The sequence below is a fragment of the Manacus vitellinus genome, unplaced genomic scaffold (assembly GCF_001715985.3).
Source record: "Manacus vitellinus isolate BGI_N305 unplaced genomic scaffold, ASM171598v3 scaffold_24_pilon, whole genome shotgun sequence".
Classification (NCBI taxonomy): domain Eukaryota; kingdom Metazoa; phylum Chordata; class Aves; order Passeriformes; family Pipridae; genus Manacus; species Manacus vitellinus.
This window is the reverse complement of record NW_021939798.1, coordinates 10,375,451-10,446,635: the sequence shown is the minus strand read 5'-3', so window position 1 is coordinate 10,446,635 and position 71,185 is coordinate 10,375,451. Positions and strand designations below refer to the sequence as shown.

General features: G+C 49.6%; 1 protein-coding gene across 1 annotated transcript; it reads right to left on the bottom strand.

Moving 5' to 3' along the window:
• Positions 1 to 34,561: 34,561 nt before the first annotated feature.
• Positions 34,562 to 63,406, bottom strand: MAP2K6 (mitogen-activated protein kinase kinase 6). The gene is made up of 12 exons (XM_029960103.1): positions 63,399 to 63,406; positions 62,383 to 62,520; positions 61,407 to 61,455; positions 58,864 to 58,977; positions 57,142 to 57,261; positions 56,344 to 56,460; positions 55,858 to 55,909; positions 53,763 to 53,890; positions 53,049 to 53,126; positions 51,873 to 52,012; positions 49,160 to 49,205; positions 34,562 to 45,838 (listed from the first exon to the last, which is right to left on the bottom strand). Exons 1-12 carry the CDS (start codon positions 63,404 to 63,406, stop codon positions 45,761 to 45,763), a joined length of 1,068 nt encoding a protein of 355 aa, XP_029815963.1. The 3' UTR covers positions 34,562 to 45,760.
• Between the last annotated feature and the right edge of the window lie 7,779 nt (positions 63,407 to 71,185).

Sequence of the window (71,185 nt, the reverse complement as noted above, 5' to 3'; positions counted from 1 at the left end):
AAGAGCCAGGGGAAGGGAAAGGGAACAGGGGCAGGGAAAACGGATCCCACGTTCCCCCGTTCAGCCCTGTGGCTTCGAAGAACACAAACCAAGCCCCATTTTGTCTGATTTCCAGACCCCCAGCTGCCTGATTTCCAGCTGGCATTTTGGCACCTCACTAGAGCACCTTGGAGCTGGAAACCAGGCCAGTGGAGAGGCTGCATGGGATGAACTGCAGTGCACCTACTCTGCAGCCCTGTCCAAGTTTCCCTGTTTCGTTTCTTGGAAATGCAATCAGCTCCGAATCTTAGATTTCTCCCACACTGGCAAGAGGGAGATTTTGCCTCAAAAGTCTTGACTGGAAAGCTTCCAGTGAAGCTGTGCTTTCAGCTGTCCTGATTTCCATGTCAAATAGTCCCAGTGCAGAGCACTGTCCCCTCAGATGGAGCTGTGACAACTCGCAGCACTAATTGCAGGGATCCGTTTCTTTATGGGATGCAGATGGGATATGGGATACCCGGGGATGCTGCTTCTCCCCGAGTCCCTCTGCAGAAAAGATCTGTTTCCATACCTGCAGGGTAATTTATGAACTTCCTGCATCTTTTTGGCAGCCTGGGGCTGATGCCCCGCATCCCACAGCCCCGTGGAACACACTCCTCTCCCCCCCTCCCGTGCCGCGGGTTCATCAATCACCCCCCGACATCCCTTAACGACTCAACCTCAACATCCCTTTAACGACTCAACCTGTTCAAAGCCACCCCTCGAGCTCCGGGGAATCCCTTTTATCCACAGCAGTTTGGTTTTCCCTTCCCAGTGCTCTCCTGTTCACTCCTCTGTTGCAGCCTTGCTCCTGAGAGGGGAATATTTGGGAATAGTCATTTTGGGATAATTTATCCAGCTGTCACAGTCCAAAGTGTGAGTGGTGATGGACACAAGGACAGCAAGTAGTGCCCACTTGGCAGGAGCTGCCACCCCTGTGTTGTGGCACCAGGATTGGGAGGGTTTGCCACATTTCACATCTCTTTGATTGATTCCATAAATAGGTGTCAACCCTCCCCGTAGCTTTAATAAGAAAGGAAAAACATGTTTCAGCAACCTTTTTTCTTCCTTCTCAATTGTTTTAATATATTCTACCTCAAACAAACAAACAAACAAAAAAACACCAACAACCAAAAAGGCAAAATAGTTTTAAATAATTTATAAAAGACACGTTAGATTCTCAGTTCCTTCAGGCTGATAAATGAGAGGGAATTACAATTTGAGTTTTGTGCCCAACAAGATGTAATTTCAGGTGTTTTGAAGGAGCCCTGGGCACCTTCCTTTTTCAAAGCATTTCAAGCATTTCTGAAAACCAGGCCTGAGAGAGGTCAGCCTGGATCTCCAAAAATGAAGAAACCTAAATCAGAAACCAGCTCAAATCGTTGGTCTGAAATGCCTCAGGCACCTTCCCTGCTTCTCTTCTCATTTCCCAGCACAAACTCGAGTGGAGCTCGTTATCTGCCTTAATCACCCAGAGAATCACAGAACCCTTTTAAAAGGCAGAACCAGCAAACAAAAGAAGTTGGAATGAAGATTTCAGGCATCATAAAATGCTGAAAAGTACCAATGGTTTTCAATAAAGACGTCTTGATTTAGGATTTCCTTTTTCAAAAACTGCAGATCTTGATTATTAACAAAAAAAAAAACAACCCAAAGCAAACAACCAATCTTGAAGGTATTTTTGTCAAATATTTCCACTCTTTTTCCAAAGGAAATGGTTGATTTTATAACTGCAGATGCCTCTTCGTGAGCTGCTCGAGAAAAATCCCATGATTTTTCCACTCATTAGCCAATCCAGGCTCACTCTCTCATCCACAGAAAGGTGTTGCCACAAAAAAACTGGGACACAGTGTTTACATTTTTATGATGTGCTCATAATTAGCAACTTTCTTCGATGTCCCTCTGGTGACTCATTAAAGAGCAGCCGATACTCGATGGAAACTTTAAGAACATCCTGTTTTGAGATTATTCTGCCACTGCGCCCCATATTTGCTGCTTTATATTAAAACTTAGGGTAGTTCCACAAAAACAAGCTCATTATTGTTTAACTTGGGAGCCCTGGTGCTCCAAAATTCTGATATTGTCATGTTGCTGAGTGACATCCTAACGTCACCTGCAGCACCCAGCTCTGATGCCACAGTGCACCAGAGGCATCATCATTTCTGCCCTCAGGACACCTCTGGGCATGAGAAATTCAAGCAAACTCTCCAGGAGTGGAAAATAAGTCCCTGAAAACTCCAGGCACCTGGTATGCTTGCTAAAATAATAGCAAAAAAACAGGTATTTTTTTGTATTCCCACGTATGTGGGAAATTATTCTGAGATAAAAATGATTCCACCAAACAGGTGCTTCTTGTTTTCTGCTCAGATCAAGGCTGTAGGTCCCACCAGACACCCCAGTCCTGCAAAGTGCCAAAACCCCCAATATCTCATGGGTTTCCATGGAGCTGAGACCAGCCTGCTCCTCACCAGAGATCCATGGTCAGCAGCAGCACAAGCCCCTCTTGCCTCTCTCCATTGGAGCCAGTGGGAATTGGGGCTGGAGACCCTCAGCAGGTCTCTAGAGAAGCCTCTCTGGTGCCTCAAGTTGTTATTTATGCCTCTGACTCCAGGTCTGCTGTGCAAATCTGATGAAAGCTGTTCACCCCCAAATCTCATGTCCCTGGAGAGGACCCCTGTTTGGCCAGAAACGAGTGAAATTTGTCACAAATTTGGCTCCTCTCCACACAAACACTTGCACGTGAGTAAGAGGAGGGCTGTTAAACCCATCTGTGAGCAGCGTGGGGAGTTTTTGCTTTCTGCTCTGCCTGTGTTCAGGCTCCATGGCTCCATTGCCTGCCAAAGCAAAAACACAAACCAAACCACCCCCAAAGAAGGTGTGTGTTCACTCCTTGCACTGGGAGGGAACTCGGAATTAAATGAAGAACCTCACATTTACCAAAGGCTGACAGATCCTGCTCACAGCCTTTTGCCTTGTCTCTCCTGATGGATTTTTCACCCCTGGCAAGCTGATAGAATTCCCAGGTTACAGGTGCTACAAAATTGCTCCAAAAGAGAACTAATGTCACCTTTTAGCTTTGCCATTCTCTTCCAAATGACCTCCTCCAGCTTGGGTTATCTGTCTGCCACACAGCCCCCATAGGCAGTGGGTTTGTTTTTCCCACTGGTGGACAAATTTCGAGACTCCACCACTTCTCTCTCTCCTCTGCTCCCTTCTCCAGCTATTTTTGGACTCGCTGGTGTGGCTCTTGCTCTGCAAATGACCATTTCCCTGCGTGTCTGCAGGGTGTAAACACGATCTTGCAAAACAGGGCATGTGCTTCCAGCAGGTCTGAGGAGCAGCAGAGGGAAGGGGAGTTGCTCAAAGCCCATCTGATCTCGTAGTAACAGCGAAGAGTTTCTCAAATTAGAAATCTGGCTGCAGGATTTCAGCGTCTCAGGCTGCTGGAGCAGTCAATGAGTGAGGAAATAAGTAATAGATGAAGAAAATAAGCCCCTGCAAAGCAGATTGGTGTTTTCTGTAACACTTAAATACTGCATGGAGCAACGTGGGATGATGTTTCCTGTCTTACAGGTGAAGGAAACATTAATACCCACCTTGCTTCAGCTCTCTGGGGAGGTGTATCCCAAATTCACACACCTGGATTGCTGCTGAACAGGGACAAACAACACAAGGCTCAGAAGAAGTCTCAGCACAGACCGGACAGTCACAGCCAGCCTGAATTTTCTGGGTGCCACGTGAAGCCTCTGCAACACCAGCACTCCCTCTGCTCAGCAAATATCTCCCCCTTCCCACCTGCCAGGACACAGTTTGTTGTTTTGCCTCTGCAACCACTTTCAGACACCACTTAACATTTAAAAATAAACCCCAGGTTCTGCGAGGAAAGCAGGTGTGCACTCATTAATTCCTTATCACAGGGATTTTGCAGCAAGTGCAGGGACAATGAACACATGGGAAAATATAGCACCCTGCTACTGCATTGTTTCTTATATTTTTATATCGATAAACACTGACTCACCTTCAAAAACGTAACCCAAAGACAATAAAGGGAAGTACATGGGGATCTTTGCTGACTTTGTTTTGTTTGTGACCCCAAAAACGCTGCAAAAGACATATCCATAAGTGTGTCCCGTGTCTGCAAAGCGTGGCCTTTCAGCCCTGCAGGAGCTGAAAAATCAGGGAGAGCCTCTTTCCTGACACGGAGCTGCAAACGTTGGAGAGTCACAGCTCAGCATTTCCAGTTTGCACACACGGTCCATTTTTTTCTGGCTGTATCTGCTCCCAGAGAATGAAAAAAAAGTGCCATATTTTTCCCATTTGTGTCTTTCTTTCCCACCAAATGCTGCATTTCATAACACTCGAAATGTTGGGAAAATGCATTTCCGATTCTTAAAGGGGACCGTGCGTGGAACCAGCTCCAAAAGGGGCCAGCAATGCTCACAACTAATAAACATCAAAGGGAACATTCTTCTTCTTCTTGCACTGCTTGCTGCAAAAGCATCAACATTCCCACTTCAAAGTGGATCTGCCAGGCATTAGGAGTGTGTCCTGGACACGACACACCAGGATTTTGATGAAACACAACTGAGAATTCACCCTAAAAATACTGTGCAAACACACGTCCCAAGAAAAAGGTGATGAGGACTCAGGTTTCACACCCTGAGCTCTTTTTCAGGGAATCAGGGAGGATGTTCAGAGCTGCAAGTCCAGGAGATGGTTTGAAGATCATCTCTCCAAGGTGTGGACTCTTGGCAGCAGGAAGGAGCCAGGTGTCCATGGACAGGGATGCTCTGGTCCAGCACCCCAAATCTTCCCTTGCAGGAGTATTGCTCCATGTGAATACTCCTCTACAGCCCAAAAAATCAGTGGAAATTTCTTGTTCTTCTCACCACCAGCAGGATATTACCTTACATGGCCTAAAGCTTACCAAAAATCATTGGAAGTGTTGCCATTAAAAAAAAAAAAAGAATGAAAAAGGCAGAGCTTGTCCTATGGGCACTGTTGGCTCGGGATGTGTGAAAGCCACACTGCCAAGATTTCAGCTTCATCCTTTAACAGCCCTCAGCTGAGCTCAGATTCCCACATTCCCACGAGGCTCAGGGTGATGAGACATAAGTGCTTTGACTCCCTGACCAAGATTGATTGCACAGCTCCGAGGGAGGTTTTTTGGTGACAACCAGACCTGGACAAGATGTAGGTGCTGGTGAGCAGTCAGAGCAGGGTCTCATAAAATATTTTATTGCAAACCACAGCCCGAGCAGGGGCAGAGACTGGCTCTGGCAGATCCCCACCAGCAAACCAGGTGACATCCCTGTGGCCATCTCCCCACAGGGAGAGGCCAAGTCCTCTATTCCCCCCACCACACACCCATGGCAGTCCCCTGGGAGCCAGGTGGCAAAGGGAGCTGCATCAGCTTTCCCACAAAGACCACAGGGCATTTTTCTTGGTCCTCCTCTTTCCTGCAACACCATCCTCACTCAGCCCCTGCCTCTCCTTGCCCAGGTAGAGGGAGGGACCCCAGTGCCTCCATGGATGTTTGCCTGCTCTCAGAAAATAACTCAGCTGCTAAAGCAGGGCCCTCATCCTCTCTGTGACAGCTGTTTACCTGCTGCTACTTTTACCTGCTGTTCCAAGAAAAGTGACTCCCATCTTTTCCCTGATTTCCTTTTTCATCACGCACAAACATCCCACCCAAATTTCTCTATCTCTTTTTCTTTTTTTTTTCCTCTTTAGTTACCACACAACAAAAATGTTTCTCTTACATTAATTTCGTTACTCAGGCAGAGTAAACCATATAAAAGCCAGAGCTGGAGTGACTCAGTCAGGCAGGGTTTTTATTTAAACCATTTGTCCTGTGGTCAGAGCAGATTAAAGGCAGATCAGGTTGCCCTCGGAGCAAGGCTGGGACAGTGAGAGTGAGAGATGTTGGCACTTGCTCCATAAACCACATGCAGCTCGCGTGACTGCGGCTTCCTCGGCCTCTCCTTGCCTTCTGGAAGTGCCTCTCCGTGTGGGAGCACCTGTGTGCACATGGATGGGGGGATCAGAGTGGCCCCAGCCAACAGCACATTTGGGGAACTGTGGAGTGATGACCTTCAGGGATGGCCAGGAAACACCTGGGGTGGCAAATACACACCAGGGATGGCAAACACACACCAAGGATGGCAAACACTCAGCAGGGATGGCCAGAACATACCAGGGATGGCAAACACACACCAGGGATGGCAAACATACACCAGGGATGGCAAACACACACCAGGGATGGCAAACACTCACCAGGGATGGCCAGAACATACCAGGGATGGCAAACACTCACCAGGGATGGCCAGAACATACCAGGGATGGCAAATACACACCAAGGATGGCCAGTACACAGCAGGGATGGCCAGCACACACCAGGGCAGGGCAGGAGGAGGACTGGGTGAGAAAGCACGTTCAGCACCCCCTCATCCCTCCACACACTGCAGGGTTTCTTGCCCCGCCTCGTGCTGCTCATCTGCAGAAGAGTTAATCAGTCTGGGAGCGTGGGGCGGGTACACCAAAGGTTTTGGGATGAAAATCCAAAGCCTCACAGAAGATCTGAAAGGACGTGCATGTGATGAGCTGGCTGTTCTCTGCGGGGACGTCCCTGCTGGGCCATAAGGGTCGCAGGAGGATCCGGGCGTGTTTTCATGGATTTACTCGTGGCTGTTCCAGTATCACCACCAAGCACTTGGGGTAGACTTGGAAGGAGGTGAAAGACAGTAAAACCCAAACCCGCTGGAGGTGCCCCAGACCATGATTTCACACTCTGAAGAGCTCAGGGATGACACTGAGTCCTCTCTCTCCTCTCCCCAGCAGTGTCTGCTGGCTCTCCCACCACCCCTTCCCAGGCTCCCTCCCGTGCCAGCACAGCTGGCCATGGATTGCACCACCGACCAGACTGGGGATTGATCTGGCTGCAAAAGAACCCAGCAGCAAAATAACATTTGGTTTAATTTTAAGGAGCATCATTTCCCTGATCTGGTTTGCAGCACGTGCCAGCACCGGAGGAGCAGGAGCCGCCGGATGGGGAGGGAACCAGCCAGGGAAACACCTCGTGCTGCCACCACTGCAGGTACCCAGAGCCTCCCCTGAGCTCCAGGAACACTAACTTTTTATTTAGAAATTCAATTTAGGGCTTTATTACCTCTAAACAAAGCATTTACAAAGCTGAATCTGGCAGCAGATGGCCAGGGTCTCTTCTGGCTCTCACCAAAACACAAATCACAAAACCACAACAGTGCTGTAAAAAGGGAGAATAAACACAAACCTGCAGCGGAACAAGCTCAAACTGTCCTTTTCATGGCTACACAGGACATTTTTAAATATATATATATATATATATATCACACAGGAGGATGGCTACCTAAGTCCAGGCAGTGCTCATGCCACGCACCATGGGATTTATGCAAAACCTTTCTCCCAAATTTATCAATCCAGCAACTCATACAAACAATAATTTCCCCCATATTAAAAAAACATGTTGAAGGCTTTGATTAACTGCCTCATCTTCCCGAATCCACCCTTTAGATCCAGGGCACGGGGTTGCAGTCTGGGATGCATTCTGTTAATGTCAAATCAACTCATTACCCAAATCCTCGGAGAAACAAAGCCTGGCAGCCTCGCCTGGACTTTTATTATGGATTACAACTCTCGTGATCAGTTAATCCAAGAAATTACTCAGTTCTTCCAGTTCACAAAGTCAAAATATGATTGCTCTTCAAAGAATGCAAACTTGTAGGAATTAATCTCTTCATCGAGGGATATAATCGTTTTTTTCACTAATTTTGTACAAAAATATTGCCATGTGTGGCCTCCATAAATCTGTCGCACGCTGTTAGTAGTTACTTTCCCCAGATGCTTTGAACTTTTACAAAAAGTTGCTTAACCAAAAAAACACAGCTGCCACATGTTGTAATTTCCTCTTTGGGGGCATCTGTTACCGTCTTTACAAAGGCTCTGCCAACTTTTCCTGAGGACTTTTTCTCTGTTTGTTGTATTTCTTGGTATCTTTTGTAATTTTATCCCAGAAAACAAAGCTGTGCTTTCAGCACCTTCCCAACCCCCTGAAGGATGAATTGCATAAACTCAGGTTATATTCAGCATTCGGCCAAGAAATCACATTTCCCAGCCCTTTGAACTCCCTGGGACCAGTTTTCCAACGATTCTTGGGCGTTTGACTTTTTGCCTGACCAACGCTGGTGTCAAATTCGGGGAAAGGAGGGGAAGGAGGGAGGAAAAAACTTCCGTAGGACAACAAATTAAAATGAAAAGGAATAAAAGGTCGTGGCGCGAAATTCACCTTTATGTTCTCCTGCCCCTCGTGCTTGTGAGTGTTTCTCCTGACTTCAAAGGCATTATTTTCAGAGGTGAGTAGGACTTGGCCCGAATTCCTGATGACAAACACTGGCATTCCTTGGGTGACCTCTCAGCCCAACACATCAAACGTTCTGCTTAAGTTGCACCGACAAAATATATCTGGAGAGGCCCAAACGGCTTCTCCACTGTCCAGCCAGCAGGCACCTGCCAAAATCCATAAAGCAACAGGGCAGGGAAGATCTTTGCTCCCTCAAGGACGGCGCCTTTGAGGTGGAAATGAGTGAAATTCAGACTTGAGGCAATGTGGGAGCACTTTCAGCCCCCAGCCCCCCCCGGAAAATGGACGTCTGGAAAATGCCCAGCTGTGGGCTGACATCTGACACGGGGAATGGGAACAGCACTAATGGGGTCCTGATGGGATCAGGGTCTCCAACATGCAGCAGGCATGCTGGAGGAGCCAGGGTGGTCCACCAGAGAGACATTGCCTCCCTGTGAAACCATTGCCATGGAAAAACTGCCCAGAAGTTTCTGTTGCAAAGCAAAACCATTCCCGTGAGCATTCCTTGGGGGTAGGAACCCCCCTCACTGACCTGCTGCACACAACCTGCTCCTCCTCTCCAACACCCTGCTCTTTCCAGCCCAGAAATATCCCTGGTTTTGGGAAAGTGAGACAAATTTGGCAGGGGGCACCTCCTGCTCATCCCCTCAGGTGCCAAGGGGAGTCTTGGTGGGTTCCCAAACCCCTCAGTGGTGCAGAGATGTGGCACAAACAACTGCACACCCACCCAGGCAGCAAACTGGCTCAATTACTCCTCCTCTTCTGTGCTTTGCAGTAAAGGATTGGTTTAAATCACCACCCCTGTTTCCAGATCCTGGGGGCACATTTTGCACCAACGTGCTGTTTCCCAAGAAAATACAGAATAGTTCAAGGTCAAGCAGGAATCTTGACTCCTTGTTTTCTAACTATACTTAAGGATCTGTTTTACTGTGTGGGCATCTAAAAGTTTATTCCTCTCCTGACTAATATGAGGAGCGAGTGAGTGATTTTATTTGGCAGATATTGCTCATTTCTCCCATTGATTTTATTGTTGTTTGTTTTTTTTTCACTGGCTTTTTTCGGCTTGTTGTTTCTTTTTCAAACCACAGATAAAATTAGCTGAGTTTGAGTTTTGTTTTGCTTTCTGCAGCTTAATTTTAAGTGCAGATCTTGTCATCATTCCTCTGCCCTGAAGACACTGAGAGGGGAGGGTGAGTAAGCCAGAACTTATCACCTCCTTCCTGCCCGGGAGACGTGGCTCAGGTTGTCAGAGCACTGGTAACTGTGAGAGAAAACATCAGCCTGAAAGTAAATATTTGATTTTTCCTCTTAGCTTACACTTAAATAAATCTACTATTATTTTTTTTTCACCATGACTACAGTAAATTTGGCCTAAAAGCTGCTGTGAATCAACAGGAATTGCCTGCAAGGTGAATGTCAGGGTGCAGAGCTGAAGTGATGGAAGAGGAGCAGCCTTGGCTACGTGGTCCTTCCTTTTTCCTCCTCACACACACACGAGCCACCACTTTCCCCATCCTACAGCAAACTTCCCAGCAGCTGGAGGACTAACAGGATGGACCTACATTTCTCAGAATATCCTGAGTTGGAAGGGACCCACAAGGATCATCAAGTCCAGCTCCTGGCCCTGCACAGGACACCCCAATAATCCTACAATGTGCCTGAGAGTGTTGTCCCAGTGCTGTCCTTGGAATTTTTTCCACCTTCCCTGGTTTTATGGCACTGACTAATAGTCTGGGGCTTTTCCCATCTCCCCACCAAGGCTCACGGGCAGGGTTTGTGTTGTGTCTGACGGTGCTATTTAGGGCTCTCGTGGTAATTACCAGCAAGCACAGAGGGAATTATTAGACCTCTCCACATCCCCCACGAGTGGCTGTTCATTATAATCCCAGGCTTAGTACCTGTGGTAGTTCTGCTCCTGGAGCAAGGCAATATCCTGTCAGAATCGCAGCAGGACAGCTTTTCAAACACATCATTTCGTGGAATTCCAGCATGAAATCTGAAAAGGAAACAGGGAAAGAAAAGCCAACCTAAGCTCCAGGAGCTCAGCACCTCCAAGAGCTGGGCCCTTCAGCAGCCCTGCCCTAGCAGGGGTCCCTGCTATCCCTCTCCTTTAATGGCCCATTTGACTACGATTTGCAGAAGCAGACTCAGTAATATAATTAATCTTGGACTACAAAGTAGCTGCTGTGCTGCCATGAGGCTGAGAAAAATATACCTTCTGGAAAGTGCTTTGTCTTGTAACAGGCTGCTCTGCTAATATGTATTCTAATAACAGTGCAAAGAGGAAAACCATTTGGAAGGGTATGTTATTTCTCAGCGCTCCGCGTTGGAATTCGTGTCACTGTAGAAGTTATTATTGTAATAAAAAGTAAAAATGAGTTCTCAAAATACACTATAGCATATTATTCAGGACAGGCTGTAAGCAGAGCCTTAATGTTAAGCACATGCATGGATCACTCTGAAGTCAAAGCAAAGGGATGGATTGAAGCAAACTGTTTTCCTGACTCGGGACTCCACACTGATCCTCCAGATAATATAAAAAGACAGACACGAACTCATGGGGAAAAAAAAAACCCTAATCACTTTAAATCAGTGCTAAATTCCCCTGCACCATATTGCAGCCCAGTTCAGGCCAGAGTAAATTACTGTATTTATTTTAGAACCATCTCTGGGCCAGCTGTGAAGCCAAGCATTGGGCATTGCATCCATAAGCTCCTCACCACTGAACAACACACATTTCCAGAGGGATTCAGCTCCATCTTTAACATTTGGTTGATTTGCCTCTTCTACAGATTCCTCCAGTCCCTCTTGCACTGATGGTTAAAAACCTTCCACGCTGCATCCAGGGTCAGTTTTCCTTCTCCCATAGTTTACAAATCCTCCCACTATTTACAGAGTTGTCTTACATGTGTTTTGAGCCTTCACTGTACAGGGATGAGCAAAAAACAACCTCTCCTATTTTCCTGTTAGAGGAGAGATCCGTGTTGCACTAACACAGGTGACCTCAAAGGGAACCTGGAAATCCCTGAAGTTTTAAGGAGCAAATTTAGGAAAAGCAGCAGAGCAGAATATGTGGCAAAAAAACCCCCACAGGCTGAAACACCAGGAGACTGAAGTTCTGCAACTTCAGATCACATTGTTCAGAAGATTTACAAAGTGCAGTTGTAATTCAAGCAAAAAACATTTCAACAAACCCTCTCTATGACATTTCTCATTAACACCCCCCCCCCATATATTAGAGTCAGCACAATGTATTTGATTCTTCTTCTTGTTCAACTTCTACCATCCTGAATTCAGGGGGAAAAATTGTAGTATCTGGGGAAGATTTCTCAGCCCTGAAGTGTTTGAAGAGTCTGCTCTGTGTGCAGGGACCTCTTACAGAGACAACTGGTGCCACCTAGGCCAGGAGAGCTGCTCTGATAAACTCATCAGGCACAGTTCTTTAATAATTAATGAAAATAAAAAAAATACCCACAGATACAGCCATGGAAACTTATTGAAGGCTTTGACACTACACATGAACTAAAACATTTCATTGCTGAAGGCTCCCTGTGAAGGGAGATCGTGGAACTGGGATGTAAAGGAGATGCTGACAATAATTCTTCTGGTTTTAATTTTGATTTTTTAAAATCAGATTGTTTCACAATCCTTCCCCATGAGGTGAAACAAGCCACTACTGCCCATCCCTACACATCTGGTGAAACCTGCCAAGACCCAGCTGTGCAGAATCCACGACCTGTCCCTGCTCTATCCGGAAATCCAGCGTGCAACAACCCACACTGCTGCCAGTAACAGGATTCAAGGAGGTGTTTCTCATCTTCCCCACCTCTTCAAGTTGCTCATTACAAGAACTTATTCAGGCAAAAGTCAAGAGTGAAGTGTTCTTCCTTCCTATCCTGCAGCTTGTGGAGATGCTTAACGGGATTTTAGGAAGGCAAACTCACACTGAGCATCAGCCTGACGGAGGCAGAGAGCTGCCAAGTTATTATTGCAGCATTTCGTTATTATTTAATAGGAAGCATCCCAGACATCTTAACAAATAGGAGTCCCTTGAGGCTATTTTGCACAGTATTTCTTGGATCCTGTGACTCAGCACTTTATCATCACTGAAATGATATAAAAAATAAGACTCGAAGAGGCAACAAACAGCATTTCCAGCACATGAGAAGTGGGTGCACTGGTCAGGAAAGATTTGGTGGGTCCTGTGGGAACCTCAGACCTCTGGGCTGGGCCTTTCCAACACAAAATTGTCCATCCCACTGCCCAAAGGAAAGATGCTGCTCCCGTGCTGGGTAACCAGGATAATGGATCCGTCTGGGGGAAGCCTCCAGCGCGTTTCCCAACCTCCTCGTGGTGGCCATATGAGGGATGAAAACTGGTTTCACACCAGCATTTGCTGACAGCGAAATATAATGAGAAACATTTATATGAAACAATGTCGACCGCATCCTAATTGGCATTTTCTGTCACCACCCCGGGGATCAGAGGACTCCAGTTCAGCAGAGCATCGAATCACGGCAGCATGCCTGCTCTGCCCCGGGCTCTGCTGCCCCGGGGCTCCAGGGTGGGCATCCTCCTCCTCCTCCCTCCTCCTCTTCCTCCTCAGAGTCCAAAACAAAAATACGGGCACGGGAACCCAGGGTGGCTGTGAAACAGGTCCTTTGGGCTGAATCCCAAGGAAGGAAAAAAAAAATTCAAACTGAGTCTGAGTTGAACGTGCCATCCCTGGTGTGTCAAGTGGGAAAAAAGTCTTTAAGCCCTCAAGGGTACCCAGGCCCTGGGATCTTTGGACTTTCCACCTGAGGTACAGGTGTACGATGATCTGCAGAATCCCAGAATGGTTTGGGTTGGAAGGAACCTTAAAAATCATCTTGTTCTACCCCCCTGCCACGGGCAGGGATACCTCCCACTAGCCCAGGTTGCTCCAAGCCTCATCCAACCCAGCCTTGGACAACTCCAGGGATGGGACAGCCACAGCTTCTCTGGGCAACCTGTGCCAGGGCCTCCCCACCCTCCCAGGGAAGGGGAAAGAAGGGAAGGCAAACGCCAGGGGACAGGAGGACAAGGCTGTGGAGGGCAGGAGGACACCCTGGAGTTTCCCACCTGCTGTGTCCATGGGGCTGCCCACGTTGGCATCCTGGCCACCCGTAAAAACCCACCTGGGATGTTTCTCCTGCAGCCATGAGCAGATGCCCAAAGTGAGATCTGAGCTTTTTGAGTGTTTGGTCCATGTTCTCAAAAAGAGGAGGTTTTCAGCCTCTAGGAGTCTCCTCTTTCTACCCAATATTTGCTAAGGAAGCTCACAGTGATCCTGGACTGAATGAGATTTCACACTCTGGTCATGACCTGCCACTGCTCCCGTGCACGTACGTAAATAAAACTTGTTGCATCACACTTCAGCTTTTAAACTCGTGAGTCATTTCTATCTAAACATCATTTTTGGCAGAGCATCTTGGACATTTTCTACCTTTAAAGGTTAGGGTTTTTCCTTTGCAGGAACACCAGCTACTGAAAAAGCCTTACTTTCAACCCAGATCAAGGCTGGAAAAAGCAGCAGAGCCACTTGTGCTCCCTTTGGCAGGCTGGGGAAGGCAATGCAGTAGTTTTAGTCCCATTGGTGGTTTCCCCAAGTGTCAGTCTGTTCCAACAGTTATCCTCCATCCCTCTTTGTTTTGTGTCCTGAGAGATAGAAGCAAAAAAAAAAGACAATGCAAAAAGTTTTGATGAATTTTCCTTCTGTTGAGCTCTGCTGTGGAGCTGCTCCACTCCTGCTCCCACCTGCCAGAGCATCTCAAACCTCCAGAGCTGCATTTTGCTCCTCTTTTCTCCTCCCTCCCACTCCAGTCCAGGGCATAAAAACACATCCATTCACACGGGAGAAACGCTGAAACCCCCCGGGGCAGCGCTGGAGCAGCAGGAGGAGCTGATGCTCAGGCAGGGCGGTGTGTGGGCAGCCACCAGCCCCGGCCAGAAAGTAGGTCCAAGGTGATCGGAGTTAAAAACAAACCCACCCCGTCCCGTACCCGGGGTTGTTGTTTTCTCCTCCGAGGTTACTCAGGAAGTTTGCGGCAGGATACGCCGCTGACCTCTGCTCGGCGTTAACACTTCGCTTACCTTTTCTCCCACAGCAAACGGAATGCTTCCTCCCTGGGAATCTGGCTGGGGCTCCGGGTTTCCTGTGCTGGGGAGCAGCTTGACCCTTCGGGATGCGCCCCGGGGCACCCCGTGGGCTGGTGGGGTTGGGGTTCATCCCGTGGAAAGGTGGGATGCTGCAGGTGGGACCCCTTTGCTGCCCAGAGCAAGGGCAGGGTGGAATGGGGTCTCCTTGGAGGAGGCAGGGGTTTGGGGAAAGGAAGGAAAACAGAGGAAAACAGGAAAAGGAGAAATGGAAGAAATCAGCATTGGTTGATATTTCCAGGCAGAAAGAAAGGAGCATGTGAGCTGGGGATGGAGGGAGAGGGACCTGTGGGGATGAGTTCATGTCCAACTTCTGTCTGAAGTCCCCTGGAGAGATGTGGATGTGATGGGGACACAGACAGGGCAGGAGGTGGCTTCAGCAGGAGCCCAAGGATGGTCCACAGGGCCACAGAGTGATGTGGAGAGGCTCCCACACAGAAACCTTGGCAAAAACCAGGGCACTGGGTGCAGGGTGGTGCTGGAGGGAGCTCACGGGGCATCTCCTAATCCGGCAGAAGAAATGCTGCAAATAACTCTGGGCTAACACCTGCTGGAAGTGGCAGGGCGTGGGAGGGGAGGATGTTCACCTGCCCCATGTGCTCAGCCCTCCCAGCTGCCCCAGTGAGATCCCTGTGGGAAACAGCATCAATTTGGGTTCACTGGCTGCCAGGAATGTTGTCCTCAGTTAGCTGTGCTTTACAGGAGGGAAGGAAGGAATAAGTGATGAAAAACAAATAAATGAATTAAAATGGTTTCCAGTCAAGAAAGAGTCAAAATCAGGGGCTTTGCAGGGTGCTCTGCTTAGTGCCATGACCGAGGAGGCCAGAACAGAGGATGGTCCATTCCAGAGGCATGAGGAGATTCTACCACCTGCATGCAAAATAAAAGTTCATTATCCAGAAAATCTGTCTTCATGCTGAGGAGAGGGACCTCTCTGGAAGTGACTCCTTGGGAAAGCCTTTGCCTTGCCCCAAGAGATGCTCTGTCCCATTTGCTCACTGGGACCTTGCAGCCCCTGATAAGCTTTGGACTAATTATGCAGGGCCTGGGAGGTGGGAATCCCATCTCATACGTGCATTTGAGCCACAAACACGCCCTGGAATGGAGCCAGGAATTATCCTTACCCTCCACCTCCACCTTGCCTTCGCTGGGTCCATCCAGGGATGTACACTGGAAGAAGGAGTGGGACAGCACCATCCCCAGGGCTCTGGTGGCTCTGACTCTCATGGTTTAATGGCACTTTGTAGCCGAGGGGGGGCCACGGGGGCCACAACAATGGCTCGAAAACAGGCTCTGGAAAGAGCAACTCACTTGCTGAGCCATTGAGGATGTTGTTTATATGTTAGATCCTGTTTTCTTCCTCCAGCAAAGTGCTTCTCCTCCCAGGTGCATCTCCCGAGGCGGCTTCCTGCCGCTGTGACCCACGGGAGAGGCCGGGATCAGCCGGGGGTACCCCCTGCCACGAGGGGCCAGGGCACCTTGGACAGGGGAGAAACCCCCCAGCCAAGGGTCTTGGGCTGGCTGACCTTGTGAGGTGGCAAATAAACTCATCTCTGTGGTGGTGAGAGCGAGGCCTGGGTGTGCTGCTGTCTGGCCCGGGTTCTTTGGGTCCATGTGGGATTCCTGGCATCCTCCAGCCTCACTGGGAACCAGCCCCAAGCGTTGGGGGAGCTCAGGGTGGAAGGGGTCACCACCACCATGACACCCTCTGTGGGCACCACCAGCCCTTGGAAAGCCCTCAGGAGCCAGGTGTGCACAGAGGCTGCTGCAGTGGGATTTTCCATAGAAATTATCCTGGACAGTGCTCCAAACGGACAGAAAACGGGACAGTGGTGCCATCCACCTCCAGCCCAGAGCTGCTGGAGCTGCTCTGCACACTGCTGGTGGTGAGGAAGCAGATGTGCCTGTGGGGACAGGCCAAAAAACTGGAGATTCCTAATTATACTCCAAGAGAGGGAATCCATGAGCCCGGAGAGGCTGCGGTGCCGTGCACGAGGACACGGTGGTGTCACTACCCCGAGGGGTTCCTGCTGCAGCCTTTGATGCCCTGGGGGAAGGACACCCACCTCCCTCCCTGCCTTCAGCATCTCCCACTTGCCCAGGACGCTGCCTGGGCTGACACACGTCCCTCCTTTACGGGACGGGGGATGGGAACCGGGACACGGGCTTGGGAGCGCAGCAGCTGCCAACATGGGAATGTTTGAACAAGGAGAGAAACCTCATTTAAACAAATAAATAAACAAGCTGACATCCTCCGGGCCCAGGTTTACGATAATAAAAACAGAGCGCGCAGCCCGTGGGAGGAAAATACATCGTGTGTTTTCACATCTCCCGCTTCCTCCTCGGCCGTCGCAAGAATTTCCTCCGTGTCCATCACTTCCTTCGGACATTTCTGAGCTCAGAAATCCCTATCTGGGCCCTGGTGCCCTCTCCTTGACGAGTGACGCAGGAAGAAGCGCCTTTGAAGGATCCCTCTCGGGTAGATATTTTGTGCCTGGAGGCTTTGAAGTGCTGGAGGCAGGGCAGGGACAGAGCAGAGCCCACCTCGTCCCAACCTGGTGTTTCCCCCTTTTTCCAGCCTCACAGCAAGCCTGGGGATCTGTGCAGAGCAGCATTTTGCAGGTTCATTTACTCACAGGAGGGTCTTCTCCAGCCAGGCTTTTCCTGTTGATTTCCAAGGGATTTTCAGAGAAATCATGGAATGGTTTGGGCTGGGGGGACCTTAAAGCTCATCTCATCCCACCCCCTGCCATGTGCAGGGACACCTTGCAGGTTGCCCAGAGAGCAATCCCTAATTATGAGCAAATAAGATGCAGCTGGGACCTGCACCTGCTGCTTGAGCTGAACCCTTTCCACCTTTTTTTTTTAATAAAAACCTCTCTTACAGTTTGCAGTCCCAGAGACATCCCCCCCACACTGATGCCGTGGGGTGCAGCAGTCAGGAGCTCAGTGCAAAGCTGTGGGTCAGGGATGGGTAAACTGAGGCACCAAGCAAGAAACTTCCTCAATCACCCCCCAGCTCCACTGCAGAGTCCCAAATAAACCCTGGGAGATTTTAGTGTTGTTTTCATGTGAGGGTGCTCACAATTATCTGTGCTTTCCAAAAGTGAAGGGTGAAGCCTTTTCCTGGTGTCTCAGAGCCTCTCGTGCCTGGAGCAGCTCTCAGTTGTTTGCACTCAGTTGTGAATGAACTTGAGAAACCAAACCTAATATTACAGTAAACAGGTTACAGAGATGTGAGCTGGGATATCCTGGAAAGCCCCAGCTGTCCTAAAAAGGAAAAAAAAAAATAGGGAAAAAAAAAGCTCCAAGTACATTCCAGAGTCTTTTAACAGAGGTGAAGTTGCCCCAACTCTTGCTCCAGCCAAGGCAATTTTTTTTTCCCAGGGAATGCATAATCTGGGCACCTCTGCCCTAAAGCAGTGACCTCCAGCTTTCACCCCGGGGCCATGCCCTCAGGGCAGTGCCATTCACACCTCGCCAGCCCCCCACACCCCCTGAGCCTGAGAGAGAGACCCAGCAGCAGTACCACAGGGGAAAAAAATAATCCAGTCACCTTGGGAAGAGAATGCTTCCCATTTTTTGGCTCTCAGAGGTGTCAAAGGAAGCAATCTGACGTCGAAAGGGCCGGAAAAAAACAGCTTCTTGGCTGCTGTTGCTCATGCACGGCGAGGTCACTCCGAGAGATATCAGTGGCTTAAAAATAAATGCAGCGTGGAGGCTGCCATTCAGCCATATCCTGCATCCCAAAGCTGCGAGCAGGAAGAAACTGGAATGACCTTCCCTCTCCCCCCCTCCCCCATTCCTGCTTTTTTTAATTTTTATTTTTTTTTTGTCCCTTTTCCACGCTCCTGGCAGTAAATCACTGAAATTTCTGCCTTCTGACTGTGCCTCGTTAAAACCAGCCCGGGGAAGGGCCCCCCAGGGTGATGCCCACTGGTCCCACTCACCCCCACGGGGGTGGGAGGCTGAGCCACGGCAGGGAGCTGGGACAGGGACACACCACCCGATCCCAGGTGTTCCCAGGGGGAATTGCTGCGTGCAGTTTGTGTGTCCCTGCCTGGACAGCTGGGCTGGAGGCCGAGCTGAGCAGGCTGGCCCTGGGAGGAGGATGCCCAGGGCACTGGTGAAGGGATTTAACGTGTGGATGTGGCACTTGGGGACATGGGTTAGTGGTGGCCTTGGCAGTGAGGAGGGGACAGTTGCATTTGATGATTTTAACTATCTTTTCCAACCCAACTGATCCTCTGATCTAATGATGATGATGATGAGCAGCTCCAGGCAGTCCATAGTCCACACTCCTTGACCTGTCTGCAAAGTGAGTTCATAGACATGCATGTGGGAAATAGAAATTCCTTCCTAATATATTTAGTAGCTTCTCCAGCAGATTAAAACCACATCAGAAATACATTGGTATTGTCCTGATGGAGCTTGTCCAGGCAGGAGTCACTGCTCTTGCCATGGGATGCTGAGGACAAGCAGGCAGGAGGTGAAGCTGTTGGTCACACAGGTGGTGCTGCCTTTCTCAAGGAGCAGCTCAGTGCTCTAGGAAATGCTCTGGCATCTCCAGATCTGACCCTGTTCACTCCTGCTCTTTGTACTTCACCTTTTCCTCACCTTCCCACCTCCCTCTGGGTCCTCCAACATCCACCAAGATGTGAAGGAAGCTCTGATTGAGGAGCCTGGGTCAGGCAGAGGCAGGAGCAGATCTTCCTGGGGAAGAAGCTCCCAGGTAGAGGTTTAAGATTTTAGACAATTTAAACATGGAGTAAAACAGCCCTTGGCCCAAATGCTTCTCACTTGAGAAGGCCCCAGAATATTGTTTCTGCTCCATCAGCCAGGGGGTGTTGGAAGAAGCACCAGACCAAACCAGGCAGCTGTGAGGCTCCATGGAAATAAGGTGTCCAAGCTCATGGCTTGTAGTAAAATTAGAAATATTGATTTTTTTTTTTTTTTTGGCCTGCACTTCCAGTTTTAGTGAGGCTTCCCCAATCAATCCCAGGGATGTCCACAAAAGGGATTATTTGAGGAGCCTGGTTCTGCTTCCTTCCCTGCCTGGCCACACTGAAAACTCAGCACCACCATTCCCAGCATTAGCAAACTGCTGGAGGCATCTCCCCAGTGCAGCAGCACAGCAGTGGGTTTACTGAAACAGGTCTGTTTGCTGGCAAGTTAAAATTCCTGCTGTCCCTTCTGCACCCTGTTCTGGTCCTTTCCAAACCCTGTCAGTACATTTTCCAACTCTCAGCAATGATAAGAATCACCAAAAAAAAATATCTGTGGACAGAAACCAGCTTATAAACCCGTTTACATTTTCTCCTGAGAAACTTCAGAACACAGGAAAGAATCGACACCCAAACAGAGAAAGAAAGAGGAAGAAGATTTATGTCTCCTAGGCTTACAGGATCAAAACAGGCCATGATGTCAGATGTGATGGAGCCCACAATCCCCTTTTGATGTCTGCAGGAAGGAAAGAAGATGCTGAGAACTTTCTCAGCTCTGTGGACGTTATTTCCACGTCCAGGGTCAAGAGGTGGTGGAAAGAAAAATAAAGCCCCCCTGGGAAATGAGGAGTTGAAAGAGCTCTTTCCTTCCCCGAGGCCGCTGGGCAGGGGCAGAGCTGTGCCCAGGGGTGGTGGGATGTCTGGGATGGTGCTGCCCAGCCCGGGGATGAACAGGAGCTACAGCCCCATCCCCGTGCTGTGCCAGTGGCTGTGCAACACCTGCACTGTGGTGCTGCCTTCAAACAGCTGGGGAGGTTCACAAAGGGATTTTGAAAAGCAAATGGCCTCAGTTGTGGCCACAGGTTGACCTGACCACGTCCCCTCCGACAATAGTCCGTGATCCCACCACGCTATTCACAGGGAATCCCTAAATTTAGATAGACCAGCTGTGAGGGCTATGCAGGGTATTTAAGGGGCTATAATTTTAGACAAAGCATAATTGTGAGATATATTTAATTGTGTTATATGTGGGGCTGAGCGATGCCAAATATTTTCCATGCTTATTCATGTAGATCTTTACATGAATTAGCAATAGCCATGGGCGTCCCTGCCCAGCCTGTCACATGAGGGAGAGGTGAAGCTGAATCTTGCATTTTTCCCCAGTTGGTGTTTGTGAGGAAAGGGCTCAGGCATCTGCTGGAGCAAGGAAAAGAAAAATCCCCAGCTTGCCTGGGGTGGGTCACAGGCATCCTGCCTGCAATGGGAATGGATTCTGTCCATCACCACAGTAAACACAAATACATCAATCAATAAAGGGAGTTTACCAAGCAAGCCAAGAAATTTAGGGAAATTTCTATCTGCTCACAGATCTTCCACAAACAAACGAAAGTAAAACCCCTGAAAGGGGCCAGGTCAGGGACTGGGGCAAAGCAGCAGAGCTGCCTTGGAGTCAAAGTGCTATAAAATGGAACAGCTGAGGGGATCTGGCTCTGAGGTGCTGGTGAGTCACTGGGGAGCTCTGCTGGGGGAGCCCATCCCTGCCCTCCCTCAGCCATGAGCACCCAGCACACGCCTGTCTGCAGGCACAGGTGGCTCAGGAGCATCTTGGAAAAATCCTCCCAAACCCACTTCTGCCCAGCAGCTGGGGAAAAGGAGTTTTGCTTCCAGCCAGGACAATAATTTGTGCCCACAAGCCTCTGGCAGCCGTGCCCTTCCTGCTGAAGGGAGGGATAACACAGCTCCTCATTTTTATGCTGCTCTCTGGGCAGCTCCAAGATTCCATGGGAATTCTCCCTTTGGGCCACCTCTGCATGGCAGGATCAGTCCTGGAGCAAAAGGGCAGTGCCAGGAAGTGCTGGAATTGCACTGGGGTGAGAAAAGCCAGGATCCTGATCACTCAGTGCAAGGGGCTCAGCGGTGGGCAAATATTTCACTGCCCACTTGAAGGTTTTCTTAAACCCCTCTGCACATTCTCCTTAGACCAAGATGTGGAAGTGAGCATCTCCTGCTGCAATCCCCTTTTCTCCATGGGTCAGGCTTTCATCCCTGTGCCAGGGATGCTGCACTGCAAACCCCAGAGCACCTTAATTTCTGCAGCCTGCTGGAGGATCACTCCCAGCCGAGCCGGTTGGTCTCGGTTACGCCCTTGCCAGACAGTGTTTTAAGTAATGTCATTTTTAATAAGTCACAGCCAAAACACTGAGTTAGGTCTGGTTTGTTTTGCTGGCTCGACCTCCACACTCGTGTGCCTGGGCAGAGCTGATTGCCTGTGGTGTCTTAAGGAATTCCTTCGTGCCAGTTCGAATTATCCTGGGCGATGGAAAACCCACTGGGCGTGCTCTGGGGCGCTCCCCCCGCCAGCCCAGCGCCCGCTGGGGAGATGCAGAGCCTGTAAAATGCACCTACAGCGTGTGTTCATAAACTCTCCGGCCTCCAGGGAAATTAAAAAAGAGGAAATAAAGCAAGAGTTTTATAACTCTTGCCGTGGTGGTGCTCCTGGGGCTCAGCACTGAACGACGCGGGGTGAGAAATTGTTGGTGTGGAGAGCCAGGATTGGATCAGGGCATGGAGAGCTCTGCCCTGGGCAGGGTGGACCACAAACCAGGGGTGGGGTGTGTGAAAGAACATCTCCCAAACCCACTGCAGATGCCCCAATTGCAAGTTCTTGCTGCACTGCCTGTTCTTTGGTGCTTTCTCTAAAAAATATGAAAACACGGAGAAATAAAATACAGATTTTGGTCAGAATGCCCATGGGCTTGCTCGGATGTGAGGGAGTTATGCCAGATCAAAAGCCATGAGTAGTTTTATTTGAATTGCTCTGGGATCTCCTGCATTGCTGCAGAAAGGGCTCCTGGAAGGGTCTGTGTGTCCAGGATGCTGTGCAGCATCCCTGGAGCTCCCACAGGAACATCCTCACTCATGGACCGGTCCCTCCCCTGCCCTGTGCCATCCTCAGCCAGACCCACCACGGCACCAGCTGGGTCCAGTTTGCCCCATTTTACATCAGACACATCATCCATCCATCCTGATGGCAGTAAGTCTGCTCTTCCCCAAAGTGTTCCCAGAGTTTCCTGCTGCAAAGGCCAGATGTGAAGTCCTTGGGAAGGTTTCAGCTCCCAGCACTTCCCAAATAACCTCGTGCAAGATGAACGGGGCAGACAGCAGAGTCATCTGAGCCCCTCCAGGAGAAACAACTGCACTTTCTAAGCTGTCCTGATTTCCTTTCTCTCGTCCCCCTCCCTCCTTCTTTTCATCTTCTTGTGTTTCAGGAGGGAGAGGAGGAGGAGGAAGGAAAGGGTAATTTTGACTGATGAGGAGGAAACGGTTTGGTGTAACTCGAGCCAGTTTTTTGTCAAACACTCAGCACCCAGCATCATTTTCCCCAGCCTGGGGAGGCTCATCTTACCCTACTACCTGGAGGGTGTTTAACAGGCTGCATCCATCCCTCCAGCAGGTCAGAGCTTTCCACACTTCCACGGAAGGGGGGAATTCACGTTTGGGTTTTTTTTTCATTTGCTTTTTTTCCAACATGACTTGTCCCCTCTGCCTTGGGCCAGGCTGGGGAGCAGCTCCTGAGCTGGCCCCGTGCTGTGGGAAGCAGCAGCACCTCTTAGCAAGGAAAAAAAGAAAATCCCAACACATGGAGAGCCTTAAAATCTGCCATGTTGGCTTTTGTGCATTGTCAGTGCACAAATCACACGTGTAGGCAAGGCATTTGTCTGCATTGTGAACAACCAACACTCCTTCCTTAGCTGACTAAAAAGGATTAATTTTTAAAAACCCATTTGTTTTTTATTATTAATGTTCCACCTGGGTGCCTCGAGCTTGTGAATAAAATAAATTTGGGTTGGTTTCAGATTTATCTTCAGGTGGCTTCACATCAAGTGTTTGGGAGATAAAATGTGTTTTGCAAACAAGACAGAGTGGTTTTATAATATGTTTGCAATCAAATGGTTTCATGGACATATTATTCTCTACCCATAGAATCTTATTAAATTCAGTGGATGGATTTTTATATTTGATGATTGCTTTGAATAAAACAGTTTGGAATTTGTTTGCTCGTTTTTTTCTTATCATTTGGGATGAATATAAGTACATAAAATCTGGTAGAGTTGTGTGAGCATGTGGTTTAAACCTACCTCAGAGCAGTTGCAAGTGTGTTCTGCATATTTATCAGGTATTGCAATACCATGATTCACTACTCGTCAATAAAAAAGGAATTATCATAACAGCTTCCATGTCACACACGGGATCACACTGCAATTAGGAAGGAAGAGCCCACAGTTATTCACTGCAAATTGTGCTTTACAAGGTACCAAGGGGAACATTTCCAGGGAGAAGTCACACCCTGAAGAGGTTGTGGCTCAGCACCCACTGCTGTGAGCCAGTGCAGAGGTGTCAGGACCAAACCAGTGTCACCCTCCTGCAGTGCTGGGCAGGGGCACGAGCCTGCAAAGCTCTTCAAGCCAGAGTTCCTTCGTCACAGAAATCACTAGGAAGTGATACAACGAGGAGGATTTAGGACCTGAATGACTTCTGCAGGTCTGGGCAGATGTGGTCCTGTATGGCAGCCAACACACGAGAAAATTTAACCCGAATCCCTCGCATTAATCCCACTATGGAAAAAGAGCTTGTGCGGCGAAAGCAGAGAGGAGATGGGCTGAGTGCTCCCCCCAGAAGTGTTAAACTGCACCAGAGGGGAGCAAGGGGCAGCAGGGATGGCTGTCCCACCACCACAGGCTGCTGGAGGACCTGCATGATGCCCCTGTCACTGTGGGGCAAAGTGTTTACTGCCAGGGGGTGACAACAGTGCCCAGAAAAGGCAGCGATTTCTACATTGCCCCGTGGTCAGGCCAGGGAAATGGGAGAACTGTAAATGCTGCTGCGAGACACTGAGGGGGCTGAGACCCGATTTCTCCCTTGGCTGCTCAGCTGGGTGTGAGAGAAGCCCCCCTGTCATCACCCAGCCTCGTTCCCTCAGGCTTCCAGGGAAAGGTGCCCTCGTTTCCCAGAGCCTGCAGTGTCATGGAGCTCCTGGAGCTCCTGGAGCTGCGATCGCTGCCGGAGCCGCTGCCGGCGCCGGGGCTCTGCTCAGGCCCCGGCCAAGCACAACAAATGCCTCGACCACCAGCCCCACGAGGCTTTAGGGATGGATATTCCGAGAGCTGCTGAGATCCGGTGGAAGCGGGACAATGGAAACACCTCAGAAAACGCCTCGGTTTCCACACGAGTTCCTTCCCCACGTGAAAAACTGCAGGGGCTGGTCCACCAGAGCAGGCCAGCAGTGAAGCCAGGGCACTGGCCCTTGGGCTGCTAGGATGTAGGAAAGATGGACAAACACCATATTCCTTCATTCCTGATCATTCCTGATTTTATATATAGAAGTGTCTACAACCGTTATTGATTCCTCTGCTACGGCACCAAATTTCATGCTCGAGGATGGGTTATAGCACCTAAAAAGCAAAAGCTTTTCTTGCTCTGTGGGCAACAGGGGTTGGAAACATTTGATCCACCTTTTCAATGTGTGTTTTCCTCTCCCGGGGGGGCTGTGACCTTGGGCATTGCCCATCAGGGGTAGTAAAACCCATTCTGCAGACTTTGACATTATCTTCCATCAGAGAACCCTGAGGCCTTTTTAAGCTCATTTATTAAAGCTCACGTGCTGCCTGGGAGGTAGACACAGGTTATCCACCTCAATTTAAGTTGGAAAAGGTTAATTGGCTCGTTGGGCCTCACAGAGCCAGGCGAGCAGGTGCCCTCCCATTCCTGTTCCCAAATAACCCAGGACCAGGTTATTTGTGGTGGTGCCACTTTCTCTTGAGTCTCTCGCAGACAACACAGGGGAATCAAGAGAGCAATAGCAAAAAAAAAAAACCCTCCTGCCCGTATCCATCATCGCCTGCTTCCCCTCTTGCTTTTCTTAGCATCCAGAAGAGAGAAAGAAAAAAAAATTTAAAGGCAACCTGAAACCACTCCACACTCCCAATGAGAAAATAAAAATGGATGTTGCAGGCTCATGTGTTCTATACGTTTCCAAATATTTCCATCTGCTCCTGAAATTTCCATTAAGAGTTGCCAAAAACTCTTACAGAATTGTTAACACGATGGTAAATTTAGATTCTTTTTATGGAGAGACGTTTCCCCGCCCTCTTAAAAGTCTGGTATCAATTTGTTCTGTCACTGATAAGCCAAAGGTATAGCTGGGTTTGCCCTTTTGCCCTGCTCGGGGCTCAGAGTGGGCAGAGCCCTTTGCTGGGATGGGCTTGGGGCAGAGAGGCAGCACCTACATGGGGAGAGGGTCCTGCTGCACCCCTGGGTGTGTCCCCTCCATCCTCCCGGTGTCAGCACCAACAACAGAAATACCTGGAAAAAAAATTCCAGCCCATCTGTAACCGGTTTCCCCAGCAAACACACCCTGACTGTTGTTCAGTTTGGAAGCTCCCAAAGGTCAGAGACTGTTGGTGCGTCCCAGGGTCCAGCCCCTGGTTAAAATCTTGGTGTTAATGAGCAGGTTTCTGTGCTCAGAAGGGCTCAGGACAAGAGCACATAGTGACAGGACAAGGGGGAATGGCTTCACACTGCCAGAGTAGGTTTAGATTGGATATTAGGAAAAATTCGTCCCAGCGAGGGTGAGGAGGCCCCAGCACAGGTTGCCCAGAGAAGCTGTGGCTGCCCCACCCCTGGAAGTGTCCAAGGCCAGGTTGGAGCAACCTGGGCTAGTGGAAGGTGTCCCTGCCCATGGCAGGGGGTGGAACTGGATGAGCTTTAAGGTCCCTTCCAACCCAGGCAATTCTGTGAGGGCAGATCACCACTCAGGGGCAATGGAAACCCAAACAAAAGAGCAGGATGAGGTGGAGAAAGCAGGGAGAGGCTGACACTTCTCCTTGGCCAGGCACCAGCTGCCACCAGAATGTCACTTGGTGTGTCAGCCACGTGCAGTGGATGCTCTCATGAATTTCTGCACGTGCAGTGACGCACCAGGGCCACAGCTCTGGCGTAGCAACTGGATTCAGAGGAGGTTGTGTCATCAGGCTGCTTCATCAGGGAATGGTTTGATTAAAATACTGTTGCTTTTTCAGGGAAACAGGGCATTCTTTCCTGTCAGAAAGAGCCTTTTCGGGCTGGCTCTTGTGGGTGCTCCATTTGGTGAATTAGTAGTGGCATCATTCAGGGCTGATCAACCTGTTATTGGAGCCACAGAGCAAGAGCACGGGGAGTGCTCTGCAGTATTATTTTAAGGCAATTACTCCCTGGGACCATTTAATAACAATCCTGTTCCCACGGCATAGCAAATAAGGGCCACTTTCCAGAGGAGGTACTTAATAGAGATTAAAAGATTCAGAGCCCTTACAAAGAGGCAGAAAGCACCACTCCCTCCTCGGGCAGCAGGGCTGATGTGAGGAACCCCCAGAGCCTGAGCCTCACACAGCCTCTTGTTTTGCATCTGACCTGAGTGAGCTCTGACCTGACTCTGGTGTGACATCAGAGCCCTCACCTCACCTTTCCCTGCCCTCCTGGCAAAGCTGCTCCGTTTTCAGAAGCATTTCTCCACGTGGAAAGGGATGTTTCTCCCCTCCTGTGTTCCCTGGTTGCTCTGCCAGGCTGCCTCCCCTCAGTGACCCCCCGTGGAAAAACCCCTCACAGATGCCTTTAGTTATGAGCAAACCTCTGCTAGAGCACCTAGACAAGTGGGATTGCTGGATGGACACTGTGAGGGCTCTCTAAGGCACTTAGGGATGTTATAAATCATCACCTAATTAATCTGAGTTTTACTCTGGTTAATCTCCCTTAAGGAAGGAGGGAGAGCTGCAAGTCTGGATTCGTGCTCCTGGGGGAACAACAGCACAATGAGTTCAGGGAAGGAGAATTAAAGACGCCTCATTTCATCTTTTCTGCTTCCAAGATATCCCCTGATGTGCCCCAGAGCTCTGCCCAGCTCGGAGGATGCTGTTCCCCTTCCAGATGACTTCTCTGCCCGACTCCCAGCACCACACAAACACGGACACGGACAAACCACGGCAGCTGCCTTTAGAAACGAGCCCTTCCCACCGAAAGGAAACCTATTTGGTCTCCTCCTGACCCGTTCCCTGCAATTACACTCATCAGATTTCCCTCCTGGAGCATTTCTTCTTCGAGAGCAACATCCTCCGCTCGGATCCCGGGGATTTCAGGGAGAGCTCTCGCGCTCCGAGGCACCAACAGGAATAAATGTATTGCCACCTGCAGCCTGCTCGGAAAAGAGCTGCTGAAATCACACTCGCAGGCTGCTCTTCAACCTGCTGCTTCCAAATCCCTCAGTTATTCAGGAATGATGGGCAACGACCCTTGTTTTATCTTTGTGTCAGTTAATTAGTCCGTTTGACTTCAAATTTCAGAGCTCGATCCGTGTCCGGAGAGGTGAGCTTGGAGGACACAGGGAAGCTTCCATCTGATGACATGCCTGGGGATATGAGTTACTAACAATTTGGGGTGTTGTTATTCAAACCTCGGTGTAAAAAAAGATGTTAATGTCGATGAAAACCCTGGTTTTTGTTTATTTTCAGAGTAAAATTTCCCGGCCTTCAGTGTAAAATACACACAGGGATCCACAGCAGCACTCCCTGGCTCTGCAGAGATGAGAGGGAGTGTGTTTATGCTGCCATGTATTTTAAGTAGTTTTATCTTAAAAAATACAATGTTATGAAATATTAACATTCTAAGTATTAGTGACTGTGTTCTTAGCCAGATTTGGGGTGGGTTTTTTTTAATATCTGTAGGGGAAAAAAAAAAATCACATTTGCCTGAAGAACACGTCAAGATTTGAACAGATGGGAGTTTTTACCAAAAGAAGACTGTTTTGCTCAGAAATCGTTCCACTTCCAAAGTAAAGTTTCATATCTTTCAGTAAATCTTGGAGCAGGTTTATAAATTCAAAATAAAAATGGAGAAATTTCCTATGTCGAGCTCATAAATGCCAGTTTACAGCATTTTCTGGTGTCTTAATGAGAGCCATGTGACCAAAGTTATATATTTGAGGAAATAACCAAAAGGCACGTATTATTTTACAAGTCCATTTTTAAATGATTTTTAAAATTTTCACACAGGACTTATTATCCTTTTTTAATTAAAAAATTACCGGGCTGTTTTTTTCTCCCCCCTCATTTTTAATATGCTCTGTGCTGCACCAGAGAACCAAGTCCTGTCTCCAGGGTCCCAGTGCTCTGCAGATGGTCACACCAGGGACATCTTGCAGCTCCCAAAAGCTCAGACTCACCCGTTTTCCTCCCCTCACAGTGTTGTTTTGGGAAGGGTTGCGTGAGTGCAGCACTGATGGTGATGTTGCAGCAGCATCATTAAACCACATTTATTTTATTTAAACCCAGCAAACTAAGACAGTGACCACAATGGCTCGTAATGGTGTTGGAGGGGGAAGACTCGGGGCAGTTGCTGAGCCTCTCCAGCTGTGTGTTGTCAGCTCTGGTGTCACAGGTCTGAGCTCTCTGGTCCTCACAACTTGATCTCCCTGTAATCACCCGCAGCCCCACCTCTGTCTGTCCCCATCGATGAGTTCCTATTGAACCCCCAGTAATGGGTTGTAGCCTCCAGCAATCCTCCCTCACGATTCCCAGCTCAGGGAAAACACAGCAGATGAGCCCATGTGCTAAAAGGACTCCAGGCAGTGGTTCCCTGCAACGTCTCCAGTGGAGCTCACTGGGGCCTTGGGCACACGGGGCACCCACCAGTGGTGACCCAGGGGTGGCTTCTGTGTCTGCATGTGCTGAACTGTGGGTTCAGTCTGCAGCTAAACCCAGCACTGGGTGGGCAGCTCAGGACTGACCTAAGGAGGACACACGCTGGGTCAGGCTCAGGAGCAGCACAGGGATGTCCCTCAGCCCACTCTGGCTCACGTGGTGGGCTGGTTCTGCCTGGGATAGGGTTAATTTTCTTCACAGTAGCTACTACAGGGCTGTGTTTGGGTTTGTGCTCAGCACAGCCTTGATAACAGGGGGATGTTTTCATTGCTGCTCAGCTGTGCTTGCACAGAGTCAAGGCTTTTTCTGCTCCTCACCCCACCAGTGAGGAGGCTGAGAGCTGGGAGAGGGGACACAGCCAGGACAGCTGACCCCAACTGACCCCAGGGATATCCCAGACCGTGTAACATCAGGCTCAGTGTGCAAAGCTGTGGGAAAAAGGAGGAAAGGGAGATGTTTGGAATGATGTTTGGTGTGTTTGTTTTCCCTCTGACCCATGATGGAGCCCTGTTTTCCTGGGGATGGCTGAGCACCTGCCTGCCATGGGCAGTGGGGAAATCAATTCCTTGGTTTGCTTTGCTCCTGTGTGTGGCTTGTTCTTTAACCACTAAAATCTTTATCTCAGCCTGTAAGTTTTCCCCTGGTTCTCTCCCCACCCCTCCATGAGGGGAGCAAGGGGCTGTGAGGGGCTGAGCTGCCAGCTGGGGTTAAACCACAACTGGGAAGGAGCCACGGCTGAAATCTGTCCTGGCACCTCCAACCTCCACATGAGACCACGAGGTCAACACACATCCCCCAGACAGTCCCTTCAGTGGCACCAATTTCACTGTCAAATATTTGCATGGTTCCAATTATAATTTAGCCCAGGAGACTCTGCAACACCGAGCCTGGGTCATGGATGAGTTACATCCTTCCCTTAAGCCCAGCCTGCTGGGCCAGAGAAACGCTGGGCTTGCAAGAGTTAAGGACTGGGGGCTGGGAATTAATTAACATCTTCCATCTTCATATGATCTCAGGTGGATACTTTATGTTTTTGTCTGCAGAGGTTTATTTTCCTCCAGATTGATTGCATGAATTGTGTTCCCAGAGATCAGAGAGTTCAGATGGCAGAGGATCCTCTTACCAGAAGATGAAAGCCAATATAATCAACTGCACAACTTCAAAACATGCAGCTTGTTCTTGTTGGCTGTGCCTAAGTTTTCCCTGCAGAGAAGCTGTCGACAATGATTTGATATCAATCCAGTAACAATCCCTGGTTTCTAATAATAATTTGCACTTCAGTAGAAATGTTCATGTGAGGCTCTGAGAACATTTAGCAGATGGTCATTAGCAAAGCTCCCCAGTTCTCCTGCAAGGAAGAGATAACAATTATTAGCCTTGTTTTACAGATGGTAACACTGAGGTGAGGCACTGAAAGGTGAAATAACTCTCCTAATTTTCCATAATGAGCCAGTGGCAACAGATCCATGAATGAAACCCAGGCGTCCTGCTGAGATTACTCCACAAACCCTGTATCCTTATCTCTTACAGGAAAACGTGGTCAAAGAGGTGAGCCTGGAAAGCAAAAAGCAAATGACTCAAAGGCAGGATTCATGACACATTTCTGGAAATAAGGAATTAGGTCTGGGTCAATAAATAACTGGAAAACCAGGGGGACGCAATCTGAGAGGCATGTGAAATGAGGATGGATGGAAAAGAAAGAAGATAATGGAAGGGAGGGGAAGGAAAACAGAGCAGCCTCTGACTTTTTATTTCCACTCTTGGTTTCAATCAGTGTTGTAAAATTAAAGGTTAGGCTCAGGGAGAAAGAAGAACGAGCTCCATCTGCTCCCGTGGGGATAAATCTAATGGGTGAGGCTTCAAACGGGAACTGCCGATAACAAAACCCTCCTCCCCTCGTGTCCAATGGTTCCTCACCCTGCAGAGAAACACCAGCCACGGGGACATCAGCTGTGTTTTGATGGCAGAGACCTGGGCAGGGCAGGGAAACAGGGCTGGGTCTCTTGTGAACGCTGGCTCTGCCCAAGGGCATCCGAATCCACCAGAACAGAGGTGCTGGCCGGGCTGGACAGCGCTCCCGGCTCGGCTCCAGCGGCAGAGGCCGAGCTGAAGGTGTGTGGACCAGCACTTCAGGGACTAATTTTAGCTTTCAGTTCCACTGTCTTTGCCTTTCTCACCCAGAACGTCTGGGCTGCTCCCAGGGAGGGACTGGCTGATGCTCCAAAGCGCCCCGCTCACATCACACGCCGAGGGGAGCACGGCCCAGCGCGCTGGCCCGGCCGGGGAGTTTATAAACAGCCAAATGGAAGCCAAAAGACTGGAGTTTAATCCCTCCAGTTAAGTCATCTAGATTCCTTCTCGCCACCAGCCATCTGATCTCAATCAACAACTCTTGGCCTTCATCTCCTGACCTCGCCGAGAGCTGCAGTGCTGAAGCCTGAAGTAATCTGCATGCAAAATGCTTCAGTAATGATTCCTTCAAAAGGGCTTCTTTTATTATTTCCCAAAAGCCCTCCAATATGAAAGCAGTAGGCAAACAACAAAGATGGCTTAGTAATGTTTGCCATCAATAATTTGTTAAATGTTCTGCCACTGCATTTTCAATACCTAGAATAGAAGCGTGTTGGAAGAGACCTCTTAACATGCATGTGCTAAAACCAATGGTTGGGTATCAAAATGGGATGTGCTTTGAAAGTGGAAGTATTGCCAGGTTATCTGTTTCTCTCATATCAGTCAGATTCAGCAAGGAAATGACACAGAATTAAACATCTGTATCTTTAACACTGATAATTACATCACCTCTAGGTGCAGTGGGTATTCTTCAAAAAATTTGCAATGCATTCAGAGATTTATAGAATCACAGAATGGTTTGGGCTGGAAGGGACCTTAAAGCTCATCCAGTTTCACCCCCTGCCTTGGGCAGGGACCCTTCCACTATCCCAGGTTGCTCCAAGCCCCGTCCAACCTGGCCTTGGACACTTCCAGGGATCCAGGGGCAGCCACAGCTTCTCTGGGCAACCTGTGCCAGGGCCTCCCCACCCTCACAGGGAAGAATTTCTTCCCAATACCTAATCTAACCCTGCCCTCTGTCAGTTTTAAACCATTCCCCCTTGTCCTGTCACTATTATAATACTTAGAGCATCACTCTGTGCACTTCCAGCCCCAGAAAGCCAGAGAGGCAGAACTGTGACCAAGTGTTGTCGGAGTGGCAACACGTGGCTTTGGAGCAGGAAACACCAGGGCAGTCTGGGAGAGCAGCAGTGATGTCTGCACTGGCAACATCAGACACAGTTTGAAGAACCCTAACCATGAATCCCAACTACTCTGTCCATGGGAACTGCTGTGCAGGTGCTCCTCAGGGGCACGGAGAACCTGCTGGAAGGAGCGAGTGCTCACCACCGGTGTGAAAACTGGGATGGGGATTTTGGAGTGCTTCACCTGGCATATCTGCATTTTGGAAGCAAATATTACTGCCCACCCAGGGGGATCCCAAATGACAGGAGAAAAGAGACCATTAAGGGCAGTTCTGCTCAGTCACCAGGACCTCAACTTTCCCCCTTCTTCTTTTCCTCACGTCAGTGTGACGTCAGTTGTGTATATGTGAAATAATGCAGGACATTATTTCACCATTTCACTCTCTGCACATATATATGAAATAGTAGGCAAGGGAGACAGAGGGAACACGATCTGCCATTTTCTCAACTCAAAGAATTGCATTACAAAGCACAGCACAGTTCACATTACTGTGCCCTGTTCCATCAAACTCCCTCCCCAAGGTGCACATGTATCTCAGACTATTGCAGGGGTTGGCAGCTGCTTCACTGTACTTACTCCTTTTTATTTATTTTTTTTTTTCATCTTGGGGCTTTTAAAATTGATGGGAGGCTGAAGGCAAGAGCTGATGCATTGTAGATGACAACAAAAGAGGCTCCATAAAATTGCTTTTGGCATCTCGTGTGCGTTCCGTCTACATCTTATAAATTACTGCTGCACTGCAGCGATAAAAATAGGTTTGTATTTGGAATTGATTACAGTGAGATAAAGCCTTAATAAAATAAAATTAAAAAAAAGTACCGATGCATAAATATTCTGAACACACAGGGGTAATTTGATTTGATAAAATAAAAGTACGGCTCTTAATTTCTCCCTTTTAAACAGAACACACAACTCACATCCCGCAGCGCAGAGAAAACTTCAGCAGCTGTTTCGTTCAGGATTCTCAGAAACGGGTCTGTGCCTTCTCTCAGCTCTTCTCTTCAGACATTTTTATGGCACTCTCTGTATCCCCAGCATTCCCATTGCTGACGCAGGGCAACATTCCCCCTGCAATCCCAAAGTGTTCAGCTCAGGCCACTGTGCTTCGTGCAGGGATAAAAGCTGACTCCTTACCTGTGCCCCTAAAAATTATTCTGGTAACTGGGCTATTTCTGTCCACAGCACATCGGTGCTTTCGCCCTAGCTGGGACTGCAGGATCAGCAGAGGGAGCTGGGATATTGTTTTCAGCAGTTCTAATATAAATGGAAGGCTAATTTTATTTACAGGAGAAAGAGGGAAACAGCGATTCGTGTTTCGGCGTGACCCGGGCCAGGATGCTTTACTCAAGCAAAACGCTGTTTGACTCAGATTAATAAATTAGGGGTGAGCATTGGCTTTGCATCACGACAAAGGCAAACAGTCAACCTTTAAAGCAACGAGAGGCTTAACTGCAGATAACAGTGATGGGGCTGGCAGTAGAATCCAGGGCTGGATCCAGGAGCCGGTGAAACAGGGAGCAAAGCACCACATCTGTTTTCCAGCCCAACAGCTGCACAAAACCCTTCGGCCACGTCGCTGCAAGGTGCTGAGCCTCCAACCCCGACAGCACGGGTGGGTGCCCGGCCCTGAGACCCACACCCCGGGTGATGCCAGGCTGTGACCCCTTGCAGCCCCTCGCAGCCCTCTCTCCATGCTGGAAAGCTGCTTTTTGGGGGGGTGGGGGGCAGGAAGCCGCTGCTCTGGCCCCACCAAGGCCCTGCCAGCGCGGCGGCGGGAGCCGGGGCCGAGCCTTTGATGTGGGATGGACGGGATGTGGCTGCGCCTGCTCCCGCCAGCCGGAGCGTGGAGAGGAAAACCATCGGCAGCAGCGCTCACAATTACCCCTGTGGAGCAGCCTGAGCATTCCTGAGCTCTCAGTAATGTATGATAAGCTGTTACAAGTAAGATGATCCGTAAAAAAAAAAAAAAAAAGCAGCACAAAGTGTGTCCCCCCCAAACAACTTCCCCCTGGGAAAAACACAGGTAGGCCGACAGCAGGTTACTTTTAAATTTCATTTATTTATTTTTGTGTACATTTCTCGTAATTTGACTGACATACCATTGCTATAAAGATGCCCTGCTCTTTGAATATTTCATCCAAGACCACTAGTTTCAAGTGTGGTTATGAAAAGTCACGGCAAACATATGACTGGAAAGAGGTGGTTGGTTTTGACTTCCAGGCAGTTGTTTGAAGCATTTCATAGATGCACACAATATTCAGCAGAACACACGCACACACAGTGCTGAGTTTTACACACACACACACACACACACACACACACACTCACATACATCTGGAAAACGGTTACAGTGGTTGAAGTTTCAAAAAGGTGTCCTGTCCCCTCTCTCAGCAGCAGTGAAAAACCTTTGGATATCCTGAGAAATAAAACCAAAGTGTAGTAAAGATGATTAACTTATTCCATCAGCAAGGTTTGGTGGTGGTTTTTTTTTTTTTTCCCAAGTCAAATATATTTTCCCAGTCTAATTTCTTTTTAAGTGAAGAAGGTGGGGATAAAGGATCTGGGGTTAAAGAACAGCAGTTCAATTGTTCCAATATCCTTAATCCAGTAAAATATGAATCCTAAAAGCATCTCAATGAAACAACAACATGAAGTAGAAGCCCATCAAACATTACACACGTGGTCCTACTGTCAGTCTCCTATTACTGCTCATCCTCAGGAACAGAGCTGAGATGGATGAAGACAACACAGGTTAAGAGAAGGATTTGAGATGGAGCCAGATGGAGTGGGGGTGAAGGCCAGGTGACCACTGAAGGACTCTATAGCACAGGGAGGACCCTGAAGTTTGCAGTATCTGCCTGATGAAATTGCACAGGGACAGGAGCTCGGGGTGATGGTCCATCCCAGCACGGGGCAGTGCTGGCTCTGCCCTGCTCCAAACCCTGGGCAAAACCCCTGGAGACCTTCCCCAGCACTGACAGCCCCCTGTGTGCCATCTCACAAAGAGGTCAGCACCTCATTTCTTTTAAATAACACTCTCCAAGTTTGCTATCTCTGGGCCAACCCACCCTCCCCGAGACGGGGTTTGCGTTAGGACGCGGCAGTTTTGAGTCTCACAAGGAAGGAGTTTCCTCCACGAGGCTAAAAACTGAAAATGGCCTCTGATGCACTGGATGCCTTCTCATCTGACACCACCTTTGCTGTTCCTGCCACCGATGTGACCCCCAGTGATGCTCCTGAGGAGCCCCAGAGCCGTGAAGGGCCCCGTGCCCTGCGCTCCCTCCTGCCAGAGGGGTTGTGTGAGGTGACAGGCTCTGAGCAGCGACAAGCACTGCGGAGGAAACGGGGCCAGCAAAGACTTAAGACAACAAAAACAAACACGAGGCAATTAAAAGGACGGGAGATGTGGTCTGATGTACTTCTGCCAAGAAATAAATATTTTTACGTTGCCTTTTTTTTTTTAAAAGCAATTGCATTATGTTTTTTTTTTTAAGCCCCCAAAATGGTGGAGTTACTCCCTGCACCCCCCCTACACACACCACATGCACGCACACACACACACACACACACACACACACACACACTCTCTAATGCACATACTTTTCCAGCTTTGTAGAGCTACTGGATTTACTTTGAGACAAGTTTCTTGTGCATTTTGACAATTTACTTTGAGACAAGTTATTTGCAAGAAGGCAAAGTTCATGCATGGCTTTGACAGCTCCACTTTCTCATAAATGGTTTTTGAAAAGCAGAAAGCAAATGAGGGCCAAAGCTCCATTTAAAGTTCACCTCGGATGCCTGAAAAGCATTTATACCCACATCCTTCTGAGGTCCCTGCTTTATGAACTTCTAATGAATTCCACATTCTGCTACCCAACGTTTCTTATACACAGGGGGAAGAAAAAACAAACCAGAAAACCAATGCAAGCTGTCTGAAAACAGATGCACCCACAGCATCCAGGCTGCCCAGGGAAGGGGTTGAGTCACTGTCCCCAGATGGATTTAAAAGACATGTAGATGTGGCACTTGGGGACATGGTTTAGTGGTGGCCTTGGCAGTGCTGAGTTTGTGGCCAGGCTCGATGATCTTAAAGGTCTTTTCCAACCTAAACGATGCTGTGGTTCTGTGATTCTACTATTCTTTATCAGAAAGGCTGGGGAGGCTTCTGAAGCAACAGAGCACCTTTCAGAGAGGAGAAAGGGGATAAAAGGAACAAAAAGTGATGGTTTTGAGCCCCCAGTCCTGCTTCTCTCACCCAGGTCACACCCACACAGGATTTCCCCTAGACGTCTCTTGCAGAGCAAGAAGAAGCTGCTCAGTAGTTGCTCCATCATTTCTGTAGGATTTGTGTCCTCCATCCCAGAGCTGACACTTGGCCAGAGGGTGCCTGGGTGTCCCCCAGCCCTGCCTCGAAGCAATCCTGGCCATCTGAGCCCCCCTCTCCAGGGCTGAAGGCAAACTCGACAGAGAAAAGCCTGGTGTGGGACTTGGAAGAACCAAGCACTTCACAAACCAGACTTTAATTTTCAGGTGGAAAATGACTGTTTTCTCAGAATTCCAGTGTGATTTTGGTTAGTGATGTGACACAGAGCATTTCACCAGCTAAACTGAACCCTGGTGTGAGTCAATCCCCTCTCAACTGGTGCACCCAGCTGGTGCTTCTCCTACTAAAAACTAAAGTGAGCAGGTTTCTCCAGAAGCCTCAAAGATGTTTAAAATACATTTTTTTTTAAAAGACTCCTTATCCCCATCCCTAATTCTAGAGCAATCCAGGATGCTAAAAAAAAAAAATAAATCTAAATTGCTACAAATATAATTTGAAATAATAATTAGCCATTACTGCCATCCCAGCTGTTAGGAGATACTACAGGGATTCCATATGGCTCAAGGGCAGGCTGGGAGACACCTTCAGCACCTCTTGGATAGTACCAGAAATGGATAAATAATAAATACTAAGAACATGAGAAAGAAAAATCAGCCTTCCACATGTAAGGAAAAGCAGAGACTTTCACAGTTAGAAAACAAATGATGGTACTGTAAAAAAAATCCTAAAAATAAAGTCAAATAAGGACTTGCATTACAGCAGGTTGGAAAGTCTTCTCCTTTCTAACATGTTCAGAACACACAGGTGCTTTCCCTGTGCCCTCTTCAATACCAGAGACCACTGGGCAGTGGTTGCTTTTCCATTGTGCTCATATTTTGGGGTTTTTTTCTAGCCAAAACTATGTAGAAATACCCTTGTTACAAATTTCCCACCATCTCGAGAAAAAGCAGATTTCACACCTCAAGACAGAAACTCTAGAAATTCCATACACTGATGCTAAACATGGATCTTTGCCAATAAAACTGTAATTCCTTAAATTGAAAATTTTGGACGTTTTTAGAGGTTTGGGTTTTTACAAGTTTTACTGCAACTCATTTCCAGCTTACAAGAAACTACATTTTAGCAGCTTCCCCTTGATGTACTGCTATTAAAAAATAAATGCAAAATCCCAACTATCTGGTATGTTGTGACTATTTCCCCTGGCCCAGGGACAACTCTCACCAAGCACAAACTGCTCGAGTCACAGTGGCCGAGCTCTGGAAATTCACTTTACACACAGATTACAAAGGAAATATCTGGAGTCAAATCCTGGTTTTGGTGATACTCTGATTTGAACCCCAACCTGCCAGAAGCCCCCCAGAAGGCACAGTCCATGCTGTGGGTGTTTATATGCAAGACTCATGACTAAATTTGGGCTAAACATGGACGGAGAGCTCTGCAGCTGCACCTGTACATGGGAAAATTTGATCCTGGTTGAGCGGCTACGACAGAGACTGTAATTCATCTTCAAGCACACCTTTTTGGCTCTCACGAGGCACTTAATCTACATCTCTCCACTCTGGCTGTGTAAATCAAGGACACCTGGCCCTTCCTGGCTTTTCACAGCATCCATCCTGAAAAAAAAACCCACAGGACTGAGCTGAGAAACACTGAAGGCTTTTGGATATTGTTCCAGGACACTCCAAGATGGCTGAATGTTCTTTCCTAGAGGGAAAAAACCCGAGACGTGGCAGACCCCGATACCTCCATCACACAACCTCTGGGGAAGCTGTCTCTCTGTGTGTTTTTGGAGGCCATGGACATTCCTGCAGCCAGGCTGCTCCTTCCAGCCCTCAGACATTGGCCCCCTCTCCCTGCAGCACTTATCTCCATCCACCTTCTGGCACTGTTTGATGGGTCACAGCCTTTTGGAAAAACCATGGTCTGCTCTCTTATTTTCTCAAAAGTAATAATTATCTGGGGTAAAACCAGACTGAATCTGAGCTGGCCTGAATTATTCCTGTAAGATAAACCAAACAGAAACTTTCCTGATCGGTTCAATAACGCTTGGGGTGTGTTTAGTCTTCATTCAAGAATTACACCATTCCGAGTTTCCTGGATTTAGCTAAGCCCAAAAGCGAAAGTAACAGATCAAAATACTCTGAAATAAAACTTCTAGGAAGGGTTTTCAGGTCTGGCTAAAGCCGTGTAGCTCTGGAAATCGCCGAAAGGCGTCTGATCTTTTGAGATTTCCATCCCTACTTCCAGAGCGTTTAAGGCGCTTCCAAGCTCTTCCCAGCTTATCCTCGCGGTACCTCACAGCCCCAGCTGGACTCCTGCCCCATCACTTAGAGAAAACCAAGAGCCTTTCGAGGAAGGAAAGGCGGCCCATTCCGGCTGCTGGCAGGGATGAGCCGCCCTGGAGCGACGCTGCCGCAGCTCCGGAGCTGCTCCGCTTTCCCACAGGGATTTTTAACGGAATGGCAGCGAAGCACGAAGGGAGAAGCTCTTGCTTCAGCTGGATACCTGCGGGGTAGCGAGTTCCTGGCTTGTGGCTTCCCCTCAAGCAGGGACTGGAGAGCACAGGCAGCTCCTTCCTCTCCCAAAGCCGAGCTGGCTGGAGGCCCCTTTCCCTTCCCTTCGCTCTGACCAACCGCCGAGAAAAGAGGCTGCCAGTAAAACCCCCGACAGTAAAACATAAGCCATGAAGGTGACTGAGACTGAGTCAGGTGTGGATGGAGGCAAAGGGCTTTTGAGCAACCCAGGGGGGCACTAAAGGAGGCCACGTCATAAACATCCTGCAGCCCCAAGTGCTCCCGCTGGAACGGCACTGCCGGCTGCGCAGGCCCCTCAAGGATTCACTCGTCCTGGTGGCCTGGAAATTAGATATTTCCAGCATTAGGCTTGTCAGAGACCACCTTAAAATGTTTAGCCATTTCTCTCTCAGCTCCAGAGGCCTCTCCTGTGCTTTTCCCATGGTTTAAGTGGGAGCTCAGCAGGGGAAGCAGCGACGCACGAGGCCGCGCAGCAGCAACATGTCTTGGTTCACCTGGAGTTATTTTCCCTGTGGGTTTCTTTTTGTGTTTTAGATTTCGCTTCCCTTGCTGGAGTTGGGGATGCAGTGACAACCTGGGACTTGTGAGCAAACTCACTGCCCCCAGATCTGAGCCTGAAGGAGTACATGGGGAGAGAAGGGCTGCTCTCAGCAGGCTGTGCACTCGATGGAATCTGTGGCTGTGTCCTGTCCTCTCTTTTTGCTCCTGACTTTCCCCTGGCAGGGTGGATTGGCACAGCTGCCTATCAGAGAACTCATTTTGTGCCTATGCCATTAAATCCATCACTAAATTTACTGCACTCTTTTAGACTCCTCGTCATTTATACAGCACATGGGCCTTTGTGTCCAGACTGGCACCACCAGCTCCTGGCTGTGTCTATATGCATCTGCAAACACCTAAAAACTGAGATTCAATGAGCTTTTTCTGGTCCTGTTTACTAACAAAATCCACTGTTTCCATGGTGTGGGGTTATGTGAAGGAACAGTGTCCTTTCAACCTGTCACTGCCCAGAAAGCATCTCCTCCAGCCACGGTCCGGGAGAGAGAATCTCCCAGCACTGCCAGAGCGCACGTCAAATTTCATATTCTCCATCTGCTCCAGTAAAGGCTGAGCTGAAATATTAATTAGGAGATCTGATCCCTTCTCACCAGAAACAATCTGGATTTTATAGCCCAGGCAGAGGCCAGCAAGGCAGACAAAGCTCTGGGATACATCCTTTGCTGCTGGTTAACGGCTTTCAAGGAAACAAGGAACCTGGCGGGAGGACACAGGCTGTAAAACATGTGGACATCTGGTCTGCTCTGTCCACCCTCCATCTCCCCCATGCTCACCCCCCACCTCCTCAGTGCATGTTCAGAGCAGAGAGAGGCGACTCCTCTAACATAAACAGCCATAACATGGCAATAAAGATTAATGAGTAAAACTTGCCATTTTATGTATAATCCGTGGGGATTTACAATCATTAATCTTTATTAGTGTGTAATAACTGTTTAGACATTAAGGACAGATTCTCAGCTGGACAAAACTGGCCTTATTCCAGCCAAGCCAATGGAGCAATGCCAGTTTACACCCTCCGAGCTCTAAATGAGACCCATCCCATCTGTAGGAATCATATCACTAACAGTATTTCCCCAACAGCAGGGGCAGAGCAGTGAAGGCAACTATTTGTCTTTCCCTGTATCCGAAAAAGAGAGCTGCATGTGTCCAGGAAGCTCAACAATAGACATGTCAATAAACATGAGGAAATTCAATGAAAAAGCAACAGCAACAAAAGGAACCCCAAGGAGCAGGGAAGTGCATGATTTTTGAGGCAAGACTATAAGATCTGGTTTGGCAGGAGAGTAACTAAGAGGGATGTAGCAATCTTTGGCATGTGGAAGACTGAAAGCACCAAGACGGGCTCCCAGAGTTCCTCTAAGAGGAACAAGATGGAAGAGAGAGAAAAAAAAAAAAAGAGCATCTTGGCTGGCTTTTCTGAGAGAGGAGTTTGGGGGTTGTTTTTAATAAAAAAGAGGTCTATTAAACAAGGGAGCTGATGGGAACCTTGTCTGAACTACATCAGACCAGCCACTAAAGCAATGCTGTGTTGGCCGAGCGGGATTTCCTCTTCCAGAATGTCCAGGGAAGAAGGGAAATGTGCAGGTACACACTTGGCTTGTAGCAAGCATGGAGAAATCCCAGCTAAGGCTGTGTGTGCTGGGGTCTGCCCTCAGCACCAGGCACTGCTCTCTGCCTGGGCAAAGGGTCTGGCAGCCCCTTCCCACCAAGGAGCAGCACGACTGACCCGACAGCACGTGCTGATGGACAGGGAGATCAACTGCAAATCTTTCTTGAGAGCTTTCTCTGAGTAGTGACCCATCAACTGCCTCCTCCATCACACAGGGGAGGCCACCTGCCTCCAGAAATGGTGTTTCACCTCTTCAACAAGTCAGAGCTGCCTCCTTCCTCACCAGTAAACCTGACACAAGCCAGGGAAAACACAGAAATACAGTACAGAGATACCTGTGTAAGGGTTTGTACACCTGGAAAAAACTCCAGAAGAGATGGGCGTTGCACCCACTGCAGCAGCATGTACCTGGTGTTTAAAAACAGTAACCGGAAAATGCCCTCTTTCAGATTTAAGGGGCCAGTGGGCTCTTGGAGACCCAGAAAACAGCTTTCCTGCCAGTGACACTTTAGAGTTGTAGCGATGGCAAGGCCTCAAACATTCAGGAGATTGCAGGAACATCAAGAGCTGTAAGGTGGGGGGAAAGAAGAGGATGAATATCGTGCCCAGGGATACCCAGGGATGGGCTGTGCCTCTTTCCTGCAGCCCAATAACCTGTGGCAGAGCAGAGAGACCCTCCCTGCCCTGCAAAAGGCTCCCTGTGCTGGAATCCATCCACGGCTGGTCCAAGTCACAGCTCAGTGCTGAGCTCCAGCAGCTTTGCTCCCCTCCCTGCTCCCTGGTGGAGTTTGGGTTCTTTCAGGTTTATGGCATGAGACCTGTGTCTTTAAAAATCCCAGTTCAGGGCAATCCAACAGGCTGCCCACAGTCCTGTGCTGTGTGAACACAAAAGAGCTTTCTGAAGAACAGCTTTAAGCCTTAACACCTTGGCTGTTCAGGGGTTGGGACAGGCTTAATGTCCCAGCAACCATATCTGTCCAAGGCAAGGCTGTGCTTGTGTTACAGCCAAGCAAAGATCTGGGCAGTGACCAAAGGCTTTTCATCTCCACAGAGGTTACAATCAACTCAAAGAGAGAAGAGTCTGACTTTCATCCTGCAGCCCAGTGTTTTTGCAGAGCTTTTAAGCACACAGGAGTCTCTGGCTCTCCTCCCTGAGCTGAGGCCACCAGCTCAGGCTTCTCTCTAAGAAATGCCTGGGTCAGGCCAAGCTTTGTGTCCACACATGCCACGAGGGATGCGTGGACAGACCAACAGCCTCTGCATTCTCCCCTCCACAGTGGTGATCCCTCAGATCACTGTTTTCATCCTCACACGGATCCACACTTACTCTGGGCTGACGCAAACGACTTTTAAAGGAACAAAGTCATGGAGAATGAGCAGGGAAGGGAAGTGATTTGTTGCCTGCCCTATTGAAATGTCATTAAAACAAAGGGATTAGAGGGCCCAAGCACTGTAAGAGCAAAAAGCATAAAAGCAAGCACTCGGCATGCAGTGTGGAGGCATGTAGGAATCCTTTTAGAGGGTTACTAGCTGCAGACAACACTGACATTAATTTTCAATTGGAAAACGCTGGTGACATTAATATCTGCTATTAATACTGAACTTTGACAGTATCTCATAAATTCAACCTGTCAATTACAATGGCACTGAAATAAAGGTGCTCTGAGGTCAAGGAGATGCGGTGTCCAAATGAGACTTATATTCCAGGAGAAAAGCGGCAAAAACAATCTTTAACAAAAGCATCAGATCCATATGTAGGAAAACCAAAGGGTGGTTTTAAATGTCATGTTTTTCAAAGCGAGAATTGATGCTGGAACCACGTCTATAAACTGGCTGGCTGGACTTTTAGCTGCAGCTGAGGACAATCAATCAAAACAGCTCTGCGACTCTGAGAAAGTGAGAGAGAGAAAACACACACACAGACACACCATGGAATATGAGAGGGCAGATTACGAGCCATGCGAGGCCTCTTAAAATTACACTGTGAAGTAAAACATCCTCGTGTTTCAGTCGCCACAAAACGCAACCTGAAAGGTTCCCCTCGGCACGGAGCAGGATGGGGAGCTCGGCGTGGCCGAGGGAGGGGAACCTCCTCCCCAAAGGCAGCATGACCTGTGAGCTGCACCCCAACCCCTGCAAGCCCTCTTAGAGCCCCCCCCGAGGGGCACAAGGGTTGATAAACTCCCATGAGCAAAGCTCTCCTATCTCTTCCCGTTTTCGGGTTCACAGCCACCCCCGTGGGCAGTGCCAGCCAGGCCGTGCCGGTGGCAGTGGCAGCCCAGGCACTGGCGGTGTCCGTGTGCGCCTTCCAAAGCGTTGGCGTGTCCCCAGCACCAGAGGTGTCACCGTTGGGGAACCCCTGCTCTTAAATTCTGCCCTCCCCATCAGCCCTTCCAAGGGATCGCTTCCCCAAATACGCTCAGACTGTTCCGGAAGCCCAGCCCGCACCAGCGGGGTCTGGAGCTGCTAAACTGGGAGAGCAGGAGCTGGACCCCAGGCTGAGTTATCTCCTGCACAAGGAATACTGCAGAGCAAGGCTAGTTTCTAGCTGGGGTTTGACTCTGAGAGGCTGTGCCAAAGCGATGGATGGGGATGGGAAGCGTGTGGAGGGGCAGGAGGCACAGGCAGTGCCCTTCACAGGGCTGGGAGAAGGAGGCCAAGGCCCTCCTGGCCAGGGGAGGCAGCTGGGCGGGTGTGGCTCAGTCCAACAGCGTTAAGCTGGAGCAGCCTCGCTCCAGCCCCACAACACCTCACAGTGCACAGTCGCCCCCTCTCTGGACAGTAACTGTGTGACCCAAAGGCTGAGTGATCTGTGTCTCCCTTCCCACCCCAACAGCCCCTGTTCTCCTGCCCTTGGCTGGCAGCTTTTCTCCAACAGCAACGAGCCCCTGGTAGGGGTGGGCTGTGGTGTCCCTGCATGGTTTCCAGGCTGCAGTTCCCACAGGACACACCTGCAGCCTATGCCAGAGCCCAGTGCTCCTGCTGCCTTCAGCATCCCAGCCAGAGCTGGACACAGCCCAAACCACGTGCCAGCACGGGCTCCTGGGGAGCACCAGCACTCCCAAAGTGTGGGCAAGCACGGAGGGATTGCTGCCCACACAGTGCCAAGGGCCCTAGAAACCAACTCTAAAGTATCCCATTTTTCACAGGTGTCATGCCATGCATCCTGTGATCCTGTCCCATCTGGAGAAGAAGAGAGGAACTCCCTTTTAGGCCCAAAGCAGCTCATCCCCAGCCCAAGGGAGCCTCGGGCACTGCAACGCTGCTGGGCCCACGGGCAGGTGGGCACTGACCACGCAGCCCCCTCCTCACCTTTGTGCAACTCATCTGACAACCTCCTTCCCTCTGGGGCTTTTGTCCCAGACACCATCCCAGCAATTCCCACTCCAGACCCCATAACCTGCCCACTGTGAGGCCCTGGGACATGGGGCAGGGGCTGTCCCAGCTGGGGGCTGGCAGTGCCCCCCAGGCTGGGCTCGGAGCGCGGTGTCCAGAGAAGGGGCACCAGGACCTCCCTTTCTTACACCTCACACTCTGTGAGAGCAGCTCGAGCAGCTGCAAGTCTTGCTTATAAATTCCTCTTATGATGCACATTAAATATTTTCCACAACAGAGACACTTCTCCTCTTCTTCCTCTTTTCCTCTGACACCTTTTCCCCCAGCGAAGCCCTACGACTGCTGCTTGCTGTGGCCTCATTTAGCATCATCATCGTCACCACGCACTCATCCTCATATAAAACAGAAATCTATTCCATCAAGCACTTAACATAAATATTAAAATAATGGAAGGGACAAAATATAAATCTACATACAACTTCATGACTACCATAGCACCTATTACCATGACAAAGCAAATTCTGGTTCACGGGGAAGGGAAGGGGGATGAGGAGCAAGTTAGGAAGAGGGACTTCGACTGTCATTAAATATGTAAATCACTCTTTTAAATTCTTTTTTTTTTTGTTGTTTTGTTTTTGTTTTAAGGTTACCAACCTTATTAAAATTCATTTCACTAACCAGCTCGTTCTATGTCACTATGGATACCAAAGAACCCTTTAAAAAACTTCGGCGAGGTGGGGGTTTCTCAGAATAAAAAAACAAAACAAAACAAAAACACGGCGACTTTCTGTTGGTGCTTCCATGACAAGTCCTGCCACGCGCCCCTCCCCTGCACCCACCAGTCCACAGAAGGGCAATTCATTTACAAGTCCAGTTCTCAGTCTCCCAGGATGAGCTTGACAAAAGAGGCGACGTCTGTCTCTTTGGATTCGTGCAGGGTGAAGAAAGGATGTTGCTGGGAAAGAAAAGAGAGAGAAAACAGCAAAGTTTATTATTCACGACGCTGAGGACCGAACCAAAAACCTTTTCAGACAACCCTCTGGACAGTGAAAAAGGGTTTGGCATCAGCACCATAATATTGGGCTTTCCATGTTTGCAGCTGAGGCAAGTCAGGGAGCCCCAGAGGCCACTCCAGGAAAGCTGCAGAGCTGTGCTGCCCTCATGGATTCCTTCTAAACTCTGGCCTGGCTAGGAGGGCTGAGCTGGGCTGCTCTCAGTGCTAAAACAGTGCCACCATCTCTGGCACATCGTGACCCTCGGAGCTCTGCTGCTCCTCCCAAGGCGGTGGTTACCCATCCCACCAGCTCCAGCAGGAGCAAGGAAAACCTTGCAGGAAGGCTGGCTGCAGTGAGTTTTCCCTCAGCTTCCTGCTTTATCTGTGTATTTACCCTCTGGTGACTTCTGAGTCTCATTTCTTCCCTGAATTGCTCCTATTTGCAGCAGGACATGGCTACGTTACCCCAGCCACCGCACAGGAAAGCCATCCCGACTGGAAAACCATCCACACTTGTATGTTTAACTACTTAATCCTGACCAACATGGGGAGACATCCTGCCAGAAAATCTTGCCTACATTTCAGCACGAATGGAAAAATACGTGTAAGGAGGGAAAACACAACCAAACACCCCCTGACAGCAACAGAAGCCCCTCTCAACCAGCACCAGCGATTCCCTTTGGTACCGGGGGCTGCAACACGTCAGCTGAGATCAGCCCACTCCCACCTGAAATCCCCAAAACGCTGCTTTGACACCCACTGTCCTGGCAGAGAAGTGGATTTATTTGTATGGAGAGTGTCAGAGAGAACCAAAAACCAGTCAGGGCCCTGCAGGGCTCACAGTGACCTCTCTGTGCAAGGTTGGAGGAGCTCAGTTTGAATCCAGACCCTCTCATTTCAAGACAGGTTTTTAAAGACAATTTGGGATTTCCAGGTGTTTGTTGTTTTTTTTTTTCAAGCTGGTCCCCCTCACCTCAGTCCCCAAGCACTGGCTGTTTCAATGATTGTTTATGGCAGTGAGAAGGGCAAAGAAAAGAGATTTTCCAAGGTGGGCTTGAGTGGAAAGTTATCGAGGCAGCTCTGAGGAGATGGGAAGCGACCCAAAGACACACCAGAAAGGAAGAGGAAGCACAATTATGTGGGAAACAGGGCTGAAATGGGTTGAGGCAAGGATCCAGGCAAAATGTAAGGTCTCCCTAGGTCAGACAGTCACAGGAATTGAAGCGTCCTGAATAACTGTGGGAGAGGTGACCTAAATGACCTGCCGTGTTATTATCCCAGCGTGATGCCGCTGCTTTCACAGCCCAGTGAAGTCACACCCAAAGCAGAGCTACCACAGCCTGGAAGCACCCCCAAGTGTGACAGGGGTGGCAGCAGTGACCTGCAGCCCCGTGTCCCAGTGAACCCAACCCCTCTGCAGTGCCTGAGCCTGGCCAGAGCACAGAGCCCCCCGTGCCAGGCAGGATGTGCTCCACGCCATGTGCAGACCACCGGCCCTGCAGTAGTTTCACGCTCCACTTCACCTGGGGAAGTGGGTTTGAAAATGAAATTAAGCACCCATATCAGTTTTCCTGATGCTCAAGATAGCACAGAGTCATATTTTCCATGAGAAACCTCAATTCCACAGGAAAGCAAGGGAGCAGTCTTGGTCTAAATGACAAGTCCAATCCAGTACCGCAACTTAATGCCATAAGAGAGAGAAAAAAAACCCCAACAAAACAGCAACCCTCAACCACAGGACCTCACAACATTCATGTCAGCCATAAAATACCACAGCATTGAGATACTCCAGAGAGGTGATCCAAGAACCTAATTCAATAGAAATGCACTCGCCTGCCAGTGGGAATTAATGCTGCAACAGACGGAGCTGCTTCGGTGAACCTTTTTGATAAAAGGCCATTTGGCAAAGTTCAGAAATTTGCTTAAAATAAATATATGTATTTATTCAATAATATACCAAAAAAAGGGTGTTGTTTTTTTTTTAAAAAAAGTCATAAACCTCGGGCCTCCCTTTGTTTGAAACCAGTATTTGGGCAAACTGTGTGTCAATCAGAGCTATATATAGTCTAATTGAATTACAGGGCCCAGCACGAAATGCCAGGGGAATTATTCATTGCTGACAACTCAGGTTCAAGAGGTTCGTGGATTTCCAGCATGACCTGCAGCCAGAGCACCCTAAACCCTGGCACCTTCACCCCTCTGAGCAGACAGCGTGAGGTGACAATGACACTGATCCTCCAGATGGCTTGTCCCAAGAATTACAGCTCGAGGGATACCAATACCTGAGGAACTTCTGCAGCAGTTTCCAGCCTTAACCCAGAAGATCTTGCCAGTGACACCAGTAAGGGGTGGGAATGTAGGGACAAGCAAGCATTTGAGTCAGGATCTTCAGAAATAACAAAGTTAGGCACCTTCCTGCTTTTAGCAAGCTGTGAATCAGGTGAGAGTGAGAAAAAGGACTAGATGCCTACAGGAGTGAAACACTGACTTCCTAAACTCTCCTGCTTGTTGCCAGCTTTTAGGTGCACCAGGATCAATACCAGAGAGTTAGAAGAGAGAGGTCATGAAGCTGTGGAGCCCTAGCAGAAAAGTCTGCCCAAAAGAACCTGTTCTTGCCAGCTGAAGCCCAGAGCAGTGGCTGAGCAGACCTCAGTGTCTGCTCTGGGAGCTCACCCAGAGCCCTGCCCTGCCCTGCCCTGCCCCATCCCCAGACTTTATTGGCCTTTTCTTCCTCAGTTATTCCTCTGTCCCAGACGTGCTCCCAGTAAACAGTCTCTAAGCAGCAGATGAAATTCAATAACCGGAATTATTAGTCACAGACTCGTCTCTGTCCCCAACATCCAGGAATTACTCTGTCCAAAAAGTCTCCTCTCCAAGGCACCATGGCAGTAAAGCCCAGGGCACTCAGCTCCTGCAGCCCATGTGGAGCATCCAGGGCACACTGAGGTGTCTGAATCCATCACACAAACCCAAGAGGAGGATTTTATCCTCACTGATTCTTCACAGCCTCGTTCTTTTCCCTTAGCAAATCTATTACCTGCTTTTACCAATTTTTCTCCCTTGATGTGACTGGAAAAGCACCTGAATGAGATTTCAAAGAGCATCTCTGACTGGCAGTCACTCTCACAGTACCCTGAAGTGTCACAATTTTCACGTCTGTTATGAAAAAGGAGATGCTAAGCATCCCAAATCCTCATCATTACTGGAATCCTTGCCTTCAGCATCTCACTGTAACCCACTGCAGCTCTGAACCAACACACTGCTTGATGCAGCCACACTCACCATAAGCTCTGGGTATGTTGGCCGTTCTTTGGAATTCTTCTTCAAGCTTTAATGGAGAAAAAGAAAAAGAAGAAAAGATTAAAAGTTACATTCTGTCTGCAATTTAAGCCATAAAATTATACCATGAAAAAAGCAAGGTTTCAAGCCCCTGGAGAATAAGTTCAGCTACTCATCCATGCTGAGCAAACTTAAACCTTGACGACACCTCAGCCAACATGATCAAGGCCAGTCAGATCAATCAACACAGGGCTGGGTACACAAGTGCTTTGAGCTCAGGGTCAAACAGGACCTGGAGACACCATAAGCACCAGTTAAGACACTGCCTGTTGCTGGTGGTCAGGCACAACTGGGTTTTTGGGTGCCCTGCAGCAGGCCAGTGACTAAGGGAATGGATACAGCCTGCAACCTCTGACTGGGAGCAGTGACTGAGTGGCTCCAAAGCACGTGTACAACTATTTGTTTATCCCCGTGCCGTTATCAGCGGGGACGCTTCCATGGGACATCCTTTTTTTCTCCTCTCCTACAACAGATGGCTCTGGAGGGTTGTAGCTGGGAGCTATTTTGGTTTCCCTCCAGCAGAAAATAGCTTTTTTTAAAAAGACAGGACGTAATCTCTACTCACTTCCTGGCAGTGTATTTAGGGGAAAGACGCTTGGAGCAACTTGAAAAGATCTTCACACACGTACGCGGCGGTGGCGGGGAAAAGGTGTCACACTGAGCAAAACAAAAGTGAGAACCTCGGCGATGATAAGTCACTCCTCTGCTGGGATTTGCAGGAGCCCAGAGGAAGCAGGGGACACACACTGAATAGATATTTCCTGCTTGCTGTGTGTAGAGGGCTCGTGTTCAGTGTCATGTTGTGAATGGACAGAGGAACCGAGGGCCGATACGTGCCAACACCGCCGGGCTGAAGGTACGGGATGTGTCACATCCTCTGAGCTCCAGAGCAGCCCGAGCCAAGATGACAAGGTGAATTTCAAGGTTAGGTGTGCCCAGATTTGGTATACTCCTCTTAATTTAGACCCTCTGTGAATAAAAACCTTGCTCCTAGGTTATTAATACCAGGAAATCTGGTGACAAATTACTGAAATCAATGTAAATTTTCAGGAATTAAGAGTCATACTGGGATCTGATCCTGACTCAGACATCCCAGGAACCTTCCTGCAGTGGATACAGGTGATCAGACTTCACTGCCCCAAGCAGCAGATGGATTAGACACAGAACCAAGCCAGGCTTGATATACTGAGTGGATGTGACCTGGTTTGGTGACAGAAGAAATTCTCAGATTCCAGCAATGCAAAACTAGTGCAATCTGCAGCCAAACTCCCTGTTCTGAGTCCATGCCACAATGCTGGCGTTGACAGATCTTCAGTGATCCTGAAGGGCAGGATTTGCAAAGAGAGGAATCGCCACATGCTCCCCAAAGTGGCCGTGGATGTAACTCCTAAACCAGCCACAGCTTGAGCTGCAGGACACTGGGCTTGCAAGAGCAAATCACTCAGTGAGGAACAGCCTGCCTGGCACAAACAGGCAGCTTGGCAATAACAACCAGCATGGGAGGACAGCAGCTGGTCCAAAACCTCAGCGTGGGCCTTGCGAGAACGGTGGGCATTTTTGGCGGGGGGGTTTCCAAGGCAGCTCCCACCTCTCCAGACACAGAGCAGTGTGGGCATGGCAGGCATTCCCCAGCACGGGTCGGTGGGGAGGCGAGGAGCTGAACCACAGGGACATGAAAACATGTTTGGACACGACTCCCAGGAATCCGAACGCCGGCACTGAGAGTCCCCGGGCAGGAGTGGCTGCTAATCCCCTTCCTGGGTCACGGCAGAGCCGGCCGGGCTCTGGCCCCGACCCTGGCACTGGGGAACAGTCTCACATTTCTGTATTTGTCGATGTGCCGTCCTTTCTTGGCCCCCGCACAAACCCACCATCCACCTGCCAACTTGGCAGGCGGCGCGTGGCACTGCAGTGCCTGGAAAATCCAGCCGCCTCCCCGGCGGTTCCAGGGAGCTGGAGGGAGCGGCAGTCAGGAGCTGCGGGGCAGCTGCCAGCTCTGTGAACCACGGGCTGAGGGCAGCTCTGAGCCTCCCCGGGCGCTGCAGAGCCGGAGCTCTGCACGGCCCTCACAGCTCCAGACAGCAGCGTCTGCTCCAGCCCCGTTCCTGCGCCGCAGCCAAACTCTCCCGCTGCTTCCAGCGCCGAGTCCCGTGGAAAGCGGAGGAGCAGCAGCTGGAGGGCCTTGGGAACGGGGCAGAGTCTGACAGGGGCCACCACGGGGCAAACTCTGCCCTCGGAGCTGTGCCCCCTGGGAGTGGAAGCAGAAGGAGGCAGCCATTCCATATCCTGCTCCCCCTTCCAGTCACAGGGACATAAGTGGGCTGGAGGAGCCCCCTGACTGCACCTGCCTGTGCACACAGGAGCCCTGTGCTGCTGCTGGGGGGGCAACCAGAGCCTCCTAAACCCCTTCCTCCTCCCCAAAACGGACCGAGCTTGTTCCTCACCACCTCAGGCAGGCAGACCCTCACAGCCACCATCACCACTGCTCTGCCCACACAGTGCCAGGCGCCCACCGGGCCCAGCGAGGGCACATTCTGCCCAAAAACCGGGTCTGTGCCCCCAGGAGCTGCCTGTGGGGACAGGGGTGCAGGATGCCAATGGGCAGGTGTGCCCCCCAGCCTCCCCCAGCACGGCAGAGGCCGGGGAGGTGTTTTACCATTGCGAGGTAAAATCGACGAACTCCGCTGAGAACTTCTCCGCTGGGAGCTGCGGCGACGGCTCCTCCACCACCTGCTTGAGCTGCTGGAAGGGCGTCCCCCAGGAGTCGTAGGGAAAGCGCAGGATGGCCAGCTCGATCTGGGGAGACACGGCCCACACCTCAGGACTGGCACTGGACACCCCACAGCCCGCCCGCCCCACGGATTTCGGACTCCTGTGTGCCCCACCCTGGGGCAAATTGGAGGGCTGGATCACCTCTGCTATGGAGACGGGCTGAAAGATCTGGGATTGTTCAGCCTGGAGATGGGAAGGCTCCAGGGAGATCACAGAGCCCCTTTCAGTGCTTAAAGGGGGCTCACAAACAGGGGGAAGAGTGACTTTTTACATGGCCAGACAGTGATAGGACAAGGGGGAACAGTTTTAAACTAAAAGAGGAGAGATATAAATTAGAAGTTAGGAGGAAATTCTTCCCTATGAGGGTGGGGAGGCCCTGGCACAGGTTGCCCAGAGAAGCTGTGGCTGCCCCATCCCTGGAAGTGTCCAAGGCCAGGCTGGACAGGGCTTGGAGCAACCTGGGCTGGTGGAAGGTGTCCCTGCCCATGGCAGGGGGTGGAACAAAAGCAGCTTTAAGGTCCCTTCCAACCCAAACCACTCTATGATTTCCTCACCACCCTGGTCATAACATCTTGCTTAACCTCCCCTAGCAAAAGGGAGAGGCCAGAGGAGATCCACATGGATCCATACTCAATTCCCTGTTATCCCCATGTCCGACATCACCCGGGAAAGAAGAAGTTAAAACCAGCCCCACACAGCACAGGGAAACTGTGCTGTAAAACGACTTTGTGAGCAGATGGATTCCCCCTAAACACTGCGTGGGAGACACCCCCCATCCCTGCTCTCCTGAGGGGGACTCTGCTAATTGCTGAGTGCTGGGAGGGCGTCTTTGTGCTTGGAATCCAACCTGCTCCAGGCGCCAGACGCCTGTGCCTTAGTCCATGCTGCCATCTCCTGGCAGCTGTGGCAGCAAGGAGCTCACAAAGCAGTTCCATCCTCCTTCCCTTCAACCCTGTAGCACATTCCCTTGTCCCCCCAGAACTGTATTCCCATTCCCAGCCCGCCACCTTCCCAAGGAACCGGTGCCACCGGTGCCAGCAGGGCTGTGGGGTCACCCTACCATGGTGATGCCCAGGCTCCAGATGTCAGATTTGACGCTGTACCCCTTCTGGTTCAGCTCTGGGTTGATTCTCTCAGGCTGTGAAGAGAGACAGAGGTGGGTGAGGAACAGGGATGGTCCCAGTGCCATGCCCACACCCAGGGCTCGCCAACCTCAGCAGGGGCTTTTAGGGGAGCTCTTAGCACAGGACCCCTCAGCCCACAACACAACTCTCTTGGTTGTTGTGGGGCCAAACCTGGTCTCCCATCCTCATCAGTAAGGGCAGGCAGTGAAATGGGTCACCAGAAACAGGTGGCACCTGCACCAGGGACTGGCGTGGTGGAGGTGACCTGGCACAGCTGGCATGGAGGGGTGACAAGCCTCAGTTCTCCAGGACTGTTTTCACCCCATGCTAGTGCCCCACAAAGGGTGAAGCCGGAGGGACCCAATCCCTGGGGACTGTTTTTCCTCCCAGATGCCAAGTACTATTGTCCCCATGAGGCAAACACACAAGAAGGAGCAATTCCAGAGTGTTTCCCAAGGTCACAGGGAGGAGAGAAGGCAGCAGGAAGCTGTGCCCAGGAGACCCACGAGATCCGACTCCCTCTCTGCCCCTTTACAAGGGATACATCTTCCCAAAGGAGTTCCCAGGGCACATGCCAGAGGCTGATCCTTCCCCCTGAGTTCAGGTTCCTTTGGCTGCTCCCCACACAGCTTCTCCACAGCTCAACTTACAGCCATGTAGGGTTTGCATCCTGCATCCATGGTTTTAGCAACCGAGTCAACGAGGTAACCGCTAATGCCGAAATCGCACATTTTCACCTGCCCCTGCGTATTGATCAACACGTTAGAGGGCTTTACATCTGCAAGAAGGAACACAGACCACAGTCACTGTCACACGTGGGTGCCTGGGCCAAGCCAAAAACAGCTGAAGAGCTTCCTATCAGCAGAGGGCACCCAAGGAGCCCGTGCAGAGCCCCGAGCCTTGGACACGCCACAACCCCGCTGGCTGCGCGTTCAGGTGACAACCCCACGGGCCTGTCACACGTTCAGGTGACAACCCCATGGGCCTGTCATGCGTTCAGGTGACAACCCCCTGGGCCTGTCACGTGTCCTGACAGTGTCCCTTCGCTTGCAGGCTCCCCTCTCCAGTTTGGGGAAGCAGGAGGTGACCCTGCACATAACCATCACATCCCACTGCATATGGGAAGGCCACAGACATTGGAGCAGCTCCACAGGGCTGGGGGCATCTCTGTGGGATGTCTGCAAAGGACTGCAGCTCTGGCAAGTCCCCACAGATCTGGCCTTGTGCCAGCAAAGGATAAAACCATGGAGGAGTGGGCAGGAAAGGGTGAAAGGGAGCAGGGGGCGCAGGGAAGGAGGGAGCTGTAACTAAGACAAGGACCGAGATTTCAGAAATGGGCTCTGATTTTGAGGATCCCAGGCCTGGTGGCAGCGTGAGCAGCAGCAGGTGTGTGGGTGCTCCACACCTTATGGAAATCAGGCCAGTGTCTCATCTATTTATTACTGCCAGATTTATCTGCTTTCCATCACGGCCTCACAATCCCTGGTGTGTTCACACTTGCAGCACGTTATAATCCCCATCAGAAAGGGAAGTAAAGGCACAGAAAGATGCCAGGAAGTGATATCCAGGAGAGCACGGAGTTGCTTTCCTGCACAGTAGACAACTGCTCCATGAGGATAATCCCAAATGAAATCCCAACACAGCAGAGGTGACTCCAAAGGGAGCGATCCTTTCCCTGCTGCCACCTAGAAACCCCAGGTCTCTTCTCCTCTGTCTGCATGTGATAAGCTATTTAATACAAGGCTGAAACACCATCTGAAGGAGGCCAGAAGCTGCTTTTGAGTCCTGCTTATTAGAACTGGGTGGTTTACAGCTCATTAACATCTGCTCTCTTATCAGCATCCTGCAATCAAAACCCTCAGGTACGAGATCCTCACCCATCTGTTACTAGGCTGAAATAAGACAATTTTCAGTGGAAAGTAAACAGAAACACAAGCAGCACTTCCCACCTCCTGTAAATGATACAGGGAGGGCAGAAACTCAACTCCCAGCCACAGGCAGAATGTACCCAGTGTGGCTGCCTGCTCCAGCTCAACTCTGCTGCTTCAGATGCTCCTTCCCAGGCACTCACACACTCCAGGGAGGGCTTTTTCCTCCTCGTGACAAATTGAAAATGACCCTTTGAAAAATAAAGGTGTCAAGCAGCAACTTCAAATTTGCTTCTTTCTAAGTGTGTTCATGGCATCTGTGAGATGCTCTAGAGTGGAACATGTCAGAAGAGCTTAAGGAGGGTATTTATGATTTCACTGGAGGCTATTTTAGCTATCAAACTGCTCTGCTCCACCAGTGCTCAGGGAAGCTCAGGGAAGGGGAGAGGATGGGTAGATCACTGCATGAGGCATCACTCTGGCACGGAGATGCCTCTCCCTGCACATCAGCACAGAACTGGGGGAGAAACCTTGGCAAAGCCTGGTCCAAAGCTCACCAAGCTCGGGAGGAGAAGACTGGCTGAATTTCACAGAGGTGCTGAAGCAGACCACGGATTTAGGGAAACGGGGCAACCAGCACAACCAGGCTGGAGCTCACTTCTCCACCTCAGGGAAAAGCTGGGACCAGGAGGCAGCTTCCAGCAGCAATTTCCTCTGACTGGGTTTTGCTGCAAGTCATGAGATGCTGGGGAACAGTTTTGCTGTCAAAGGCCCATTTTATCTGGGGTGTTTTGGGAGCCCTTGCCAGGCTGAGAGCAGGGCAGACAGACAGACAGACAGACCCTAGCATGGCCAGGGCTGTGTGCCTGGCACTCACCTCGGTGGATCACGGAGAGCTTACTGTGGAGATGTTCTAGTGCTTTTACAATCTGAAACAACAAATGCAGAGTCAATCACGGCTGGCAGCACCTTGGGGAGGAGGAAATGACATCTGGCTTCACCCCATCAGACCTTGAGGGTTTCCCACAAGTCCTGCACCCTCCCAGCAGCCCAAGGTGATGGTGGGTGCCCAGGGATGTCCCAGGACCCTAATGAGAAGGCAAAGGAGCTGCAGGACCCTCCCCACATTTCATGCTGTGTCGTTTCTTCATTACATGTACAGGCACTTTTTGGATTATTTACAGCTTATAAATAACATCACCCCAGACCTGATCCTGGAAGCCAGCTGGGAATGGTCACATGGGCTGTGGCCCATGGACTGTGCTCTTCCTGGTGCAAACAGAGCAGGGAGCTTGGGTCATGTAGGACTTGGCTCAGAAGGAAAACCCCCTTTCCCTCCCCTCCTCACCCTGCTAATACTCACAGAGACGGCGATTTTCCCCAGGATGTCCTCGGGAATTGTCAGGCCTTTGTCAATGACATGTTTGTAGAATTTGTCCAGTGAGGTATCCATCAGCTCCATGCAAATCCACACGTCTCCCTGTAAAAAAAGCAAGCAGATATCTGCCTACTGGAACCAAGCATCCTTTCCTTCCTTGCTTTCCTTTCCTGTCCTGTGCAGGTTTTCCTTTCTTTCTTTCCCTTCCTGTCCTGTGCAAAGCTCTTTGGCACTTGCCCTTTGCTGACCTCTTTGCTTCTTCCCTGTCTTTTAAAACTCATTCAGCAAAACTGTGCTGGGCTTTCCTTTCCCTCCTCTCCAGCTGGAATTAGGTGCTGTCCACATTCCCTACCATTTAGGGTGTTTTTTTTGCTGTCTTTTTCCCAAAGCAGAGTCCTGGTGATTTAGGAGCCCAGAAAGTTATCGGAACTCAAGCTCCTAATGCCCAGCCAGGAAAAGTTCAGCTCTGCAGGGTTATGCTTAAAGCTCTTCAATAAATCCTGCTTCTCAGAGCTTTCCACATTTTCCCTCCCTGTGGCTTTCTCCTCCCAAGCCAGGGCAATATTAACACCAGAGGACCAGGCTGTGGGCTGGTGGCCTCGGTGCCCGGCTATCCCCAGCACTAAAACTCACTGTATGTGACAGATCCTGGGCCAGGACTGAGCAAATCCATATTGCACCAAGTGCTGTGTTTAGATGGACATTAAACCCCTGGCACCTGGAGGGATGGGAATTCAGAGCCTGGGAGAAGGGGCAGCAGGGCTCAGCCCCAGGATTCCGTACCTCTCGGAAAAGTGCCCCGTAAAAGGTGACGGTGAAGGGACAATCCACTGTCCTCATGGAGATGTCCAGGTCCATCAACAACCTCTTCTGCTCCTGGCTGTTCACCGTGGCTCGGATCCGCTGGAAGACAGGGAGTGTCAGGGGTGGCTGCCAGCACCTGGGTGCCACAGCCACACCAGGGCTGGCCACGGGGCCCTCACACCCCCCTGACCCTTCCAGCACACCCCCTGGGCCCCCTGCTATCACACAGGCACTTCACAAGCCCAGCACCTGGGATCCTCCCTCTTCCCTGCAAACACCTCTCTTTGCAACAGCCAAAAGAAATGAGTGTTGGCAGAGGAGGCAGGAGCAGGAAATCAGACTGTAGGCTGGTGGAAAGCTGTGATTTTGGAGCTGCAGTGGACATCTGTTACATCAGGGCTCCAGCCCTGCACCAGAGCATGGAAAATGGGCATTTCCCAGTCTCCCAGGAAGAGATGTCATTTATGGGATGACATCTGGAGACCCTCAGCTGGGAAACGCCACAACAGGGCATGCCACAGTCCAGCATGGGTCACACACAGATTCCAGGCTCCCTGGCCAAAGCCCCTCGGGGCCAGTAATGGCACAGAATTAAACTGTTCAGCATCACAGGCAGCCTGAATGCTCCTGCCATACCCTGTTCAGATCTTCCATCACACTCACAGGCATCTTTTGCACTTTGGTGACCAACAAAGCAAACAAGAAGACCAAATGCAGAGCACAGAGGCCCTGAGGAATGTCCCACCCAGCACCCACAGCAAAGTCTATCCACAGCTGAGGAGCTAAGAGTTTTCCCTCAGTTTGCTCACAGCTTCCAACTCTGCATCTCTTTTTTTTCTTATTCAGAAAGGAAACTTGAGGGAAAATTCAGCCAAGCAAAAACTGGTCCTACCCAAACTACAAATTTTCCCATGACCATTTCCCTAAGCTCCAAATTTATGAGTTTAAGCTGTTGTTATGAAAACTTTTCATAATAGCACCTACAGGCCTGCCATGGATCAGGATCCCACTGCAGCAGGCAAAATGTGAAAATCCCAACAAAAATTTCCCCTTCCAAATAGCCTAAAAAAAAGTCCCAGACGGAGAAAATTCTCCTGTGCAATTGGATTTGCTCTTCTTTACAAAGTGCAGAGCAGAGTTTGAGGGTACGGCTACATCAGAAAAAAAAATGTTTGTTTAAAAAATCATGGCAAAGAGAATTCTAGGGAGACAGGGATATTGTGGATGAAGGTGAGTGATTAATGCACTGCAGTGCTGGAAACACACTGAGCATCATAGTTTTAGAACACACCCACTGGCTGAAAGGCCTGAATCTCTCTGAGCACTCTTTGAACCCTCAAGCTCAAAACTGTCCTGGGGTTTTTTTTGACTACTGTTTTTTCAGACCATCAGGTGGACTCCTTTTCCATGCTGTCAGAAAGATCCAGGACAGCAAGATCCACCCTGAGTCAGACTCCTGAGGAGAGATGGCCTTCAACATTAGCAAAGGGAAACACTTTGGCTGAAGGCTTTAAACCAGCAAAGGAACTGCAGAGAGTAAAACACCGTTAGAGAATGTCTGTAGAAAGAAGAGTTTCACGAGGAAAGAAGCAAAGCAAAGGCAGTAAAATCTCAGCAAAGGCACGTGTGAGAAGAAGTGAGATGAGAGCTGTGCCCACACACCCCGACAGAGACACGAGGCCCCCCAAAGGCTCACTCTACCTTCACTGCCATGATCTGCCCGCTGGGCATGTGCCGCATCTTCTCCACCACCCCGTACGCACCTCGTCCCAGCTCGGAGATGGGCTCCAGGTCATCGGCCTTCACCTCAAAGTTCTGGGGCAGAAAAAACAGCAGGTGGCCATGGTTGTGCAAGGGGAGAAATGCCCCCCAAACCCAGCCCTGCCTGGGACATCCCCTCACCCTGTGAGTCCCCTCCCCAGGACACACAATCGCTGTTCCGCAGGGTCACAGAACTATGGAGTGATTTGGGTGGGAAGGGACCTTAAAGATCATCTTGTTCCACCCAAACCATGGGCAGGGACACCTTCCACTAGCCTAGGTTGCTCAGAGCTCCATCCAGTCTAGCCTTGAACACCTCCAGGCATGGGGCAGCCACAGCTTCTCTGGGCAACCTGTGCCAGGGCCTCCCCACCCTCACAGGGAAGAATTTTTCCCTAATATCCAATCCAAACCTACTCTCTTTTAGTTTGGATCTATTCCCCCTTGTCCTATCGTTACATGTTCTTGTCTTGTCCCTCCCAGTCACCTTCAGCCTCTCCATCCTGTAAGAGCTGGGATGGAAAACACCACAGCAGCTTCTCCCCTGAGAATCACCTTCAATCTTATTTTAATATTTCTTTTTCCTTCCACCCTCCTCCCCAAAACAATCACGGAAATATCTCCCAGGTTTTTTTAAGGTCTGTAAAAGCTTATTTTTCCAGACCTGCAGATGGGCCAAACACCAGCTGAGTGTGTCCCATTTTCACACCACAGAGGATTTACTTTGTCTTTCATCTCTTTCTCCTGGCCTTACCCAAAGGATGACTCTGTTTGGACCCTGCATCCCAACCTGCCCTTCTCCCTTTCTGTCGGGATATTGTGCAGCTGCTCTATTTTTATTATTATTATTATTATTATTTTTTGGATGTTTAAAACATGCCTTTGCCACTAAACCCAGCCATTGTTTGCTGAAGGCACAACCACATCAATCAGTCACCCTCCAGAAGGCAGGGGGTGAGAGTGAACTGATTCACAGGGAATAATCCCATGTGGCTTTTTGCTGGCACAGCAGAAAAATTCCTGCAGCCTGCAGTGGCTGGGGATGCCATGGGGAGCAGGGATGCACTGTGGGAATGTGCACGAGGAGCCCTGACTAACATTTTGGAGTGACAGCAGAGATTTAAGCATCTCTGACACTGCTCCTGCTGTTCACGAGGACCCTTCTCCGAAAAAGCACTTGGAGTGCTCTCTTCAAACAAGCAGCAAAGTTTGAAGGGAGAGGAGGGAAAGTGGCTTTCCCTCGGGATCAGGGTGAGTGCAGAAAGGCTGGTGGAAGAGGGAGCCCATCCTAAAGGAACCTGGCTGGATAAACAAGTAGCAGATCCATGGGAAATGCAAGCCATGGCACGCCAGTCCCTCTGGAACAGGCCTGTAACACACTGAGCTCTGGGGTTTATGAGTGTGTTTGTCTTTGCACCATCCAGCACTGCCTCTGTGCACGGAGCCTTTCTGGAGCACTGGAGCCTTTTCTCATCCCTGGGACTGCAGGGGAGAAGGGATTTTCTTGGAGCCTTGCTTGCTCTAGCAGCAGGCAGCATTTTCTCTGCCTCCGTGCTGCACAGTTTTGCTCCAGAAGCATCTCACACTGTTTCCACCTTCCATCCCCTGCTCCATGCCAGGGAAAATACAAAATGAAAGAGAAGCAATCCAAAGATAGATATTATAAAACACTATTGGGTTAGCATTTCACTTCATAAATTAACTCACTGACACCAAGGCCTACCTTCTGCACCTAATAAATTTGTTGTCCAGTTTTGAAGTGCTTTTATGGGTTCTGTCCTGCCCTTTTTTTTTTCCTATCAAAATAACTGTCCTGGGTTTTGGTTTTTTTCCCTGCTATTTTTTTTCAGACCATCAGGTGGACTGCCTTCCATGCTGTCAGAAGGATTTGCTTCCAGGACAGGAAGATCTACCCTGAGTTCGACTCCTGAGGAGAGATGGCCTTCAATATTAGAGAAGGGAAACACTTTGGGTGAGGGCTTTAAATCAGCAAAGGAACTGCAGAGGAGAGTAAAACGCTCTGTTAGCAACCCCCTGGCTTTGTAATCGTTATTTCCAGGGGATTAGCTGCACCTTGTTGCAGGAGGGAAGGAATTTCCAGGGTGGAAAATATGAAGGGAACCCACGTGCCAAAGGAGGCAGAGGGGGAGTGTTTGGGGCATGTTCATCAGAGCAGTGCCAGCCAGTAGGTCCCTCTGCAGCTGGCCAAGGGGCCACACTGGTGTCCCACACACACAGCCCTTGCTGCAGGAGCACAAACACCAGATGCCAGTCAGATATTTTAGGCTGGAGGTGGCTGTCAGGGCTCACAAGCCCCCAGAGCTCCCAGACTGGCTCTTCTCAGCTTTTATTTATCCAGCAACTGCCTTCCATTTCAAGCAAAATGGGCTGTGTTGTTTTTAATAGCTGGTATTTATTAATCTACCCTTTTTTGGAGGGGGGGGGGCTGAAGTGATGGTCACCCAAAGGTCCCCCAGCCTTACCTCCTCACCAATAGAGATGCAGGCTTTGGAGTCTAGATCTCTGGGTGGCCTGAAGAAAAGAAGAGGGAAAAGATGTGAAACGTGCCTTAAAAAGATCAATTTTCCCTCAGTGAATAAATACAACCCCCAGGGTCCCCCCAAGCCATCCCCTCACACCTTCACCCAGCAGCCCTTGAAGTCCTGAGCAGCCTTAGTCTCCTGGATCAACAGATACAGCCAAGATCCACAAAGGCACCCCAAAAAGGGCTCAGGAAGGAACTGCTGGACTCAGCATTTCTCACATCCAACTTCCCCGTGCAGGAACCCGGAGAGATTCATTGTGAAAGGCAAGGCAGCTGGCAAGCACCAAATCTCTGCCAGCCTGTATGAAAAATGGATTAAACGGGCATAAAGGTCTAAACCCAGTGTAAATTATTACCTCAGCCACACAGCACACGATAACAGGCTAAAAAAAGTGAATTCCCAAGGAAGCAAAGAAAGCCAGGCTGGCTGGAGCTGCACAGATTGCCTCAAAAACAGAGGGTTTCCTTTTGCAAGGCTGAGTACATAGAGAAGGGGACACATTTTCATGCCTTGACCAAATGCATGTTATGCAAACTGCGTGGTCAGAGTGCCACATGAGTCAAAACTGGATGCCCATTCTGCTTTTTGACTTTTCCTGCATCATTAAAAGCAGCACATGAGACTTGGGGATGTGATGGGTGCAGGTGATGGGCCGAGATGCCCAGGCTGCACCTGAGAAATACAAGGGCTGTGAAGTTACCATCACGCAATCCTGGAATGGTTTGGGTTGGAAGGGACCTTAAAGCCCATCCAGTGCCACCCCCTGCCATGGGCAGGGACACTTTCCACTCTCCCAGGTTGTTCAGGGCCCCATCCAGCCTGGCCTGGGACAGTTGCAGGCTCCAGCAAAGGCTGGAAGCAACTGGGCTTTGTGGTTTTCTCCTCATTCTGCCTTTAGTGTTTGCAGACTTACGTGGAGCTTGTCTGTGGTTGCTCAAATGCTTCTTTAGGAATTTTCAGCCCAGGGTTTCTCTTCTTGCCTGTGAAACAAGAAAGAGGCAGAGTTAAAGAAAGGTGCTTTTTTTTGTTGTTGTCCTTGTTGTTGTTGTTGCTGTGATTTGTTTTGGGTTAATTTGCAAAACGCAGCTTGTCTATATTTGTTGACCTTATTTAACATAAATGCCTGGCCAGGCTGGTGGTGTAGACTCAGGGCACAGAGTTCAAACATAAAGTGCCTTTGTTCAGTAAGTCTTCATTTAGACCTGCAAGGTCTGGCTGCCAACTTGGTACAGAAAACAGGCAAAAGCTCTGGCAAAGGCAGAAAATGCAAAGGGAGAGGTATTTCTCCTCCTACCCACGCAGGATCCCTTAAAATATTCCTCAGATTTTAAACCATGACAGATACATAACTGCAAACCCTGGCAGCATTAAAAACCTTTTTTAAAAAATCGTATCTGAAAGTCCAGATTCTGATTCTGGACTTTCTGGATGTTTAACTGGATGTTTCATCCCCTGGTCATTAAAGTTGTGCAAACCCAGCAAAAATAAAGCAGAATTAAGTTTTGCAGGCTTCAAAGCTGTTTTTTTCTGTTCACACTGACCAGCCAAGCTTTTCTGAGCTGGATGCAGCTCAAGCTCTCAAGGAGTTCAACTGCAGCTCTCCTGTAAAGGGGGTCCAAGCAGGCACACACAGAGCCAGGCAGAGAGCAGAGAAACACAAGAACCTTTTTATGACTGCACATATACAGCCACATTTCAGCAAGGGGTTTGGAATCCAGGGATAAAATAACCTGGGAACATAAGTCATGTCACCAAAACCCCAAGGTAAACATCTGGCTGTGTAAGAAAATCCCTGGTCCCCCCTCAAAAAGGCACAGGCATCTAATTTAGGTGTTTGACATTTTCAATCTAACAATTTGTATCAGTTACTGTCTTTCTTTTAAGCAGGAGTTTTACCCTCTATTCCCAACACTCCCTCTCAAACTTCACCTATCCATGTTCCAATTTGTTTTTCCTTTTGACACAGACTCCTGTCAATAGATGCCTGTGAATCCCAGTGCCAGAGGGGTGCTGGATCAAAGTGCAGGCACCCAGGATGGAAAATGACCTTTAGGAATCAATTAGTCAATTCAGATTGCCGTTATTATTATTTTTTTAATATTTTTTTTCCTTGTCTGCTCCAAAAGATGGGATCAGGCTCACTCCTTTTGGCAAAGAGTCATTCCAGGATGGGACAGGATGGAAGAACCCAGCTGACACCTCAGGGGAAAAGAATTTATTGGAAACCCCTGTGCACACTCACTGTCAAGATTAGAAATCAACAGAGCTGTGAATTTACATAAAGGGGAAAACTGGAAAAAAAGCTAATTCTCTGCTCCCAGGAACTTCCAATCTGACACAGAAAAGGCAAAATAAAAGCAGCAATGTCACTCACAAGCACAAAGAACAGCCCTGTCTTCCCAAAAGGTAAAAGCTGGTCTGTGAGGAAGGAAAAATGATGCTAAAACCCAGTGGAGGAAGTCCTGCAGTTCTGTGACCCTTTTCCTTCTACTTTTCGTAGCTGAACTACACAGGCACCCAGAAGGCACAACTGAGGAGCAAGCCCTGCTGTGCTGGATGCTCTGGATTCCATTCCTTGCCCAAGCTGTGCCAAGCGCCCCTCGGATCCACCGGGATGCTAAATGGGTAACAGTGCTCTGGATGGTGGTGTGGCAGCTAAAAAAGGAATCCCAAAAATACAGGTCTGGCAGTGCAGGCAAACAAAACCCCTGTTTCTGTGGATATTCCAAGCCTGCCATCCCAGTGAACTCTCTGCCCCCAGAGTTCATTCTGCCTGCATCCCCGAGCAAATGAGACAACCACAGGCACAACAAAAGCATCTTCATCCTGATTCTGTGTGTGGAAATCCAGACACAAACATCCACCCAGGTGCCCACAGAGGCAGGATCTGCCTCTTCAGAGCTGAGCTCTCCCTCTCAACGCTCACCAGCTGCCTTTTAACACAGCACAAGGACCAGCCCTCCCCTCTGCCACAATCACATTGGCACCACCAAAATCAAACGAGAAACAGGCACAAATTCGCTCTGTTATTGCCTTTCTTCATTTTTTTTCCCTTCGTGGCTTTGCTTGCACCACCCCATGTGCTGCACCTGAACCTCAGGAACCCGCTCTGGGGCAGCTCTGGGAGGGTGAAAACGAACCTACTGGAAATTACCCTAATTTGAACTGGAACCAGAACAGGTTGTACAGCGTTTAATCTTATCGTGGCTCACAAGTGGTGTCAGCAGAACTAGGTAGCCAAGTGCCAAACCCAAATAAATATTAAAAGCCTTCCGCCTTCTGGTGAAATAAAATCTGCACTTTGGGGAGTTTATTTTCCTTGTCTCTTCTTCACAGAATACAATATTTTGAAACTTTGCCATTTTTTTGAAGTGCAATCTGTCGGTGCGTTCGAGCTGCCAAGACGCAGGCACAGTTTAACATTCTTTGGGGTTTTCTTTTCAAGAAAGAAGAGAGAGAGACAACAGCAGCAAGAATAGAACATGGATTTCACGATGGCACCGGGAGAAGGGATTGCAAATGGGAATTGCTGTATCTGGGACTGGAACCTGCAGCACCAACGGGATGAGCTCAGGGTGAGGAGGGGGAACGTGGTGACTCCACTCACCGTGGGGTTCTTTAATGAATCCTGGGCTGAAATCAGGCAATTCCAAGCCTCCCAAGTGGATCAGGCCAAGTTTCTGAGCTCCTTTTGTTCCAACATGCAAAGCACTCATCTCTCCAAGCCTCTGGGGCCGGTGGCTAACAGTGGTTTGCAGGAAGCATCAGCAACCCCTGACACTGCCTTAAAACCAGGAACACGGAGCAGAGCCAGGGTTGCCACCCCAGCAGGCTGCAGTGGGGTGCAGGAACTGGGATCCCCCCTTATCCCAGCCCCCAGGTCTCCATTGCACAGGAGAGGCTCAGCTGAGCCCCTGAAGCTGCTCCAAAACTCAATGGTCCAGGTCACACACCCTTGAAAGAGTTTCTCCCCAAACACGGCTGCTTAAAGGGTTTAGGGTTGTTTTCTTCAAGGAAAAAAAAATAATTGGAAGTCCCAAGATCAGTTCTGTTCAATAGGAACTGCCAAGCAAGTGTCTTGCTGTCAAAATAAAATCCCCCAGTTTGCCACAGCTTTGAGAGATGACACCATATTAAACTGCAGTTTGCAGAGAGAATCATCTGCACAAGAGCTCAGAATGTGGAGGCAGCTTAATAACATACAAAATTGGATGTTACCTGTTCCATCCACCAGAAAACCAGTATTTTCCACAGCGTTTTTATGATTCATTACTATTTTTGGCTTTGTTTCCTGAAGAAAATCGCCCCACATGTTTATCTGACGGTCTGTGTCCTTTGTGGTCAGTGTAAATCCACTGGCCCATTCCAGTCCCATCTGACAGAGAAACTGAGCTTTGGGAGACTGCAAATCTAATAAAAGCAGGTGATTAAATAAAGAAATCCCCACTTCAGAGACAGGCTGCAGCACAAAGGCCACCCATGGCAGGCACCAGCCATCCACACCCAAGCTGTGCAGAAGCCCTGAGTGCCTCAGACACCAAAATAACAGCACAAGGTTTGATCCTGAGGCCCAAACCAGGGTCTGACACCAGTGCAGGGGGTTCACTGCAATTCCTTGGGATTTGCAGTAAGGAAAGGCCCAGTGAGCCATCACACACAGCACAAAGTCTACACGTGGCACCTGCTGCAAAAGGTTCCCTGTGCTGGTGGATCAGCAGATGGGATTGTGCTTCTGCTCCCCAGCACCCAAAAAGCCATGAGCTTTCTATGGAAACAACCCCTGGAGCCTTGCTGGTCCCTGAGCCTTCGAGCTAAAGCTCTTTTGAGAGCTCTCCCTGCAATTTGCCACACCGAGACATCCACAAGCACTTGACTCAAAAGCCAAGTTTTAAGAATAATTGAGGGGGAAAAAAAGCCAGCCTGGCTTGGAGCAATGCTGAGAGACACCTCCAGAAGCCAGTCTGGATTCAGCAAAACATCCAGAGTATCTGCAATGTTAAGCACAAGCTTGAATCTACTTTCTTTTAGCAGAAAAATTACCCACAGTACGTATTGAACGGACTGTGGTTGGAAAAGTTGCCACCTTTACAAAGCCTCGGTCCTTTCTTGCTCAAGGAAGCTGGAATAGTCTCAGGATGAGAGGAAAACAGTCTCTGGTTGTGCCAGGGCAGGTTTAGATTAGATTAAGGAAGAATTTCTTCACCAAAAGGGTGGTCAGCACTGGAACAGGCTGTCCAGGGAAGTGGTGGAATCACCACCTCTGGAAGTGTTCCAAGTGTTCAAGTGGATGTGGCACTTGGGGACATGGTTTAGTGGTGGGCTTGGCAGTGCTGGGTTAATGTTTGGACTTGATGATCTTGGAGAGCTTTCCCAACCTTAATGATTCCATGATTCCATGATTTTAATTCCAGCAGTTGGCTGCAGCATCACCACAAACCTCCCGTGCCCCAGCACCGACCCCTGCACGGCTCAGACCGGCCCAGCTGAGCCAACACTAAGAACCAAATGAGGTCTGAAAACAAAAATCCTAATAGGAAAAAGAAACCCTGACTTAATGAAAACACATTAAATACTTCCCTGTGAAGGTCTTAAACCCAATTCCTCAGGGAGGGGAGAAAAACACACTTGCAATGGGCTCATTGACCTCCTCCCACCAGCGCTGACAGAGCACAGAGATGGATGTCGTCAACCCCCCTCAATCAGGGCACCGTTAAATATCAATATTGAAAAAGGAAACTTCAAAGTTTCGCAGGGAAAGGGTAGGAAGCAGAACAGAGAATAACAAAGAAAGGCAAGACAGAGGAATTCACTGCCCACATAGGCTGTAACAGAAAACAAACTTCGACTTCAGAAGGAAAATCCCATTCCCCTGTCTCCTGACATTTCGCTGCAGTCAAAAACTTTTTCATGATTCAATCCAAAGTTAATGGTTCCTTGCCACAAAAAGCTTCTATTTCCATCAAAGGATATTAACTAGTTCTGTCTTCACCACAATTTATTATTAAAGCTGTGTTCAATAGCCATGTAGCAACGTTTCCTTTCAAATAACACTCTTTAGCAGAGAACTTGCTGGTAAAATCCCACAGGCGGGAAATGCCTCTTTCTCCCACTTTTTCAGGAGATAAAAGTGGCTCATTCACTATTCCTGTCTTTCCTAAGGATTTTTTGGTCTGATTCCTTGGAAGTTTTTGAAAGCCAAATGGTCTGGTTTTCCCCTATCAGCTGTACTCCCTGTGTAAGCAAACCCCCATCTCTAACATGAGGGAAAAAATGGAACTGTTTGGTGGATTTCCATGGAAAAAGAGTGAAACTGCATCTCATGGAAACCCCTGCACCCCACTGCTCCACAACCAATGTCCTGTGTGATCCTGAAGTGCCACTTTGCAGTAGGAATGGCTTAGGTGCAAAACCCCAAACCGAGATGGTTCTTGCAAAACCAAGAAATAAAGATTAATTTTTTTGTGTCCCAAACACCCTGGAAATGCCCAGCAGGAGAGAGTTCTTTATGCAAAGGCTTTGTCTTTAAGTGTAAAAGGGCATCTCTTATCCCATAGCTCAGTTCCAGCCCGTATTTCAGCAAGCAGTGGGAGGTCTGATGCTGTCAAAGAGAAGTTTAAGCTTTGCAGGACACATGGAAATGGCCAGATCTCTGAGAAATTCATTGATGAACAGTCCTGGACATAAAAATTGAGAAACTTTAAAGCTGCTAATGATACCCAAGGCAGAGCAAGGTCACCTGGAGCAGCTGCTGCTGCTGTAGAAGATGTAGTAACCTCATATTTAACATCAGCTTCACACACAGGGGAAAAATACTTTTAACAAGTATTAAAGATCATCTCAGAGGTTCATTATTTATGCTTGCAAATTATTATGGTTATTACACAAACCCATCTTAGCACATTTTAGAGTCCAAGGGCTGGGGATGGACTTGCCCATCTCCTCCAGGCCTCAGTCACCTGCCCCAGCACCAGCTCATCACCACTCCCCACTTCTCAAGGAAAACACCCTTTAGTCCTGCCCAGGTCTTTCCACCAAGGAATCCCACAAGTGGGGACATCCCAGGAGCAGGAAGGTGTCCCGTGAGCATTCCTGGTGTCCCCACAGGCAAACACTCATCACCTCCAGACTAAACAACAGCCACCCAGCAAAGGCCCCTGAGGTTCCCAGCCAAGCTGCTGCTTAAAAATGAAAATACACAGAGATAACAAAGCACATTCTGAACCAGTGGGCCCATGCTGCTGTACCTGGACTCGTTCTCACAACCTGGCTCTGTTCCAGCTGCAATGGGAATGGAGTCCTCAAAGAGAACAAACACCAATGGGGGAGAAATTCCTTTAACCAGCCACTTCTGGTGGTTTTAGCAGCACAAATGTATCTGCCCCCAGCGGCCACTTCCCCGAGGCAGCCCCACAGGTCCTCCCTTGGGTTGTTGTGGCATCTCCACAGCTGTGACCACAGTGATTCCTGCACCACCACCTTCCCCCCAGGGGCTGAAACCCTTTGAATTATTCCATACAGGCAGTCCAAGTGTGGAACCAGACTGTGGCTTTTCCATTGAAATGTCCATGGGACAGAACTGCAGGTGACAGGGAGGTGGGTGTTGGTGACAGGGGTTTGGTGACTGGGATGGGGAGGAACGAGGGAAGTTCTCTCACCACTTCTGCCCCTGTGTCTGGGTTGTGTGTCTCGAAAACCCTTTGGACAATGCTGCACCCACCATCCAGTTTGTAAATGCAGAGCTTTAGCCAAGCCCTAATTTCTGGAGAAAACCAAAAGCCAGGTGTTCACACAAGCATCAATAACATGGAAAAGCGGGTCTGAAAATCTGTTTTCCAAGCCCTCGTGAAGCCACAGAAAAAGAATTTAATATGCAAACAACACTTAAAAGCTGCTGAAGTTTCAACCAAAGGCCAAGGGAAGGGATGAGGTGGATCATGTGCTTTAGTTGTCTCCTTGAAATAAACTGAGCTGCTTCCCTGGCCAAGTGCCACTGGCAGCTCTTCCATCACTGCCACGAGAAACTGGATTGGAGGCAAATGGAGATGCTCCAGCAAGGATGGTGGTATGTCCTCTGTGCAGGACAGGGACGTTTCCCACACTTCCTTTATCTGTGTCTTCCCTCGTGGTTGTTTGCAATAACTCCTTGGAAACGGCAAATTTGAAATCTGTTTCCTTAACAACTCGTTTCAGGGCTGTCTGGGGAACAGAGCTGAGCCTGCCACGGGCGAGGTGGCTCCAGCTCCAGGCTTTCTTCCTCTCGTTTCAGTGCCATGGAGCTGCTGGGTCATTTGGTGGCCACTGCCACATCCATGTCTGACTTAAAGCATTATTTATTTTCCCATTTTTTTCCCCCCAGGAACCACATTTTGGGTCAGGAAGAGGGAAAGGCGAGAGGGAGAGCACTTTTATGCCTGTGATGGGTTTTGCCAACGCGTTTCAGAAACGACAGCGCAGCAGGAAACCCTGAAACCCTGGCACAACACACGAGCAGACCATGCTGCAGTCACGGTTCACTTCGATTCCCAAGGTTCCCAAAGATGAGAAGAGCAAGGCAAGGCCTGGGCACAGCTTGATACCACTTCCACCCACATTAAAGTGCTGAGAATGTAAGGCACTGTCCTGCCCGGAGGGTGGCCCTGCCCCAGCACCCAGACACAGCCCAGTAGCTGTCCATGTCCCAGCACCCAGCAGGGCCTCAGCACCCAGCCATGACCCAGCACCCAGCCATGTCCCAGCACCCAGACATGCCCCAGCATCCAGATGTGCCCCACGTCCAGCTGTGCCCCAGTACCCAGACATGCCCCAAGCACCCAGCTGTGCCCCAGCAAGACAATGTCCACAAGCACCCAGCTGTGCCGCCAACATTGCCCCCAGCAAAACCCAGTTGTGCCGCAGCTGTGCCCACAGACATGCCCCAGCCACCCAGCTGTGCCTCCAAGTTGTGCCCCAGCATCACTTGTGCCCCAGACATGCCCCAGCACCCAGCTGTGCCCCAGCTGTGCCCCAGACATGCCCCAGCACCCAGCTGTGCCCCAGCACCCGGCCGTGCCAGTGCCTGCCCCGGGGTTTCTCCGTCGCAGGGCCCAACTTGCTCCTCTGACTCAACCCTGCAACCTGTAATAAACCCAGGGCAGGAGAGGCCCCAAACCAAAATAGCAGGGCAGAGCAGGGAGCGGTGGAGGTGCACCCAGTGCACCGGTGGCAGGGGTTGAGCAATGCCAGGGTTATTTGTGTCTCTGCTGCAGGAGCAGCTCCCAGCTGGCGGCGGCTGACATGGGTCAGCTCTGCTGAGGCACAAACACGGCCCAGACAAAGATCTCCAGCTCTGCTGAGAGGTAAATCACAAGGTCAGCCCTCCGTGCCTGCCTCGGGCTGGCCTCCAGCAGGAGACACTTCTGAGGGGAAGCTCTGGACAGCACAAAACGCTGGAAGAAGGCGAAGCACAAAGCTCTGCAACACAGACTCCAGGAGACTAATCCCTGGATCCTGCAGTGCAGACACACAGAGAAATGTCACCAAACCCTGCAAATATCAGAACCTATTTGCCCCCCTTTCAGTAAGCTCTGTATTTCAGTAATTCAATTTTGAAGGTAATTTCCTGATTCAGGCTAATCTCTCTTACTCTGCCCATTTTCCTCTCAACACACCCCGCAAAAGGGCTGCAGGCTGCTGGGTTATTCATGTCAGCACAGAAAACAGAGGGATGCAATTTCTTC

Coding starts and splice junctions, on each gene's coding strand:
- MAP2K6 (XM_029960103.1), bottom strand. Junction 53,127..53,762: donor GATGCAAACCCTACATGGCT/GTAAGTTGAGCT, acceptor CTCTCTTCACAG/CCTGAGAGAATCAACCCAGA. Junction 52,013..53,048: donor GGAGCCTGGGCATCACCATG/GTAGGGTGACCC, acceptor GTGTCTCCCCAG/ATCGAGCTGGCCATCCTGCG.